Source organism: Benincasa hispida, chromosome 10 (assembly GCF_027475165.1).
Source record: "Benincasa hispida cultivar pf3 chromosome 10, pf3_genome.v1.1, whole genome shotgun sequence".
In the NCBI taxonomy this organism is placed as follows: domain Eukaryota; kingdom Viridiplantae; phylum Streptophyta; class Magnoliopsida; order Cucurbitales; family Cucurbitaceae; genus Benincasa; species Benincasa hispida.
Window position 1 is genome coordinate 53,131,704 of NC_143487.1, and position 72,089 is coordinate 53,203,792.

The 72,089-nt window shown below is 34.3% G+C and overlaps 3 protein-coding genes, 5 non-coding genes and 1 pseudogene across 12 annotated transcripts; 6 read left to right on the top strand and 3 right to left on the bottom strand.

The window, feature by feature from the left end:
• Window positions 1-22,548: 22,548 nt before the first annotated feature.
• Window positions 22,549-26,370, top strand: LOC120089456 (PIF / Ping-Pong family of plant transposase). 3 transcript variants are annotated; one of them, XM_039046931.2, is made up of 2 exons: window positions 22,549-24,244; window positions 25,504-26,370. In XM_039046931.2, the coding sequence occupies exon 1, from the start codon at window positions 22,822-22,824 to the stop codon at window positions 24,181-24,183; it is 1,362 nt and encodes a 453-aa protein (XP_038902859.1). In that variant the 5' UTR covers window positions 22,549-22,821; the 3' UTR covers window positions 24,184-24,244; window positions 25,504-26,370. The 3 variants fall into 3 exon arrangements, with proteins under 3 accessions (XP_038902859.1, XP_038902858.1, XP_038902861.1); XM_039046930.2 differs by having other exon boundaries at window positions 25,861-26,370; XM_039046933.2 differs by having other exon boundaries at window positions 25,908-26,370.
• A 458-nt stretch (window positions 26,371-26,828) lies between these two features.
• Window positions 26,829-26,901, top strand: TRNAE-CUC (transfer RNA glutamic acid (anticodon CUC)). The gene has a single exon. It is a non-coding gene; the product is annotated as a tRNA-Glu (tRNA).
• Window positions 26,902-32,300: 5,399 nt separating this feature from the next.
• Window positions 32,301-32,373, top strand: TRNAE-CUC (transfer RNA glutamic acid (anticodon CUC)). Its single transcript has one exon. It is a non-coding gene; the product is annotated as a tRNA-Glu (tRNA).
• A 3,046-nt stretch (window positions 32,374-35,419) lies between these two features.
• TRNAD-GUC (transfer RNA aspartic acid (anticodon GUC)) lies at window positions 35,420-35,491 on the top strand. Its single transcript has one exon. It is a non-coding gene; the product is annotated as a tRNA-Asp (tRNA).
• A 1,381-nt stretch (window positions 35,492-36,872) lies between these two features.
• LOC150033459 (uncharacterized) lies at window positions 36,873-37,421 on the bottom strand. Its single transcript, XM_090306413.1, has one exon. The coding sequence runs from the start codon at window positions 37,419-37,421 to the stop codon at window positions 36,873-36,875; it is 549 nt and encodes a 182-aa protein (XP_090162539.1).
• A 146-nt stretch (window positions 37,422-37,567) lies between these two features.
• Window positions 37,568-38,171, bottom strand: LOC150033460 (uncharacterized; annotated as a pseudogene).
• Window positions 38,172-42,728: 4,557 nt separating this feature from the next.
• TRNAE-CUC (transfer RNA glutamic acid (anticodon CUC)) lies at window positions 42,729-42,801 on the top strand. Its single transcript has one exon. It is a non-coding gene; the product is annotated as a tRNA-Glu (tRNA).
• A 6,631-nt stretch (window positions 42,802-49,432) lies between these two features.
• On the top strand, window positions 49,433-49,504 carry TRNAD-GUC (transfer RNA aspartic acid (anticodon GUC)). The gene has a single exon. It is a non-coding gene; the product is annotated as a tRNA-Asp (tRNA).
• Window positions 49,505-51,453: 1,949 nt separating this feature from the next.
• On the bottom strand, window positions 51,454-57,069 carry LOC120089143 (uncharacterized). Of its 3 annotated transcripts, XM_090305744.1 has the most exons (3): window positions 56,147-56,990; window positions 55,660-56,016; window positions 52,151-55,440 (listed from the first exon to the last, which is right to left on the bottom strand). In XM_090305744.1, the coding sequence occupies exons 1-3, from the start codon at window positions 56,238-56,240 to the stop codon at window positions 55,328-55,330; spliced, it is 564 nt and encodes a 187-aa protein (XP_090161870.1). In that variant the 5' UTR covers window positions 56,241-56,990; the 3' UTR covers window positions 52,151-55,327. The 3 variants fall into 3 exon arrangements, 1 of the variants encoding a protein (XP_090161870.1); XR_016523775.1 differs by lacking the exons at window positions 52,151-55,440; window positions 55,660-56,016 and adding an exon at window positions 51,454-52,024 and having other exon boundaries at window positions 56,147-57,069; XR_016523776.1 differs by lacking the exon at window positions 55,660-56,016 and having other exon boundaries at window positions 56,147-57,069.
• Between the last annotated feature and the right edge of the window lie 15,020 nt (window positions 57,070-72,089).

Consider the following 72,089-nt stretch of genomic DNA (forward strand, 5'->3'; position numbering starts at 1 on the left):
TCTCCAAACTGATGGCACGGCTTCGCTTCATCTCCAAACTGATAGCATGGCTTCGCTCCATGTCAAAGTCTAGCATAACTCACTTCATCTCCAAAATAGTGGTGTAACTTTGCTTCATCTCTAAAATGGTAGTGCAGCTTCGCTTCATCTCCAAAATAGTGGCGTGGCTTCGCTTCATCTCCAAAATGGTGGCGCAACTTCGCTTCATCTCCAAAATGGTGGCGCGACTTCGCTTCATCTCCAAAATGCTAACACGGCTTCACTTCATCTCCAAAATTCAAGTGCGGCTTCACTCAAGTTCGGTGCACTCCACCTCTAAAGTCTGGTGTAGTTGGTTTTGATTTATCCTTACAATAGCTCATCATCAAGCTTTGTTCAATGTTGCCACCTCATTTACTTCACCACTCTAATAGTTTAACTCCTGTAAAAAAAAATGAGGGCAAGTTGTTCAAAAAATGGTGAATTAAAAAAATTAAGCATAAAAAAGGAGAGGGCAGAATTGCAAAATAAAAAAAAAAAAAAGTTAGATTCAATTCATTGTCTAAATTTGATTAAATTTGACTTGTTTCTAAAAGAGAAGAAACAAAAGGTGGAAACAAAACGTAAAATATGATTATATTTATTATTTTTAATTGGACAATTATAGGATTATTGTGTCGACGTTTTCTCCGTAACCATGTGATAGTGAGAGGTGGCTTTCAGTTTTTGTAACTGGAGAATAAAATGAAAATCGTTTTCATTTTACAAAGAGATCAAAGAATTTGCTCACGAGTTGTATACTACCCATCGCATAACAAACTGAGAGCCTACATGATAGCTCAATGTTTCTATACAATCGTATACACGTGCGCTTCTTTCTAAACGATCGTCTAGGATTTGCTTATCGATCGTCTAGCTTTTTCCTAAACAATCGCACACCTGAACATTTACTAAATGATCGTCTATACGATCGCAGCCTATTTACTAAACGATTGTGTACCGCTTCCTAAATGATCAAGCATCATTTATACGATAGACATCAACCTTTTCCCACTTGATTGGTCGTGGTATACAATCTTCTCTTCCTCCTTCCCTCTACCAAATCCAACAAAGCCTACACCTCTTGGATTCTCACACCGAGAATACCAAGGGTTCTAAGTGGTGGTGTCCTCCTCATTGTTGTGTTCGTGTGGAGGTCGTTTGTGGGTAGACGACGGTGTTTTGGTGAACGATTTCTTGGACATTCTAGTGAAAACGAGAGGAGGGATCCTTGGAGAGAACGAGATTTGTTGTGAAGAAGAGTTCTTCAACTGGTATATATTTCTTGTTCTCTTATTATTTAAGTTTCAAAGCATGTCGGTAATTTATTGTTTATTACATAATTGTTCTGTTTGATTGTGAATGCAGTAATTTTGTCACAATGAGTTTGGAATGATCTTGCTTCCGCTGAAAGGTACTCTTGTATAAGAGTTCCTTCAATTGGTATCAAAGCCAGGTTCTGATATTCCAAATTCATTGATGCAAAGAATAGCATTTACTTTCTCAGTGGGTAAAGCATGTCTGCTTTCTATTTAATCGTTAAATAGTTATGTGGATGTGTGGATTAATGGAGTTTCTGAGATGAAGCCTTTGGTTGTTTAAATTCTTTTACAGTTGTAGTTAATTGTAAGGGCCCCTGCATTTTTGGGCATATTAACTTTCTATCGGTTCTGTATTTTCAAAGTTGTTTGAGTCTGTGAGTCGCACATGAAGAAGCTTCAAGGCAAGGCTGTTGTTCTTTGAGGATGAAGATGACCAAGCGTTCTTCGGGTCGTGTAAACGATGGGGTAAATGATCGTTAAGTATCAAATACTCGGGAGTTTGTTGACGTGCGCGCACTAGACGATTATGCAGCTCAACAAGCTTCATCGCTTAGTTCCTGACTACACGATCGCAGGGTAAATTGTTTACTTATGGCTTGTTAAGTGATCGTCTAGACGATCGGGATTCGCAGCTACGTTGTCGTCTAAACGGTCGTTTAGAACTCATGTGTTTTTTTCTTGTGTGCTAAACGATCGGGTACTTCATGCACATCCATAGTTATTGGTACTCGATCGTAGCTAAACGATCGTATACCTGGCTGCGTTTACTAAACGATGGGAGCTTCACTCAAGTGGTTCAAGACTCGGTTCGCTTGTGAATCGGTTTTCTCGATGGAAAATGTAATAGATAGAGTTTTTATTTTCAGTTTTTGAGGCGGTTCATCCTGGTCCATTAATCTTTGTGAATGTAAATAGGATGTATGTTTATTTATATGTTATATGGCATGCCATATAGAAGAAATCCCACCTTAGGTTATCATCTCTTTATTATAAGTATTATGATTTAGAGAAGCATGATTTAATTACGTAAGAGCATGCTCATGCATCATATAATATAAAAGCTATATTTATGCATGCATAAAGCATTAACATGCATCATCTTTATATTATAAGTGTTATAGTATAAGGGTGTATGGAGCATGTGTGCTTGGTTCGTTACTTGTATATAAAACCTATGTACAGTAATGAACGGACATTGCATGAAGCATGACACATAGGTTAAATTTATAAGTGTTATAAATACCTAGTTGTGTGGCAATGTGGTTTTAGTTGTTTCTTTTATAAAGGTTATAAGGAAATTAGAACTAAAATCTATAAGGTAGACATACATGCCAACTTAGATTTGAATCATGGTTTTAAAAGTGTTTTAAAACTTGGTGGAGATAGACCTAAGATCAGGTTCTAATATGATTAGCAACCTTAGGCTTTAATCTTTTAATCAGTTTAATAGGACTAATTGACTAATAAAAGGTTAAAGTGTAGCAAATCTATCTATAAAAGACCTTTTGTCTAAGGCGGGTTCTGTCTAGGCTGGGGTATTTAAGGTGACGAAAACGAAATACCTCTACCTGGGAACCTACCTGGAAAGGTGAATTAGATAGCTTTGATGCATGCATGCAAGATTGAGGATAGTCCATTAAAGAGTTTAATGTGACTACTTGAACTTATTTAATTTCAAATACAAAAGTTGTTTTTTAGCTGATTAAATGGACTTAGATTAAAATCAGTAGCCGGATTGTCTAAGTTAATGAACCCCTAGGTAGAACATTTAGTGGGAAGTACTTGGGGCATCTGATGCTTCATTTAAACCTCTCTCATTTCTCCCTTTATTGTCCACACCGTGAGATCTATCATCGGCCTAGTGGCACCCTGTGAGTGTCCCTTTAAAGGATGGTGTTTGAGTAGGTCAATATCAAGGTGGATGGAGAGAATGTTCATAGCAAGTGGGAGTGGGACGTGTAATAGCATATCCCACAGTCTCTCTCGTTAGGTTGGATAAAGTTTCTATGCATCACCTCGAGGCATCTTGGGAGTGTCCCCCTATAGAATGGCAGTTTTGCACATTTCTTTATTTGATCTCCTGTACAGGATAAGATTACTTAGTCACCTATCCTAATATGCTTTTTCTCTACGGTGGGCGCATTAGGGTGGGACTCTAGAGCCGAAAACGAGGGGTTACACTTATGCAAAATTGTTAAGGGTTAACAGTTCTGGACTGAACAAATGGTGATTATTAGGTGCAGTTCCAAGAGTTGATTCTGCCTAATGGTTGAGAGTGTCTCATCCCAGTGAAAGGACATCTAATCACCCTACCAGTGACATTTATCCTGCTTCGCTGAGCATCATTGCGAAATAGAAGTCTTTCTCACTTAGGATACTTGGAAACTATTTTGCTAAAACCAAAATTGGTGTTAAAATGTGGTTTAAGTCTAGACTTAACTTAACTTTGTTTTGTTTTCAGCAACATTTTTTATGGCTACAGCCATAATTGCTTTACTTAGTTCCGACAAGCTAATTGGCAAGAACTACGCTAGTTAGAAACATATGATCACGACTATACCTATCATCGAGGATCTTATGTTCATCCTTATGGAGGAGTGTCCTCCTATTCCACCTCCTAACGCCGCTCAAAATGTTCGGGAGTCATACGAGGTTGGACACGGGCAAACGAGAAGGCCTATATCTTGGCCAGTCTTAATGATGTGTTGGCCAAGAAGCATGAGCTCATAGTCTCAACGCGTGAGATCATGGAGTCCCTGCGGGGATGTTCAGATAACTATCTGGACAGCTCAAGCTTGAGGCTCTTAAACACATTTTCAACTCTAAAATGGAGGAAGGCACCTCTGTTCGTGAACATGTGCTTAACATGATAGTCCACTTCAATGTGGCAGAGATGAACGGGTCTAGGATCGATGAGGGCAGTCAGGTTAGCATTATCCCACATTCGTTGTCGGAAAGCTTCCTGCACTTTGTCAGCAATGCGATTCTGAACAAAGTGGACTATACCCTTACAACTCTCCTCAACGAATTGCAGATATATCAATCCTTACTGAAAAGTAAGGAGAAGAGGGGAGGTGAGACAAATGTTGTCTTGTCTTCAAAGAAGTTCCATCGAGGTTCGATCTCTGGGACTAATTTTGCACCTTCTACTTCTAACACTGGAAAGTGGAAGAAGAACAAGGGTGGTAAGGGGAAAGGGAAGACACCTACTAACCCGCCACCTGTCACCCAGCGGAATAGGCGTATGGTGCCAGTTACAAGGGAAAGTGTTTCCATTGCAACCAAGACGGACACTGGAAGAGAAATTGTCCTCACTGGCTTAAGGAGAAGAAGGCGGTCAAGGCTAAGTCAAAACAAGTTAAATGTAATTTACTAGTTTTGGAAACTTGCTTAGTGGAGAATGATGATTCTGCCTGGATTATTGATTTGGCGTCACTAATCATGTTTGTTTTTCTTTTCAGGAGATTAGATCCTGGCGGCAGCTAGAGGCTGGTGAGATGACAATGCGAGTAGGCACCGGGCACGTCGTCTGAGCTGTGGCGTGGGAGGATTTCAGTTGACTTTACAAAATAAATTTCTTATTTTACACGATGTATTTCTAGTTCCTGAGTTAAAAAGGAACTTAATTTCTGTAAAGTACTTGTTACAATGTAAATATACTCTTAATTTTAATATGGATAAAATGTTTATTCATAAATATGGAGTTGAGATCTGTACAGCAAAACTGGAAAATAACTTGTATGTGCTAAGGTCGTTAGCATTAAGTTCCCTCCATAACATAAAGATGTTTAAAACTGTCGTAACTCAAAATAAACGTCAACGAGTTTCTCCAAAAGAAAATGCCCAACTTTGGAACCTTCGATTAAGGCACATCAATCTCAATAGGATTGAGAGGTTGGTGAAGAATGGCCTTCTAAGTGAGTTAGAGGAAAATTCTTTACCGGTGTACGAATCTTGCCTTGATATTGACCTACCCAAACACATCCGTTAGGGGGACACGCCAAAGGTGCCACGAGGTAGAGGGTAGATCTCATGGTGTGAACTATTTAGGAGAAACGTGAAAGGTTTAAGTGAAGCATCTCATGCCCCAAGTACCTCCTACTGAATGTTCTACCTAGGGGTTCATTAACCTAGACAATCCGGCTACTGATTTTAGTCTAAGTCGTCTTTTTAAACTCTGCTCATAAACAACGTTTGTCTATGAAATATGAACAAGTTCAAGTAGTCACATTTAAACACTTTAATGGACTATCCTTAACTTGCATGTATGCATCAAATCTATCTAATTCACCTTTCCAGGTAAGTTCCCAGGTAGGGGTGTTACGTTTTCGTCAACTTAAATACCCCAGCCTAAACAGAACTCGCCTTAGACAAAAGGTCCCTTATAGATAGATTTACTACACTTTAATCTTTTATTAGCCAATTTAATCCTATTAAACTCATTAAAAGATTAAAGCCTTAGGGTTACTGATCGTATTAGAACCATGATCTTAGGTCTGTATGATCCAATTTTTAAACACTTTAAATCATGAATTAAATCTAAGTGAGCATGCATGTCTTTCTTATTCCTTTTAGTTCTAATTTCTCTTTAACTTTTAAAAAGAAACAACTAAAACCATTGCACACAACGAGGCGTTTAAAACATTTATAAAATAACCTATGTGTCATTTATATAAGTTTTATATATAATACATAACAACCAAGCAAACATGCGATCGTTCACCCTTATACTATAACAATTATAATATAAAGATGATGCATGTCAATGCTTTTTATGCATGCATAAATATAACTCTTATATTATATGATGCATGAGCATGTTCTTACATAATGAAATCATGCTTCTCTAAATTATAACAATTACAACAAAGAGATGATGCATGACAATTGCATAACCTAATGTGGGATTTACTATATGTGCATACCATATGACATATAAAAAAACATGCATCGCATGTAATAAATAAAAGATTAATGGACTGGGATGAGCCTTTACACAAACCGGAATGAAAAAACCTATCTATTACATTTTTCATCGAGCAAACCGGCTCACAGGCGAACCGGGTCTTAAACTGCTAGGAGGACTCCATCATGTAGTAAACTCCGTAGGTAGACGATTGTTCAGCACGCACTAGACGATATAAGAATAATTAAACGATCGCGTAGACGACTACAAGGCTACGAAGCCTGATCGTCAATGTGATTGCTTAGCGCGACGATAGGTAAACGATTTACCTTGTGTTACTAAGCGATCGTTTAGTCAGTTGCTAAGCGATGAAGCTTACTGACCTAAACAATCGTCTAGTTCCCGCGTGCGTTAAACGATACACGAGCATCTCATCGTCTACACGACCCGATACTCTGCAATCGCGTAACCGATCGTCAATACGATACGATCAACTTTTGATCGCATACCCCATCATTTAACCGATGTTTTCAATGGCGATCGCGTACTCCATCGTCTTTACTTTGAATACATACTCGATAAAGATTATTAATGCCCAAAAACGTAGGGACCTTTACAAACAATCACAAATGTAAGAATATGTAAATCAAACCGAGGCTAATCATCCACGAAAACATCCACCAATCCCACACATCGACAGCAAATTTAACCATTAAACAGTGTAGAAATGCACCCACCATGAACGTAAATGTCATTTCATTGCAACATATGAAATCAGAGTATGAAAACCTGGCTCTGATACCAATTGAAGGATCTCTTACCGAAGAGTTCCATGAGCATGTTCAGATCGCTCCAATTTCACAGTGATCAAAATACAACATTATACATTCAAATGTACAGTTATGCAAACTCACAGTCAATTAAAGGCATGCTTTGGACAAGAAATAAACGAGGGAAAGAGTTGCCATACCAGTTGAAGACGTTCTTCAAACTTCGAAACTCAATACAGCGGAAACCTCTACCCGATCAACCAACGCTCGAACAGATGTGTCGATTGCAACAGCACGAACAACCACAAACTCACAAACACAACAGGGACGACACCACTAGAAAAGAGCCCCAGGTATTCTCGGAGTGAGAACCCAAAGCGTGGTCTATGGTGAATTTGGTAGAGGAGGGAGGAAGACCAGATCATGTTAAGTAAGTGGGAGCGAAAAAGGCGCTATCGTATAGCACGATGCTTATCGTTTAAGAGAAACTACACGATTGTGTAGGTTTTACTGAACGATCGTTTAGGAAATGGTATATGATCGTTTAGCAAACTTGGCACACTATACGATCATTTAGGGAAGCTATCTGATCGTGTAGGAACTAGTGTGCGATCGTTTAGATGCAAGGTGGACGATTGTTTAGACAGAGAGTGATTATCGTATAGGCTCTCGAAATACTAAAGCGATTGATTACTTTTCACCAGCGCGATCTCTTTTTCTTTTTAGACGGACGATTCGAAATGAAAACAATTTTCATTTTAATTCAATGGTTACAATAACCGACGCTGCCCCACTAACCCACGTTCGAACGTGAAAAATTGGCTTAATTATCATATAATTAACCAATTAATTAATAATAAATATAATCATATTATATTTTTATCCTATAGTTTGATATCACATTTCTGCTATAGTATTTTCTCCTCTACTTGATATAAATCATATTTATATCTAATTTCCTCTAAAATAATGTATCTCATACATTTAACCAATTATATCATATATAATTAACTAGTCCAATTATATCATATATAATCGAACTTCCTCTTGTCAATTTGAACATTTCAAATTAACCCAAACACTGATTCTCGACTTTATCCAAGCTACCCAAAGGACCTAATAGGCCTGTGGCTTGAAGCTCCGACGGTCTGTGAATAGCTGACTAAACTCTTTAGCCATGAGATCCACCATCTGTTAACTATCAGGAATTCTACTAAATACAAACAGCTGAACTCTTCTTACCACGGATATATTTTTGTGTCCATCGGACATAACCAATCATGAGTATGATGCCCCTTCACAGATGCTCGTAAGTACAATTGGACCAAATTACTGTTTTGCCCCTGTAGTTACATCTCACTTCTTAAGTACCACTGATTCCTCTATTGAACAATACAAACATAGTTCAACTATGTGTAAACACCTCTCGGGCCAAGAGAAGGTGTGTGGCACCACATCGTTCAAGCCCTGGAATCAGCCCTTAAGGGAGCTATCTATCTACTTACCCCTGCTTCGGGGAAGGAGAGAATTCCATCTTGTGTAGCTGAGTTCCCAGCTCCCAAATCAGACGAAACCCCAAAATGGTAGGTTTGAATTGGCGACCTGGCCACTCGCACCCATACAAATCAAAGGACCACCCTCAATGGCAGGAGTTTCCAACTCACTCAGGATTGAGGTCATGTTACCTATGGTCATCCTAGTGAAGTGAAGTCTCTGTCATGAACGGTGTTATATAACGAGACATTAACACTTCGTGGTCAGGTCTTATACAAACTCTTTGTATAGGACGCCCCCGCTCACATGTCCCCAACACGAATGATCAAGATCATATCATCTGTGATAAGTCACAACACTTTTTACCATTCCACAAAGCGAGTCGCATCCGTAACGTTACCAGGATAAGGTTTCCCTCCTATATCCATATACTACAGACCATTTTGGTTATTACTCAAAACATGATCCACTTGTATGTCACCACATACATGCTTTAGTCACATACAGATAACCAGGAATTTTATGTTTATTGGTTTGTGGTAAAGCAAATAAAACAAGCAACTGAGCAAAAATACAAGATATGAAGTAAATATCATATATTAACAACACAAGTGTTCGTACAAACTGTTTACAAACTACAGGACACGAGATTTTAGGGCATCAACCCAACAGGACTCTTGGAAGTCCACTTCAGGGTCAGTTTTTACTCTTAACGAAGGAGCAGCAGTGTGGCGAAGCACTAAGCAGGGGTGCATCGCCGACTCCACGATGGAAGTCGAGTACGTAGTGGCTTGTGAAGCTACTAAGGAGGCCATTTGGCTCAGGAAGTTCCTGATAGAATTGGAAGTTGTTCCAGACATGTCTAGGCTCATCACTCTTTATTGTGAAATAGTGGTACTATGGTGAACTCTAAGGAGCCCAAGAGTCACAGGTGCAGCAAACACATAGAGCGAAAGTATCATCTCATCCACGACATAGTGCATCGAGGGGACGTGATAGTCACAAAAATCACTTCAGAGCACAACGTTGCTGATCCTAAAGGTAGCCCTCCACTTCAAGCAATTACTCTCTTCACAGGCTTTGTCAGGTATTCTACGAAGAATGGCATGGATCGGTAGGAAATACCATTCCGGCACAATATTACGAAGGCTCTCACGGCTACAGTGTTTGAGGGTCTCCTTCACAGCATGGGTCTACGGGACCACTCCCGGCTGGACTAGGGCAAGTGGGAGATATTTTTGTATTGGGCCTTAGTGCCTTAGTTTATATTTTTGTACTAGTTGTATATACACCCCACTCGCTTTAGGACAAGTGGGAGATTGTTAGGGATGATGCCCAAAACTTTCATGTCTTGTAGTTTGTAAACACAGTTTTGAACAAACACTTGTGATGTATATATGATATTTTCTTCACTTATTGTCTATGAATATTGGATGTTTTATTTGCTTTACCACAAACCAATAAACTAAAATCCCTGGTTGTCGTTTGTAACTTAAGCAATGTATGTGGAGACATACAAGTGGATCATGTCCTAAGTGATAACCAAAATGGTATGTAGTATATGGATATAGGAGGGAAACCTTATCTTGGTAATGCTACGGATGTGGCCCGCTTTATAGAATAGTTACAAGTGTTGTGACTTGCTACAGATGGTTTGATCCTGATCATTCATGTGGGGACATGCAAGCGGAGACGTCCTATACAAAGGAGTTTGTATAAGACCAGACCACGAAGTGTTATAGTCTCGTTATATAACGTCGTTCATGACAGAGACTTCACTTCACTAGGATGACCATAAGTAACATGACCTCAATCCTGAGTGAGTTAGGAACTCTTATCTTTGAGGGCGGTCGTTTGATTTGCATGGGTGTGAGTGGCCAAATTGCCGACTCAAACCTACCACTTTAGAGATTCGTCTAATTTGGGAGCTAGGAACTCAGCTACACAAGATGGAATTCACTTCTTCCCCGAAGTAGGGGTAAGTAAATAGATTGCTCCCTTAAGGGTTAATTCCGGGGGCTTGAACGATGTGGCACCACACACCTTCTCATGGCCCGAGAGGTGTCTACACATAGTAAAACTATGTTGTATTGTTCATTGGAGGAATTAGTGGTACTTAAGAAGTTAGATATAACTATAGGCACAAAACGATAAATTGGTCCAACTGTTCTTACGAGCATCTGTAAAAGGTTATCGTACTGTTGATTGGTTATATCCGATGGATACAGAAATATATATGTGGTGAGAAAAGTGCAGCTGTCAGTTTTTAATGGAATGCTTGGCAGTTAATAGATGGTGGATCTCGTGGCTAAAGAGTTTAGTCAGCTATTTACGTACCATTGTAGCTTCGAGCCATAGGTCCATAAGGTCCCCTTAGTAACTTAATAGATTCAAGTTGAGAATCAATTTTTGGGTCAGTTTGAAGTGTTCAAATTGACAAGAGGGAGTTTGATTATATATGATATGATTGAATTGGTTAATTATATATGATATGATTGACTTTATGTATGAGATAAATTATTTGGAGGAAAATGATATAAATATGATTTATATCTAGTGGAGGAGAAAAGACTATGGTTACTGTATTGCATATGATGTGATATTAAACCATAGGTTAATGAATATAATATGATTATATTTATTATTTTTAACTGAACAATTATAGGATAATTATGCCGGCGTTTTCTCCGTAACTGTGTGATAGTGGGAGGTTGCTTTCAGTTTTTGTAACTAGAGAATAAAATGAAAATTGTTTTCATTTTGCAAAGAGATCAGACAATTCACTCACGAGTTGTATACTGCCCATCTCATAGCAAACCGAGAGCCTACACGATAGCTCAACGTTTCTACACGATCGTATACACACGTGCTTCTTTCTAAACAATCTCCTAGGATTTGCTAAACAATCGTCTAGCTTTTTCCTAAACGATCGTGCGCCCGAGCATTTACTAAATGATCGTCTATACAATCGTAGTCTATTTACTAAACGATCGTGTACCACTTCCTAAACGATCAAGCATTGTTTATACGATAGACATCAGCCTTTTCCCACTTGCTTGGTCATGGTATACGATTTTCTCTTCCTTCTTCCCTCTACCAAATCCAATAGAGCCCACACCTCTTGGATTCTCATACCGAGAATACTGAGGGTTCTAAATGGTGGTGTCCTTCCCATTGTTGTGTTCATGTGGAGGCCGTTTGTGGGTAGACGGTGGTGTTTTGGTGAATGATTGCTTGGACGTTCCAGCGAGAGCGAGAGGAGGAGTCCTTGTAGAGAACTAGATTTGCTGTGAAGAAGAGTTCTTCAACTAGTACGTATTTCTTGTTCTCTTATTGTTTAAGTTTCAAAGCATGTCGGTAATTTGTTGTTTATTGCATAACTATTATGTTTGATTGGGAATGTGGTAATTCTGTCACAATGAGTTCGGAACGATCTCGCTTCCGCTCAGAGGTACTCTTGTATTAAAGTTCCTTCAATTTCTGTGTCCATTAGATATAACTAGACAACAATAGAATGACCTTTCACAAATTGCTCGTAAGTACAATGGTGTCAAAATTATTGTTTTACCCCTGTAGTTACATCTAACTCCTCAAGTACCATTGATCCCTTTAATGAACAATAAATCATAGTTCAACTATGACCAAACCCTTCTAGGCCCAGGAGAGGGTGTGACGCCACATTGTTTAAGCCTAGAAATCAGTCTTTAAGGGAGCAATTTATCTACTTACCCTGACATTGGTGAAGGAGTAAATTTCTTCTTGTGTAGCTGTGTTCCCAGCTTTCCAATCAGATGAATCCCCAAAATGTTAGACTTGTTGAGTCCGCGATCTAGCCACTCTCACCCATACAAATCAAAGAACCACAGGAGTTCACAAATCACTCAGGATTTAGGTCATGTCACCTATGGTCATCCTGGTGGAACGAAGCCTCTATTATGAACGACATTATATAATAAGACTAAACATTTCGTGGTCCGGTCTTATACAAACTCCTTTGTATAGAATACCCCCACTCACATGTCTCCACATGAATTATCATGATCAAATAATTTGTAGCATTTAACAACAATTGTAATATCTACAGAGCGGACCATACTCATAGTGTCACCAAGATAAGGTATCCAGCCTTATCCATCTACTACAGACCATTTAGGTTATCACTAAAACATGATCCACCCGTATGTCTCTACATAAATGTTTAAGCTACAAGATAACCTTGGATGTTAGTTTATTGGTTTGTGGATTAATGCAACTAAATATCAAATAAAACATCACATATTTTATTAGATAAATAAAATGTTTGTACAATACAATTACAAACTATAGAATTCTACCAGATTTAAGGCATTAAGCCCAACATCTGTAATATCGATAAAAGAAGAATAGTTCTTCTAAATAATACACACTCACTGAATTCCTCTCTACGGAACCATTTACTCTTTCTTTCTCTCAAAAAGAATTTTTATAAAACTATTCAATCTGTAAAAATTGTTCTTCCTTTCTCCAAAGTAGAGATCCCACCATCTCGATTATTGTTGGAGGATAGCAAGGAAAGCTCGGTGGTGGTGTCCTGATGGAGTTTGTACAGAGAAATTTGAGGGATATGGTCATAGTACGAAGTGTTTATGACATGGAGAGGAAAGCATTGAAGATTGTCTTCAAGGATAAGTCCTCTTCTTCCCCTGTACAATATGCTTATATGTATTTATGTTTATCCTTGAATTATGTATGTTTCTATGTATTCACATTGTCCAAAATAAATTTCAAATACACACGCGTTCACGTGTTCCACTAAGGATTTCGATTCCTTTCATTCTTGACATTGTCATGACATGTGCTATCAACCTTCTTTTTCCCCAACAATATATACAACTATATATATTAAAAACGCATAACATTCTAAAGTTAACTATATTTAATAGCTATGATCCATATATACCATCATCACTTATTTTTCTATCTTTTCTACTTCAAGCAAGAAGTTTCTGCTAAGTTTTCTGAAACTCAAACAAATACCTTGCTTATTCTAATTTTCAATAGGTAACATCAATTAGTAATTACATAATTATAATTAGTTTTACACTTATTATAATTAGACATGAGTATATTAATATAATGGCAAGCCATTTAATCAGTAATGGGACCTTAGAACATACGACCCATCTTGTAATATCCCGAATTTTAGGAAAATTTAAGTTCATTATCTAAAATTATTGAGTTTAAATTTTCCTTTCATTTGAAAAATTTAGGTTAAATTGAAATAATTGAAATTTTTTTATTGATTAAATTGAATTTAATTGATTAGATATTCGAATTGATTATCTTGAAACTATTGAATTTTGCTTCCAGTTGATTTTGGATTTTAGGGCCAACTTAAAAAAAATTAAAAGAGATAATTAATTTCATGTGGTTTTGAATTGATTTAAATATTTAGAAGGATTTAATTTGTATCAAATTGAGGGATCTTATGCCCTTTAATTTTGGTTTTTGAAGCCTAAATTAAGATAATTTGAAAGTTAATTGATTTCTAAATTTAATAGATCTTTGGAGATTTTGGAGATATTGTGATAAAATATTTTATTTATCTTTTCAAAATTTGAAAAAAAAAATAAAAGAATTGAGATTTTTTCGAAATTAAATGAGAGTGAAAAGAGGTCAAAAATTGGGGAGAAAGTAATTCGGTTTTTCAGTGACAGCTTCCACAAAATTGTTGATTGCTAGAGTTTGAACCGTTGGATCATGCTCAAATTTGGTCAGTCTATTTGAGACATATAGAGTTTCATTTTGAACAGTTGGATCATTTTTTTAAGCTCTGGCTTATTCGTAATCGCTACTGAATAAAATCTGTAAACTAGAAATTTCCCTTCTCTCCCACTCTCGCAAACCCTGCTCATGCAAGACCCTCACTACCAGCCGCTGGCCTAAACAATTTATACCATCTGACAGCAACACAAGCTGCCTATCTATGGTAACCACAAGTTGACGCGCCATCGGCCGCCATTGCCCCAATCTTTGTCGGAATTTTGAGAAAAATCTTAGGTAAGACTTATTTTTCCTTATAATTTGGGAGGTGAAGTTCACTCCTTTGATTTTGGGTTAAATTAGTAACCTTTCTTTTGTTTGAAACTTAGATTCAAGGTTTGGAAGTTTTGAGGCATTGACTATCAAGCTAGATACCATTTTGTTTTGCAGAAAATTGGTGAAGATCGGTAAGTTTTATAAGTTGTTGGATGGTTATTCTTTTGGATTGAGAGTAATAGTGGGAAAATTAAGTTATTGATTTTGGATTTAATTCATGATCAGATTGGCTAATTAAATCGAGTATTGGATTTTTTCTTGTACCAAGCCACAACTTTAGGTTGATTCAAGTGTGCTAAAGAAGTTCTAAGGAGATTTTGTTTTGCGTTTTTTACCAAGTTGAAGTAAGTAATTTTACAACTGGAACTGTCCTAGTGCCCGACAATGATAATTATGATTTATTGAGGATTATTAGTTAGCATGATATTTATGTCTACCTTCATTGACTGAGGTTTGAAATGACTGGAGTCAAGAATTGACAAATATGATTTACTGAGGATATATTGATAGTTTGATGTTTATGTATGCCTTGTTGATATGAGAGTTTAAAAGGTTAGTTGCGCATAGAGATGTTTGAATACTAGTACGATTTGAGTATATTATTTTTATTGGAGATCCTGTAAAATCTGAGGAGGATGAGATGCATACGTATGTTGTAAAGCTATGATGAAAAAGTTTATATGTATATTGTAGAATAATGATGATGAGAGGTATATGTATGTTATAGAACCATGTTGAGATTGTGATAGTGATTTTACTGATTAGTTAGAATGCCCACCAGTTTGTGTTTCCTTCGGGATTCACCAAATATTGTGTTTCCTTCAGGATTCACCAATTTGTGTTTCCTTCGAGATTCACCAGATATGGTGTTTCCTTCGGGATTCATCAGTTTGTATTTCCTTCGGGATTCACCAGTTTGTGTTTCCTTCGGGATTCATCAAATTGTGTTTCCTTCAAGATTCACTAGAGGTAGTGTGCATATTTAGCTACAGTAGGATAAAACTCGGTTTTTCATGTATGTATATGTCTCATGAGGACTAGGATAGTTTATATGTTCCACCAGAGGTAGGCATCTAGAGGACATAGATGCCTAACCTGACCCTAGTAGTAGGGTTACTTACTAAGTATTTTATATTCATTCTTTCTCATGTTGTTGTTTTAGGTAAGGGTAGAGATGCATCAGCGATGGACAAGCAGAATTCGTGATCGAGCCACTGGGACTAGTGTTATGCTTCTGCTCATGAGATTTAGATTTCTTTTCATGTTTTTCTTAACTTTTAGTTTTGATGTTTAAAACTTACTATTAAGAATCGTTTTCAGACTTATTTATTATCATTTATGATTTATGGGTACCCTATTGTTGTTTTTAATATTTGAATTTAATGAAATCCTTTTGCACTTACCTTATTTATTTAGCATTTATTTCACCATAAAAGAGTATCGTTTTAAGTTCCATGCATGCATGTATTTAGTAACGGCCTAACTTAAGTCCTAGGGGGTCGGGTCGGGTCTTTACACATCTTGTACTACACTAAAATAGATTACCAATAGTAGTATATGGATCAAAGAAGGGCAATAAACTACTAATTGACAAATAGTTGGGAACATGCATGACAAACATTGATATAAAATATGTATGAGTAGATTTTTAATATTCTATAGAGATTATTAGTATCATACCTCATCTAACATTGTCGTATGTGTACCTATAACACCCCTAACATTTTGTTTTTGCTTTTGCAGAAACAATGAATGTTATAAAAAATCGAGTTTATATGATATATTTTCAAACTTCAAATGAGGTATGATATATTTTGAATATACCTCAACAACTATCCCTTGCACTTCATTAGGTTTATTTGCTTCATCTTGGTTCTCTTCCCCTTCATCTCCTTCTTCCTTTCCTTCATCAATTCCTCTTCCTATGTTATTTTTGTCAAACTCCCCCCCTCCCACACCAATATTCATTGTTTTCTTGATCATGTACTTCATTAATTTCTTCTATTCCCAAATTTCAGTTTGTGATTTTTTTTACTTCCTCAGTCAGAATGTCTACCTTCTTATCTAACTCTTCAAACTTTGTAATCACTAAATCACAAAATTCTTCAAAATATTTGATAGATTAAAACCAACTTCTTCATTCACTCTGCTACTTTCCCCATTATGTGTAATCCTTACACCTATAGCTTCCCCATCAACCATCTCATATATTTCAAACTGCAAATATAATATTAGTCAAAATCAACCAAGGTTTATAGCATATAAACTGTTATGTATAATACATAAACTGAAATAAATCTTACATGAGTTTTGGCAAAGACTTTTCTCGCTAGCTCATTTCGTTCTGGATGCACATCAGCCACCCAATTGTTCATTCTAGGGATTCCATATGACACTCTTTAGTAACAACATATTGAAGGGCCTGAGATGCTAGGGATGCATTCAAATGCCCATATGACCAAGGCATGTGGGAAACTAGCAATCCCCACCTGTAAAGCATCTACATTCTTTATAATCTTCTTTATGGAATCCACCGTTGTAATATAAGCGATGCGATCCCATTGATATTGATCAAATTGTATCCCATCATCCAACATCATAATATGATCAGTTTCCACCCTAGTGGTAACTTGTTTTCCTAAGAGAAAGTGTGATAAGAAGTATAGTTTTGCAAGCCTCATTCAGTCCTTACTTTTTATAGACTCTCTAGTCATGAACATGTTAGTTAAAGCTAATCTTTTAATTGATTTTTTTTTTTTTTTTGAAGTATTTGTTCAAAAACCTGCCACTAAATTTATGCATATCCAATGTTAGCAACCCACGGTTAAATTCTGTTATCTTTTCAAACTCAGCTATTCCAAACTTAACAATCTTCCTTTCAAAACTGAATGTTAGCTCACCCTCTCTTGTTACACTACATTATCATCTGATTAAGTGGTATAATAGTTGATCAGGGAACTTGCTAACTTGAAAGTCTAGGAAATGACCAAACAGACCACAATGAAACTTTTCGAGATGTTTTCATCTAAAGTTATCCTTAATGTTGTGGATGGTCTCGAATTTTGCACATACATTTAACTTTTGAATACTAGACTACCTATATCTAGATACAACAATGATGCATCCTGAGACATGAAAACAATAGTGCATTTTTACTAAATATAAACCAACGAACATTTTGATATTTAATATAAATACACTAAATACACTAAATATACCTCATATAGTCTGTTCAAGTTGGCCTCCCTTGTATTTCCTCTTCCATAATTTTTTGTTTTCAACTTAGCTTTATCTTGAATAGTATGTTATAATTTATGTATGTCATATTAATAAAGATAAGATATATGTTCCTCGGATGATCTGTTATATTTTTTCTATTTAGTAGTATATTAAATACATAACTTCCTTTTTTTTCTGTCGTCATCCTTATTAACCCTTTATTTTTTTTTTCCCATGACTTATTTCCTCAACTTCCCTTGTACATTTTGTCTTGTTTGTTACCTATTGAGAAGTAGGTACCATAAATCATACATTTATAACATTTGAACATAATACCATAGTTATATTCAATACAAAGTCTTATTATACCTTCACAATCTTAACTTCCCTTGCTTGTCTTGTTTGTCTTTTTTAGGTTGTGCAGAAGCCTGAAAGGATTAGATGTCAAGATATATAAATTTAAAGAATGTACATAAAATTTTTAACATATGTCATACATATTAATATTTATACCTTTTTTTTTGTTTGAATCGCTAGAGCTTTTTGTTTCCTTGCCTCATTGTCCATTGTGCCTTTCTAACTTGAAGAGGCACATTGCCACCCTTCTTGTATGATAGTATATGAAATATAAACGACCATTTAAGCCATAAAAGAATTGTAGTATATCACATATATATGATCTATTATTCAATGTTACATTATATAGTATATATTGTTGTTTATATATTGAAGTATATATCATTTATATTTTTTGTTACCTCATCGATCTCGGGATCTTCACATACAATCTCCCAAAATAATTTTCAATAGATTATTGTACATTCGTCATATTCCATCTTAATATCTATAGTAGATAGTAGAATATTTTGGTTTATATCATGTTACCACATCCATTATTTTGTCTTCAGACTTAGTAGATGGTTCCCTAACAGCCCATGTTCCAAGATTTTCCCTCTACATGTATTTCACATAGAAAGAGTAATGCATTAATTTCAATAAAACATGTTGTGTTACAAACTTATATTTCTTTTTTATGTCATATACCTCAAAAGAGCATTTGTATGAAACTATTTGTGTCCCAACATTTTCCATATCATCTTTTTCTTGAATTTCTTCTCCAGATAGTACGATTCTCAATGGTATGAACTCATTTGTCATGTCTCGAATGGAATGTCCATGACATTAATGTAATATGAGCCTTATTTTAATGTCTTTTATGTACAAACCCAAAGAAAAAAAAAAAAAAAAAAAAAAAAAAAAAAAAAAAAGATAACAACACACAAGACCTTAATAAAGACCCTGTATTTCATTTTTGTCCAGCTTTTCTATTATTTTTTAAAATGTCCAAATGGCTTCTTAATTACACAAAAATTAGGGTTTCAATTACCTTTTTATCTTCATTCTATAATCAATTACACATATTTTAAAAAATGAGACTCAAAAGTTTTCTTGATTCATGTGCAAGATTTATTTAACCAATTTTTTTATCAAAACCCCACTCGTTCTCTCTCTATTCATTTTATCTCTATCTCTTGTTCTATCCACTTTCACTATAGCCACATTAGACGACGAACGGCGGACTCAAAGCAGATGAACGACAATGGCGGACTCGGAGCAAACAAATGGTGATAGGGACTCGGAGAAAAAGAATGACGGACTCTGAGCGGATGACAAACGATTGAATCAGGTTCTTTCTGAGTGGACATACAACTCTGAGTGGGCTTTTTTTTTCATTGCTCCTCTTCGTAATCAGATTCCTTTTCTTCATTGTTTCCTTTGTGATGGCGGCGGTGGTAGGGTTTCCCAAAGAAGAAAAAGAGATGAAGATGGAGGAGGACTCTTGCACACTCAAATCTAGAAGCTTTTTCCTATTTTTTTTATATATACTATGATATATATACTTTTTCTCTCTCTCTCTCTCTTTTTTTTTTGGTAGCTTTGGTAGGAAATTTGATATATACAATAATATATGTATTCGTTTATTTGATATAAACGAGAGCTTTTTTAAAAAAAATTTAAACTTCATGTATTATGATATATACAGATTTTGATTGTTGGGATTTCTGACTACTTAAATGGTACAAATGATATATATACTATGATGTAAATGAAATTTTTTATATAAACCATGGTTTATGTCGAACAATATGTTAATATCAGATTTATATACCGTAGTATATTTCATATATTGATTTATACTATGATTTATGTCAAGCATTGAGTAAATGTGTAATTTATAAACTGTAGTATATTTCATGTATTGGTTAAAATATTTTCAAATACCTAACAAAATATTCCAAGATATATTTAAATAACCATGAATTCGTTAGAAAAACCAATAAATTGATACGTGAAACCAACGTAAGTAGAAAATAAAATTTCATTAAATACATGTTCTATCTCCAATTAACCAAAAGAATAAGATATCAACAAATAAATGCATTTTCTCTCTCCAACATTAAGGATGTTTCGTAAATATGGAATTTTTTTCCAATGTCACCTTCATTTCAACCTTCCACCACACTGTATTTTAGTCCAAAAAATCCATTAAATCTTATATACACAAATATAAAAAAAATTTAGACATTTATGAAAATAAGTTTTGAAAAAAGATTGAATAATTAATAGTTCCAAAAATATAATAATAATAAATAGGACTAACAAGAGAAATTACAAAATTTAAAGTTTCATTTGGAAAAATGGCAAAAATATTTCAAAATTGTAAAAATAGAAAAATGAATTTAAATAATAGAAAATACAAATTGGTAAATGACCAAACTACCCCAAAGACTAACAAATTGAATATAAATAAACAATGCTTCAAAAACAACTTGAAAACTGCAAATACACTCTATCTAAACTTCTAGAAGCAAAAAAGAAAAAAAAGAAAAAGAAAAACAAACAAACAAATAGCATGGTCAGAATCTTAGAAATGATTCGAAAATCTAAAAACATGCCAATATGGTCCTCACCGAAAAACAATTGGTGGTCGCTTCTTCAGTGGACGATCACGATGGTGTGTCTGTGGTCTGATAGTCACCGGTGGTGACATGCGGCTGCTTAAAGAACCAGTCAATGATGAGCAAAAGAAAATTTGACAGTCATGCAAATCGAAATGTAGCATTGACAGTCATGCAAACCGAAATGTAGCAAAAAGGGTGATAGTGAGAGAAGAAAGAATGGAAGGTTCTAAAGGAGATGACCCACTATGCGAATATGGTGAGGAGGGTATGCTAGCATAGATTTTAAAGGAGATGTTGGAGATGTTATGGCTACAAGCTTGCGGAAGTAAGAAAGAGAGAAAGAAAATGATGGGATAAGAGGGAGGTAAAATACAATTAGGATTTTCTAAAATGTATATATTTTTAAATATGTAGGGAGAAAAGTACTTAGATCTTTTTTCACAAATTATAAATATATTGAAACTTTGGAAATAAGGGTTAGGTATTTTTTTTAAAAAAAAATGAAATAATATAAAACAAATCTTATCAAAATAATAATTAGGTATATAAATATGTTTTATATACCAATGATATATTGTTATATCATTAGATTACACTTTTAAAAGTATAAACTATATAAATAGTAATAATATACATAGAAAAAAAATATAATAACAAAATTTATAAATAAATAATAAAACAGAATAAAACAGAATCTAATAACAAAAGATAGATTCAAATAGATATTGTTGGAGAAAAATCAGTGAGAATCTCTAATTTAAATCAAGAAACAAGCGAAAAACGATGGTTAAAATCGCATTTCATATTACAATTACATTGTATGTGTAAATGTAGATTTAATATCATAACTTCATGTTACAATTATATGTATCTGTAAATGTATATTAGTTAGTTTTCATAGCTAGCATGGAAAAACTGGAAATACGTTTATAGAATTTGTCTCTGCTCAATTATTATTCAAATATATAGTATATTTGCAAGATTCATAGTTACATTAGAAAATAGTCAACTACTTCACAACTGCAACCACGGAAGTTCGGATTTATTGTAGTGTCTAACTCTGATTCTCTCTAATGAACAAGATTTTATGCCAAAAAAACAAAGTTGATTATAATAATGAAACATAAGAAGATTGAATCATCATACAAGAACAAATGAAGAGGAAAAGAGAAACATCAATAGATCGATGGAAAGAGGAAAAAGGAAAAGAGAAGCCTAAGCTAATAGCTTGTGAGAAAAACCACAACAAAACCTAAATTGAACCTAAATTGATAAACACTTTGTGTGTAACAAAAGTGATGGCTGTTTTTTATGATAGTGACGGATATTATTTTCCAAATTGTTAAAATAATATAAAACAATTTAAACCTTCAAGATATGAGAAATATCAACTAATTTATTAAGAATATATATAAAATTATGAAAAACAATTCAAATATTTGAATATATATAAAGTAATAAAAAACAATTCAAAAATTAAAAAAAATTTGAGATTTGATTAGATAAAATAAAATTTGATAATATATGGATATTTAATTTAAGTCAGATTAATTCAAAAAGTAATTAAACAAAATCTAAATTAATAATAAAATATACGGATTATGTTAACTACATTAATAAAATTAGGAGAGCAGTTGTTTTTTTACTAAGGACAGTTATTCTTGAGAAAAATCAGCAATTATTGTATAACCTTATTTATGATCTACAATAATAATAACTAGCAAATTAGATATTTAAAAATTTGTGGTAATGTATATGTAAGGTGAGTTATGGTAAATCTTACCGTTGGTTGATTTAAGGAAATCCTAAATTTTTTGGTACGCTCCAATTCCAAAGGACTAGCCTAGCCGAAGGTGATTTACCAGGTCCATCTGGTTTGGAGAGGTTGAAGAAGCAAAGCAGATCGCTACTAGGCCGATCTGGTTTTTCAGACATCCGCCGTTGCAACCAACCAACCTCTGCTTCCGAAAATACAACCGAAGAATTCCGATATCAAAGAAACCCCTTTCCCCTAAATCAACCTCCATCTCCGGCCACCGCAACAATCCACCATGGATCAATCCTTCTTACTCATGCTCTCAACTCTCCTCCATCTCCACAATTACCTCGATCCCACCATTTCCCTCCTCCCCTCCACTCCCTCCTCCGCCTCCTCCCCTTCCTCCGCTTCCCTCAACTCTCCCACCTCCCTTCTCTCCTCCTCCTCCGCCGCCCCTCTCCTTTTCTTCACCATCGCCTCTGTCCTCTCCTTCATCGCCTCCTCTCGCCCCAACCCCTCCTCCTCCACTTCCCCCACCTCCACCACCACCGCCACTCCCCCTCCTCCCTCCTCCTCCTCCGACTACTCCGTCTCCGCCTTCCGCGCCTTCTCCACCGACCACATTTGGTCCCTCGAAGCCCCTCTTCGCGACGCCCAATGGCGCTCCCTCTACGGCCTCTCTCACCCTGTCTTCACCACCATCGTCGAAAAACTCAAACCCCATATTGCCCTCTCCAATCTCTCTCTCCCATCCGATTACGCCGTTGCTATGGTCCTCTCTCGCCTTTGCCATGGCCTCTCCGCTAAAACCCTAGCTACCCGTTTCTCTCTCGAACCCTATCTCGTTTCCAAAATCACCAATATGGTCACCCGTCTTCTTGCCACCAAGCTTTACGCTGAGTTTATTAAGATTCCCGTTAGTCGCCGGCGTTTGATTGAAACCACTCAGGCTTTTGAGGAGTTGACTTCTCTCCCCAACATGTGCGGCGCCATTGATGGCAGTCCGATCAAGCTTCGTCGACTTCCTGCTGATCAGAATTTTTCTACTAATTACAATTGTCGATTTGGGTATCCTTCCGTTTTGCTTCAGGTTGTTGCTGACAACAAGAAGATTTTCTGGGATGTTTGTGTTAAAGCTCCTGGTGGCAGTGATGATGCCAGCCATTTTAGGGATAGTCTTATGTACCATAGGCTTACTTCTGGAGATGTTGTTTGGGATAATGTTATTAATGTCAGAGGTCACCATGTTAGACCTTACATTGTTGGTGACTGGGGTTATCCTCTGTTGTCTTTCTTGCTCACTCCGTTTTCGCCTAATGGCATGGGCACGCCTGCACAGAACCTGTTTGATGGAATGCTGATGAAGGGTCGGTCTGTTGTGGTTGATGCAATTGGGTTGCTTAAGGCTAGGTGGAAGATTCTTCAAGATTTGAATGTGGGTTTAAATCATGCGCCACAGACCATTGTTGCTTGTTGTGTGTTGCATAATTTATGTCAAATTGCTAAGGAGCCAGAGCCTGAACCATTGAAGGATCCCGATGAGACTGGTCCTGCTCCTAACATTCTTGATAGTGAAAAGTCTCTGTGTTATTATGGTGAAAGTATGAGGCAGGCGTTGGCTGATGATTTGCATCATAAGCTTCAATCAAGATAGCTAGTGTTTCATCAATTTTTTTTGGAAGGGAAGATGAGCCTCCAGCCTCCTTTACTCATATGTAAGAATGTAGTCTTTCTTGTAGCTCCTTTCTTTGTTGCCATGCTTTGGTGATCTTGTTTCTGTTTTGTTAACTCTTTTAGTCTAACCACTTAAGTCATTGCTTACAGTAGAAAGAGTAATGATGCATATCCACAAGCTGGCAGATTCATTGAATTGCATACTTCTAAAATATTTTCTAGGAAATCCAAATGTTGATTTTGTCATTTGTGAGAAAGCTATTATGATCTGAACTCAACATTGAGATGAAATTCTTAGCTTGAACTACTAGTGTAGATTCTCTATATATTGATCCAAGATGAAATCCGGCTGTTTGAGAAGATCTTTATGAAATGATTAAGGAACTGCAAGAATGGAGTAAGCTGCCATTGCAGATAGCTTGAGATATATTAGTTAGGAACACAGGGATACCCTTTTTCAGTAATGCTGTTTGTTTATATGATCTCCTTGACATGCTAAGGCCGTGTCGATCTGAGTTCAATGATGGTTATATGAACTGTAGGTTATGGCTGAATGTTTGTAGAAACTTGGGAGTTCAAAATGTAGTCACAAATTCTAATTGAAACATTTGAGGAAGGTTGATCGATTAGAATTGTCAAGTTAGTTTTTGGATGATACATTTTGGCTATCTTGCATCCTTGATTTGGTGGTTCTTTTTAAATACTAAACTGAATGCTTATAAAGGAACAGATAAAGGTGAGCAAAATGGGTTACTGGGCTTTTTTGGCTATCCTGAATGCTTTGTTTTGTTAAACAAGTCTTCTATATGAAGTTTTGAAACCGATCAAAAGTAATGGAAAGTAAAAATTGGAATAATAAATTTAAGGTTTTATTAATAGGAAGAGAATTTGATAGTTCACTCTTTTCCTTGATCCTTCTTTGGGTTGGTCCTGGCATTAATGCTTGGATCATTTTGATTTTGTGTTCCTTTGTTAAAGAGTGTAACAATGTAATGAAAAGTGAGTATAATCAGATAAAAGTTAATTCATTATTTGTTATTATTAGGTCAAAATATTCTTTTGGTCCTTGTTAATCCATGTACTTTTAATAAATCTTTAAATTTAGTCCCTCATTTTTTTATTTTTATTTTTTTTGTTAAAATTGGTTGAATGATCATAATAATTTTCACACAAGAAAATATAATATGGGAATATGTTTTAAAATTTATAGTGAAAGTGCTAATACATAATTAAAAGTTTTTTGAAAAATTTAAACAATAAACTAGTAGTAAAAACTAGATTTCATTATTAATTTGTTTAGGGTTTCCCAAGCCAAGGCCTAAAGTTTATAGGGCGGACCCAAGCTCAAAGGGTATGGAGAAAAGACATAGGGGAGCTTGCTTCTCAAAGAGAATATGTCATTGCTTTGAGGTTTAAGCAAACTAGCCAAGTTGGTAATTTCAATTGGGAAATAACTAAGTCGGGGTCGAATTGACATCTTGCAACTTCGATCGCTAGAAATGTCCATGACACCCCGGTCATTATACACAACTATAGGCGTGTGTTGGAGGACTAACTTATAAATAGTTTCATTCAACCACCCCAAATGGGAGAGGGTAAGTAATCTCCAAATGAGAGACTTGACCTTACTTTTTTTTTTTTTTTTTTTTGTGTTTAGTTGAACTAGCCATTTCTTATACTAATCTAAACATTGGAGTGCAATAGACTCAACATCACACCAATGCAAGGATCTCATATGTAGATTAGTTTGAAGGACAGTGAGACCAGTCCAAAAGGAAACAAGTTGGAGGTCAAGGCTACCTGCAGCAAAGCTGGACAAGATTCGAGTGCCAACAAATTCAATTTTTCCAGCAATTTGAGTATATTTAAATAATAAGACTTATTAGGTTTTGAATCAACTTCTCATATCTATAATTGTTGAACTTAAAAAATAGTTATATGGTCATACATGCTAAATGTCATGGTCATGCTGTTTGTTGCCCATAGCCGCATGTCCGCCCCCACCTCTTTTTATAATGCTTTTATCTTATGTATTTCCTTTTGTTAGGTAATTTGTTTTCTATGTACTTTTCTTAGTATGTGATCGCTCGTCCACATACTATATGAAGACTAATCATCATATCCTCATACTAGTGAGTTGTATGCTATAAAGTATTGTTGTTGCTTATTGCTTTCTAGTTGTACGATTAATGTTCATTGTTTACACATACTTTCAAATGTTTGCGAAAACCATAATCGTAGTATTAAATTTTCGTCGATATGTTGATATTTTGTATCGACATGAAGGATGGATCAATATTTACATTATTATCATAGAAAAGAACTATGAAATACAACAAATAAGCACCAAAATGTCAATAATATAAATAATAGATATATTAACTTGTTTGAAAATCATAGAATGTTATTTTAACAATTTAAATTTATTTTTTGAATTTTTATTTTTTTTTTATAATTTTTCAAAAATATCAATCGAAATAGATATTTTATTGATGTTTCTATAAAAATTTATGTATAATTAAGCCTCAGATATTTCCTTCCATATCGAAATTTAAGCCTTGCTTATAAAGTTATAATACACAAAACTAATTTATTTATTAAATTAGGACAACGTTGACCATAAAATCCGTTGTAGTCTAGTTGGTTAGGATACTCGGCTCTCACCCGAGAGACCCGGGTTCAAGTCCCGGCAACGGAAAATCTTTTTTGTTTTTTTTTTTAGAAAACAAATTTTATTTAATAATTTTTATCTCTCTCCCTCTCTTTCTTTTTTCCTTTTTCTTTTTTTTTTTTTTCCGTTTAATTTGGTGGGTTTAATATATTGGACCCTTCATTGGGCCATATTTGTGACCTGGCTCAACCCCACATCAACAGAAATTAGGGCTTTCAACCTAGATGGCCTATATATTGGAGTTGTTTAGTAAAAATATCCAAGCATTTTTTCTAAAGAAATTGTAGGAAAGGCCTAAAATGTGAAAGGAGTTTTGAAAAATGTCTAGTTTCATATTTTTCTGAAAAATATCTAAAATTTAAAATTTGGGTTTAACCGTTTTAAGTGTTATGCAAAAATTGCTCTCTAACTCCTTTATAATCCATTTGTACGTCTATTTTGTTGGATGATTGAAAATCCTATTTCGATGGGATTTATTTTTTAAATTTGTAGAAATTCTTTTAGATTTTATAGATTTGCACGCCTATTTTCTTAAAATTTGTGGAAAATCTTTATTTTTTAAAAAAAAACAATATTTTATCACCAAAATGAGAATCCAAGGTATCTAAGGGAGAAGGTAAGCATCCACAAAGCATCAAAACCAACGAAATCCATGAAAGCAACGTGATGAATCCAGGTGAGGTCATCTGGGAGAAAGAAAAAATTCTCGACGACGATGAAATAGCATAAGATAATTTCATAATATGATCGAAAAAAGGCATCGAAGGTGGTCGGTGATACAATCACATAGAACAATTCTCTACAAGATTTAAAGTGTTTCTAACTAGGACAACTTGAAATTAGAGAGCACTCTCTCAAAATTTTTATGCTACTCACACATTTTTCCACTCTCAAACTAGAGATTACATAAAGAGAATTTAAGTTACTACACTCAAACTTAAAATGTTTCTAACTAAGATAACTTGAAACTAGAGGCATAAACTCCTTTTATAGGCTTGGAGCTCATCCCCATTCTTCAATTTAACTGACGTGGGACAAACTGCAATTCTAATATTTTGCTAAAACTCAACAATTAATTCTTTTAATTGATTTATTTCCATTGTCACTTCTTAGTTTGAATTATTTCCTTTTATTTAAGGCAACTTTAAATTTGTGAATTAGATTATGAATCTAAATACTATGTAATTCTATTCATTATCAGGAAGGTTATATATGTCCACACATTTTAATTTAATATTCTACGTTTAGACATATTTGAGATAGAAATTGAGTTTTACACAAATGTATTAGGGCTTTCACATTTTAGCCCTTACTACCATTTAAACGTTAGAAAATAGAAAAATCATAAAAGAAGCTTGTTATGTTTCCTTTCTTATGAGTGAAATCTTTTAAGGGAAAAAGTTACTTTTAAAATGCAATTGAAAAAAGATGCATGTGTTTGGAATAAATTTTCAAGTGTTTAATTAAAAATTAAGTAAATTTAGAAGAAATTAGAGTGTTTGACAATCGCTCAAAATAGTTTCTAAAGTGCATTTTAAATAATTTTTATGAAAATTGTTTAAATAAAAATGAGTTTTCTGAAAAACACTTTTTTCTTAAGTCAATCCAAACAGACCTTAATCAGTTTATCGAAAGTGTTTAAATAAAAATGAATTTTTTGAAAAAATATTGTTTTCTTTAAGTTAATCCAAATGGATCATTTTTCTTCTTTCCTTGATATGTATTATGTATATATTATTGGATATTTTTAACATTTTAAAAAGATTTAAATTTTATTAAGGGAAAAGGAAAAACGAGAAATAGGATAAGAAAACTAATTACACTATTCTAATTAATGAGAGCCTGTTGTAGTCTAGTTGGTTAGAATACTCAGCTCTCACCTGGGTGACCCGGGTTCAAATCCCGGCAACGGAAGATGTTTTTTTGTTTTTTTGTTTTTATTTATAATTATTACATATATATTTTATTAATGTATCATGAACAGAAATTAAGCATCAGGTATTTTCAATATTATCCCATTTTAATACATCATATTTCATTTTTACCTTTTATTTTCATTTACTCCTCTCCTACCAATTATTGTGGGACTCAACTTTATGTTCTTTATATATATATATATATATACCTAGTTTAATATCAGGATCATTATTTAACCTAGTAGTAAATTTATATTCTAACCCCTTTTATATCTAAGTTCAAGTCCTACTTATTACATTTATTTTTACAAAATTATATAAAGCCGTCGTCAATAAAATTTTTGTATTGTCACTATATTTATACTAGTTAGGAGACACGTGCAATGTGTTTAAAAATTTTTTAACATAAAATTTTGATAAAAGAATAAAATTCAAAATGCAATTTAATAGTTTTTTAACATAAAATTTTGATCAAACATTCATTGAGTTTATTAGCAAATATTTGACGTGAAAAGAAGTAATTTAAGAATAGTAAAAAATTATATATTTCTTGTTTTCAAGTTAATTGACAATGGACGAGATATTTTGAATATTATCGAAATTTTTTGAGAGATTTTTTTAAGATAAATAAATTTTCTATATGAAAATACTTACAATTGAATTTAAAATTTAAATAGTTGATATGAAATTTAAAACTATAAAAAAATAAAAATATGTGAATGAATAAAATTAAAATATGATGGAAATAAAGTTTGTGAAACAAAATTGATATAAAAGTGAGATAAAAACACCTATCTTAATTACTATTCAATAATTAGTAATTGTTTTATAGTTGTTCGAAGGCGATAACTTTGAGGGAATTTTTCTAGATCAAAAGAGGAAAAATATTTATTGGTTATTTATCTATTTATTTTTATAAAACCGCGAGCTCCCATCAAAGTGTAACTTTTTCATTGTATTTGATTTAAATTGTCTATAACAATAGGTTTGATAGATGTGCCCCAAATTCTAACTAATACAATCCCTAAGTGAACAAAAGGTTATTATATTTCATTGACTTAATAAAATTCAAAAATATTTTAACTTATTTATAAAGTTATGTTGTGAAGAACAAATACAAGGAAACTTATATTATTGAATGAAAAATAGAGAAAGAATGAAAACAATTATTAGAACACAATGGAAATTTGAAGAATGAAAAATGAAATATACAAAATTGAACAGAAATACGTAAATATTCAGAATTGAAATAACAACATTACCATTACATGGAGAAGAATAAATTAATAGATCTAGTTGTCGGTTGACTTTTCATAATCAAATAAATCTCCAAATGAAAGATTTAACAAAAAGAAATTAGGTCAAAATAATAACATTAAATAAATTAATGATCTCAAGGCTCACTATTGGAAAAAAAAAAAAAAAAAAAAAAAAAAAAAAAAAAAAAAAAAAAACTTACTTCAATGGCTGAAAACCTAAAAAAAAAAATTAAGATAATGGATAAAATGAAAGATTTAAAAAAAAAATGAAGATTGAAACAACCACCTTAAATAAATTAATGAATTCTCAAGTCTCAAGTCTATTAGTTGAATTTTCATAATCAAATCAATCTTCATCTAATTAAAATCTAACAAAAAGTAACTTTAATTTCAATGGCTTGGAATCTAAAAAAGATTAATTAAGATAATTGAATTAATATTTAATTTTGAATAATAATATATTAATAAATAGAAATTTGTTCATGACTGAATAATAATATTTAGTTTTGATTTAATCACACAATATACCAATAGATAATTACCAAATTTATAGATATATTAAAATATTATGATGAATTTTGTTTATGACTGAATAGTAATATTTAATTCCATTAACAAATGCCTTAAAATTATGAAATTATGGAGATGAAGAATATGATTATACTTTTAAAATTAAATGAATTTTTAAACTCTCTATATTTATTAATTTCTCCCTTTATTATTTACTATTCCTGAATTTTTCAAATCATCTCCCATTGGGTATTTTCTCTTTATTTGGCCTCCATCCCCTCTTTATCATCTTAACTAATTATCAACTAGAAGTAACATATATTTGTAATCAAGATACAAAATAGACATCTACAAATTATTGTTATGGACGAATAAAAGGAAAAACCATGGTATAAAACAGAAAATACAAAATATTCTATAATATAACCACTTATAAATACATCAAAGACTTAAACAAAAATATAAAAGTTTAATATAATAAAAATAATCTTATTAAAAATCTATATTTCAATAAATAAAAACCAATCAAATCAAATCCCAAAATCTAATCTTCCTAACACTATCACAAATTTCAAATGATTTGTTTGTCGTTTTCTTTTGTAAAAAAAAAGATAATAAAAAAAATAAAATCAAATCCACGAAAATCCTCAATTCACATAAATTCTAAGATCCGTGAAAATTTGCGGCATAGGGATAGAGTAAGAAAATTTGAATTAATCGTGGTAATAGATGAATCATACATGAATCTAATGGTCATTCATCCATACCCATTATCAAAATTTTCAAAATTATAAAAATGAGTGAAACGACAACTAATCTTATGACGTTACACATTATTTAACTTCATTTTCAATTTATCATTAATTCTACAATAATGTATTTTCGAAGCTTATTAGCAATAAAAATAAGTGGGATATAATTTTAGAGTTAGACTTCGTGGGTGTATATATATATATATATATTAAACTACAAATTATCCATCTAATCATAATTTAGTGAGTAAGGTACCAAGTTAGCATTCTAAAGATTGATAGTTTGATTTTCTATCCTTGTAGTCGTTGAATTCAAAATATAATTACAAGTTTAATTCATAAACTTTTAGATTTGTATCTATTTAAAATGTAACTAATAGGTTCTTGAATTTTTCAATGTTGTGTCTAATAAATTCTTAACGTATTTAACACGGATATATTAAAGAAAATTAAAAATTTAGGATTCAATAAAATATAAAAATATATTTTATGTCTAATAGATCAACTTATTTTAATATCTTTTTGGGGTCTTTTTAAATATTAAAAAAATATTTACACTTTAAGTAAAAAGTTTCGAAAGTAAACTTTTTGCTATAGAATGTAAACATTTTTGGAAATTTTCTATCTATAAGAATCTTATCTTTTTACTATATGAGGAAGTTATTTGACATAAGATTAGATATTGTTTTAAAGTTTGTAGATTAAATAATTACAGACTTATCTATATATTAGAAAAAATACCAAAATTTATTTTGAACAAGGCAATGTGTATTACTTTTTATCTTAAACTTTTCAATTTCACCACAATATAAGTTCAAATTTGATGAGTATTGCAACTTTTATCCTAAACTTAATATTATTATTTTATTTTTCCTTAAAATGGGATGTGTGTCCAGTATTAATTAAACAATGGTAAGAATTAAATTTATTGATAATTGAGGAGGATTGACAATTAATATGTATATTTAAATGTCATCTGTTCAACAAAATCCGTTGTAGTCTAGTTGGTTAGGATACTCGGCTCTCACCCGAGAGACCCGGGTTCAAATCCCGGCAACGGAATTCCTTTTTTATTTTTTAACTTAGACCCATTTTTGGGCCTTGTTTGTGGCCTGCTTCAAGCCCATAAAATCCTCGTCATTAATCAGAAATTAAGCCTAAGTACATTCAATATTATCCTATTGCTTAGTACAATAAAGGTTGAAATACCTCGATTTGAACCTCCGATCTCAAATAAAGAGATACACATAAATTATAGTCATACTCATGTTGCCAATATCAATCTCTTTTAATAATCACATTTCATATTTTATTTTTTATTATCATATATACTATCGAGCACAAATTATATTATTCATGAGTTGAAGGGTACATAAATGAACTAAGACTATGTAAGAGTGAAAGATCTTTACATCAAAACCATTCATAAATTTTTAATGCCAAAAAGCATCCGGAGTGTTTGTTAGCAAAACATTATCGAGATAGGGTTTTGTTGACATTAAGAACGTTGTGGTTGACAAAAGCACCCTTTGTATACGACAACATAGGAGAATGACACATTATTATGGTGTGTGTATGTTTGTTATTTAGAAAAAGGTCAAGATTTTTTTTTTTTTTTAAAAAAATGCCAATTTCTATGGGACGTCTCAACAAATGTTTAATATTCAAAGGCAATTTTAGAAAATATCTAAACATAGTTTCCATCACAAAAAGTCTAAACTTAAAATATTAATTAAAATACATGATAATTAGTTGAAAATATGGAATATATATTATTCTTGATATTAATTACGCAAATATTTGAATGTAGAATCTAACACAAAATTCAAAGTTGTCGAAACTAAGGGAAGATTTAATGGAAATAAATCAAAATAATGATCACTACCTTTTCTACTATGTCAACATTTGTATTGGACCTTTGTATGGTTTCCTATCCGAATAAAAAATCAAATTGATTTTGTTCTTTATTGAACATTTGTATGGTTTCCTATTCTATAAAATTGATTTGTTCGATTTGGTTCTTGGTTGTCCTCAAAATTGACCCAATTTTTACCCCTTATACACTAGCTTCTTAGCTTACAATAACGAAAAACTAACCGTAAGTATGAAATAACCATTTTTTTTTTTCAAATCTTAGGAGTAAAAATGTTGAGTTTGAAAAACCCAATATTCCAAAAGCATGTATATATATATATATATATATATATATATATATTTCTAATTTCAAAAACTTTGAATATGTCATGGACCTATTAGATGGAAAATTAAAAGTTTATGGATTTATTAAATATTCTCAAACTTTACTTATCTTTTAAACACAAAATTAAAAGCATAAAAACCTATTAAATACTTTTAAAATTTTAAAGATGATATTTATATAAACTTTAAATTTAGAAACTAAATGTATAATTTGACGTACACTTTTAATTATCTTACACTCTCTACCTCTAGCTCGCTCATTCTTGTGAAATTGAATAGATTAATTATAGTAGTATTGTTTCTTTGAAAGATATAGTGTGTATTATCTTAAGAAAATAATCAGTAAAGCTTATTTTATAGAAATCGACATGTAACTTTTTTTTTTTCCAATGTCGAAAGTTCTATTTTACCATATATATGTGTGTGAAACAATCGATATTTTGGGTAGACTAATGTACTTTTATTTTAATGGTTTAAATATAACAATTGGTTCAAATACATTTAGTTTTGATTCATTTTTATTCTTGTACTTTTAAAATAATCAATTTGGTCCCTACATTTTTAACTTTTATTCATAATCGTCTTTGTACTTTTAAAAAGTGACCATTTTGGTCTTTCATTTTTGTTTTTATTTCATTTTTAAGGGATCAAAACTATCACTTTTAAAAAGCTATTCAATAACCAAAATGATTACAAATTTACAAATTGATTACAAATGATTACAAATTTAAATTCCAAACTAATAGATTGGTGCCTATTTGACCTCTAAACTTTAATTGATTTGTGCCTATTTAATTTCTAAACTTTAACAATTAATAGGTTTTTATACCTATCAGTTTTGTTTTTAATAGGTCCTTGAATTTTCAAATTTTTGTATTATCTTTGACCTATTTGGCATTTTTTAAAAAAAATTCGTGGAACTATTGAGATACAAAATTGAAAGTTGTTTAAGATTTGTTACACATTAAATTTGATTTTAGGTTTGGTAGCACTTTGATCCCTAATCAACTTTCGACTAAACATTTTAACCTTTGAGATTCGAAGAAAATTGCTCATTTGATCCCTACCATAAACTTTTCCTTAATTAGCTAACAAAAGGAACTGGATTTTTTTCAAAATTAAAAAATATTTTAAAATAAGAAAACAACTTTTAACAATTTCTATTAATGTCTACCCTTGTTTTGAGAAAATGGCATCAATAGCCTATTTTTAGAAACCCAAATAAGATTTGACCTAGGTTCTAAAAATTAATTATCTTTTGTCTTTTGCTTATTTCAACATTGAAGGAACTGGCGAAAGTCTATTGCAGAAGTGAGGATCGATCCCAAAATCTAATTTTTACCAAATCAAACAGAAACAATTATGTATTAAATTTAAATGTACAACATGCATTTAGAAATTGAGAAAATGATTAGTAACTTATCTTTGAAGATCAACCTTCCTCACGTATCATGAATTGCAATGATCTCAAACCCCTAATTGGCCACCACCAATCAGAACATTTGGTATTCTCTATCGGGATGAGAATCACTAAGGAGTTTTGTGGGCTCTTAATTTTAGAAGAGAGTGAGAGGAAATTGAGAGGAGAAGTTTATGGGAAATCTTTGGTTGTGTGTGTTCAAAAGAGATTAAAGAGATGCCAAAATCTTCTATAAAAAATCTCTGATTAGAAGAAGCAAAAAGCAAAAAATCAACAACTCTAATGAGTTGAGAAAGATTAGGGGAGGGAAGTTATCTCCCTCCCATTAATTAAAAAAATTAAAATTAAAATAATTTTAATTTAAACAATATTTGGAGTTGGGATATTTCAACCTCATCTCTCGTTAGTTTAATGAAAATTGTGAATATGTGACTAATTTTAAAGTGCATGATAATACTCATTTATATTTGAAATTCATTACAACATGTGGTCGTTGTAGTATAGTGGTGAGTATTCCCGCCTGTCACGCGGGTGACCCGGGTTCGATCCCCGGCAACGGCGATTTGATTTTTTATTTTATAATTAATAATTTTGCAATTAGAAATCTGAGTTAGTTTTCTTCTTACTGGACCGGCTAAATTTCCCTTCCAATATTTTATGAATTTAATTTTTAATATACTTATTTCGAAAAAAGAGAAAACAAATAAATAAAGAATCCACGTGACTTTGAATCAATTTTGATTTACTTTTTTTTTTTCTTTTTCCTTTTCTTTTTAACCTTTCCACAAATATGTATATAACCAAATTAAACTCTTCATTTTCCCTTAAAAAATAAATTCCTTAATTATCTCCCCAATATATATATATATATATATATATATATATATATATATATATTTACCTTTTCCTAAAAAAAAAAAAAAATCTAATATACACATTTAATTATCTACATAGATGACCAAATCTCCCAAAATACAAGCCAAAATAAAACTCAATTAATTCCAAACAATTAAATCATATTTTAGCTTGGCCAAAAAAACATAAAACTCATATAATTTATCCAAGTAGCCAACAATAATAATAATAAAAAAAAACATAATTACAAAATAAAAAAATCAGGATGTTACATTCTACCACCTTAAGAAACTTTCGTCCTCGAAAGTTCTAATCCTGAAAAAGCTTAGGATAATGCATCCTCATGTCGTCCTCGCGCTTCCACGTTGCTTCCTCGAACTAGTGATTTCGCCAAAGAACCTTCACCAAAGCTATCTTCTTGAGAATATCACTGTCCTTTCTCCTCAACTGATAAAAAGCGTTCGTCAACCCAAATGAAATCACGATGAACTCATAATGCCCATACCTCGAACGAAAAGCTGTCTTGAGAATATCACTGTCCTTTCTCCTCAACTGATGATACCCCAACCGAAGATCAATCTTAGAAAACACTGTAGCTCCCTGCAACTGGTTAAACAAATCATCCATCCTGGGAAGCGGATACTTGTTTTTTATAGTCACCTTGTTTAGTTCACTGTAGTCAATGTAGAGCCGTAATGACCCATCTTTCTTTTTCACAAACAGCACCGGCGTACCCCAAGGGGACACACTAGGGCGTATGAAACCCTTATCCAACAACTCTTGCAATTGAATTTTGAGTTCCTTTAGTTCTGCTGGGGCCATTCTGTACGGAGCTTTCGAGATAGGAGTTGTGCTTGGCTCCAACTCGATAGCAAAGTCTATTTCCCGATGCGGCGGCAGACCTGAGAGTTCTTCTGGAAAGACATCCGAGTAGTCACATACAGCTGGCTCTGAAGTCAAGGAGACTTCAGGCTCTCTAGTGTCGACGACACTAGCTAAGATACTCCAGGTACCCTGGTTAAGAAACCTCTGGGCTTTCATGGCAGAAATCACTTTGGGCAGGACCACGATCCCCGCACCTTTAAATTTAAAGCTGGCTCTCGATCACCTCCTTGCGAGAGTAGTCTATACTGGCATGGTTAGCAGCTAGCCAATCCATGCCCAAAATCACATCAAAATCCCGCATGTCCAAGACTACTAAAGTCACATCCAGGGTATGACTCGCTACTTCAATCTGACATACTTTTATTTTCTCCTTTGCTAACATAATTACTCCAGACGGAGTGGAAACCGATAACACAAAGTGTAAAGGCTCTAGTTCTAACATGGCATGCTTAACAAACAGCGATGATATAAACGAATGGGACGAACCCAAATCAAACAATACTAGCGCAAGATACCCCAATATTGGGAGCGTACCTGTCACAACAGTGCATGTTTTCTCGGCCTCCTGTCGAGTGGTAGAGTAAACACGACCTTGCTGATGCTGGAGCCTACCCGAACTCCTCTGATCACGGCCTACAAACTGGTTCCCAAGACCGAACGTGCCTCTAGTAAGACATCTATCTACCGAGTGCCCCTCCTGCTTGCAATGAAAACAAACTCCGGTGCCTGCCAAACATCGACCCAGTGACATCGTCCATATGAGCTACACACCGGTCACATCCTCTCCACCGTACCCGTCTCGACAGCCTACTGCCTAAAATGAAAAAGTGATCTGTCTGAACCTTGAACCTTCTGATAGAGGTGAGGCTCGAAAGCCTTCTGATCTGCCTTCCTCTTTTAACCTAAGGAAGGTCCTGCCCCGAATACTAGTGAAAACTCAACTTCTGACTGTGGGTCCACCTTGGCTGCCAAACGAAGTGCCTCAGCATAAGTGGTTGGTTTGAATGCTCGCATGATCCCTCGTATACTATCTTGTAGGCCTTGAACGAACCTTTCTACCCTCATGGCTTCCGTGACGACCAACTCCGGGGCAAAATGGGATAAGGCGTCAAATCCTGGTCATACTCCTCCACTGACTTGTGTCCCTGCCTCAGCTCCAAGAACTCCGCTTATTGTACCTCAGTTTGGCAGAGACCTACTTCGCATAAAAGCGCTCCTTAAACTGCTCCCAAGTCACTGGATCCCCTTCTACACCCAACATCCTTTTTGCCGTCTGCCACCAGATCTGAGCCTTGTCGGTAAGCATAAAAATGACACACTGCACCTTCTGGTCTTCTGAACATTTCATATAACGAAAAATTGTTTCAATCGAGGATATCCATAATTTCGCGTTGTTAGGGTCCTTTAGTGACCCATTGAAGGTGCTGGGGTTATACTTCCTGAAATCTCGCAAATGCTTGGCCTCCACCGAAAGGCCTGACATGCTTTGGTTCTGGATCATGTTCTGAGTTTGGACTTATGGCACTTGATCCTGTGGTGGTGGTGTCTGATGGAACTGGGCAAACTGAGCCAGTCGTTCGTCCAGCATGTTCTTTACCTTATCCACAGCTGATGTAACTGCTTCCCCAATAGTGACTGCCTAATCGGTAACCTCTGCTAAAGCGACGGGGGAGGGCTGCGTCTGTGGCGGCATGGTCGTGTGCTGAGCTCTACTTTGTGTTCGGGTTCGCGGCCACCCTGACCCTGAAGGGTCTCTAGGCGGCAAGAAATCCTCTGGTACCAGAGGGTCTTAAACTTGTGCATCTTGAACTTGTGGATCCTCATCATGAGGATCTTGATTCTGAAATGACGGATTCTGCTCTACGGGAACACGCCCCCTTCTGGTAACCTTATGACTGCCTCTTTTCCTAACACGAACTATTTTCCTGACAGTTATTCGCAACCACCCCTTAGCTACTTTCCTTACTAGCACAAAACACATCAATTGTAATCATAAATGCTATTAACTCGGGTGCATATTATTCTAAATACTTTTCATAAAGGACATACCTGGCGACGAAGAAGAATCCGTTTTGCCAAAGGAACAATCTGGACTTACAAGTTAGTCTACAGAACCCCAAAACACGGACTCAATTGTAACAACCCCACTTTCTAGGACTACTAAAAAGGGAATCGCTACTGCATGCATGCAAAAGTATTCTCATTGAAGAAAATAAAGTAAATTAAAGAAAATAATCATAATCTTAAGCTGCATTAAGTATATAAAAAAATGTTTTAACATATCTCAAAATCTTAAATTGTTCAACCCGGCATCCTTTTTAACAAGAAACAATTTTATAAAAAAAATGAATAAATAAATAGATAAATTAATTAATTAAATTACGATAAATCCATGTATGGATAAAAACAAAATATGCGAAAATATAAACAGTCAAATGCGGAAGCGAATTCTGGTTCCTTTGGCACTGTCACGAATTCCTCTTGTCAGTCGCCCGAGTGTCCTTGCCCTTATCTGAAAAAAAAATAAGGATAAAGATTAAGTATAAAATACTCAGTAAGTGATCCCATTACCGAGATCAGACTATGCATCCACGAGTAAAGAAAAAAAAAATAGCCCGTGGCTCATACAGTTACATCGGTTTTTGATGACGAAAGGAAAACCAAAAGACGTACTATCTTGCCTTGAAACGCATGTCTAGCGGCCCGTAGGCACACCGTCAAATATGATAATAACATGAACGTGAACCCGTCGACCCACGCATGTTTACCGACCCGTAGGCACACCTCAAACATAATAATAACATGAACGTTAACCTGTCGGTTCACGCATGTCTAGCGGCCCGTAGGCACACCGTCAAAACATGAAACATGAAAATAAAAGTAACATGAACGTAAACCTATCGGCTCACGCATGTCTAGCGGCCCGTAGGCACACTGTCAAAATGATAATAACATGAACGTTAACCTGTCGGTTCACGCATGTCTAGTGGCCCGTAAGCACAGCGTCAAACATAGTAATAACACGCGTCAAGGCAAGACAATAAACCGCTCTATTGGTCTATTCATGCATCACATACATAATATCAATACTGATTATAATTTTAACATGCTCATAATACATGTAACCACCATGCAACTAGCAAAACATAATATCAAACAAAATCATGCTCCATAGTCAACTAAGTAACTTGATAGGTCTAATCTAGATCGCCTGGCACGAAGGCACCAATAATAGTATCACTTACCTCAACTTGGTCACAAAAGTCCACGCAAATAATTCCTTAAAACCTTTGGAAAACTTGAATCAACCCAAAGTTGTGGCTTGATCCAGGACAAATTCCAAAACTTGATTCAAGTAGCCAATCTGATCAAGAATTAATTCCAAAATCAATAACTTATTTTTTTCCACTATTACTCTCAATCTAAAAGAATAACCAACTAGTTTACATAAAACTTACCAAAACTAAAACTCTTCGATGAAGAAAATGGTCTTTTCTTTGTTAGCAACGCCTCGAAATCCAAATCCTGAAAGTCGACAATGGGTAACACTAAAATCGTTTCCAACACCAAGAGGCACTTTAAAAAGACTCAACACCAAACCTTGCCCAAAACAATCCAAACTTACCCAATCTCAAAAAGGCAGTGGCGGGCGAACGGTGGCAGAAGCAAAATTGGACGACGGGGCTGATGTTAGCGAGGCGAGCGGTGGTCGACTGGTGCAGCGGCGACGGAACGACGAGGCTGGTGGCGCTGCTCACGGCGTCGACGGAATGGCGAGGTGAGGCTGTTTGCGACGGCGCTGGCGAGGAAGTCACGGTGAGGTGAGGTTGCTAGGGCTGGAAGGAAAAAAAAAAAAGGAAAGAAAAGGGGGGCTGCGTGCGTGTGGAGAGAGAGAAAAAGAAAATTTACTTTTTTTTTTCTTTTTTCTTTTCTCTTTTCTTTAACCTTTCCACAAATATATATATAACCAAATTAAACTCTTCCTTTTCCCTTAAAAAACAAATTCCTTAATTATCTCCTTCCTTTTCCTAAAAAAAAAAAAAAAAAATCTAATATACACATTTAATTATCTTCATAGATAACCAAATCTCCCAAAATACAAGCCAAAATAAAACTCAATTAATTCCAAACAATTAAATCATATTTTAGCTTGGCCAAAAAAACATAAAACTCATATAATTTATCCAAGTAGTCAACAATAATAATAATAAAAAAACTTAATTACAAAATAAAAAAATCAGGATGTTACAAGATAACTATAGTTTAATACAAAAGGAATGTTGTTTAATACCAAATAAGATTTACAGCTTGCTACTACAAAATTGTCGTAGTGGAATCAAATCAGGATCTTTGGTATGTTAAATGTAAATCATGGAGTGACGATTGTGCTTGGAGGCTACGGGCATGTCGGCACAAAACTCATGGGATGATCGAAATCACAAAACTTCAAGGAGAACACTCATGTTTGTTTTCAGAATTGACATGGGATCATTCACAGCTGGATTCAAATTTCATGAGTATCGAAATTCAAAATTTGATTAGAGCTGATCCTGGAGTACCTGTGGCTCTACTTCAAGAAGACATTAAAAAGATAATATGGCTATAATGTCAATTATTGACGGGTGTGACAAGCCAAGAGAAAAACATTAATTGCTTGTTTGGCGATTGGGAGAAATCATATTCGAAGCTTCCATATTGGCTGAGTGTTGTTGTTCATTACAATCCAGGAACACGAACAAATTGGTTTTTCCTTCCCTCTGATGTGCCAGGTACGACTATTTTTAGACCAGTTTTTTGGTCTTTTGGTCCTGCAAGAGAAGGGTTCAACCATTGTAGGCCATTAATCCAGATTGATGGAACTCATCTCTATGGAAAGTATAACGGAAAATTATTGACAACCTTATCTATTGATGCAAACGGACATATATTTCTCCTTGCTTTTGCTATCGGTGAAGGTGAGAGAATTCGTCCAGTTGATCATGATTTTTGTGGGCATTGCATGAATATGTTACCCAAAGATAGGGTATTTGCCTGATTTCTGACAGACATAAGGGCATTCTTGCTGCAATTAATAATGAAGAAATTGGTTGGAATGAACCCATAGTGTATCACCGATATTGTCTTCGCCATGTTGCCAGTAATTTCAGTACAAAATACAAATCGAAGCAACTAAAAAATTTGGTGTTTAAGGCTGGAAATCAACACCAAAGGCCATTAATTTCAATACAAAATAAAAATCGAAGCAATTAAAACAATTGCACCCTGAATGTCTTGATTTTTTTTTCGACATTTGACTTAGAAAATGGGCACAGTCACATGACGATGGGTACCGCTATGGGTGGATGACCAGCAATGCAGCTGAATGCATGAACAACGTTTTCAAAGGTGCTAGAATGTTATCCATTACTTCTTTGGTTAGGCTAACATTCTATCGCACAATATTGTATTTTGAACGTCGGAGACAGGAAATCAGTGAAGCACTCGATCGTGGGGACATATATACAGAATATGCTTAAAGAAACTGAAGAGGTGGGAAAAACAAGTATCGGCACATACGGTGACATCCATTGACAGGGAAAGTCAAACTTTCGAAGTACAAACTAGCATAAGTATGATTTCTTCCTATAATAGACAGCACACCCATGTTTTAAGCTTGAAAGAAGGGACATGTTCTTGCAATAAGTGGCAATCATTCAAGATTCCATGCTCTCATGTAATTGCAGTTTGTAATTACATGCATATGACATACCTACCACTTATTGATGAATACTACAAATTGTCCAATTTCAAGCATTGTTATGAAGGCCGCTTCCATCTAATTCAACATCCAGATTATTGGCAAGAATTATCATTTACAGAAATTCATCCAAATGTGGACTTACTCAGAGAACAAGGTTGTCCGAGTTGTTCGAATTGTCGGGTTACTTAGGAAACTTACAGAAGTTAGTCCAGGTTGTTCGGGTTGTAGGGTTATTTAAACACCCATAGTAAGAATTAAATTTATTGGTAATTGAGGAGGAGGATAACAATTAATATCTATATTAGAATGTCAACAAAATCCGTTGTAGTCTAGTTGGTTAGGATACTCGGCTCTCACCCGAGAGACCCGGGTTCAAGTCCCGGCAACGAAATTCCTTTTTTATTTTTTAACTTAGACCCATTTTTGGGCCTTGTTTGTGGCCTGCTTCAAGCCCATAAAATCCTCGTCATTAATCAGAAATTAAGCCTAAGTACATTCAATATTATCCTATTGCTTAGTACAATAAAGGTTGAAATACCTCGATTTGAACCTTCGATCTCAAATAAAGAGATATACATAAATTATAGTCCTACTCATGTTGACAATATCAATCTCTTTTAATAATCACATTTCATATTTTATTTTTTATTATCATATATATTATCGAGCACAAATTATATTATTCATGAGTTGAGGAGTACATAAATGAACTAAGACTATGTAAGAGTGAAAGATCTTTACATCAAAACCATTCATAAATTTTCAATGCCAAAAAGCATCCGGAGTGTTTGTTAGCAAAACATTATCGAGATAGGGTTTTGTTGACATTAAGAACGTTGTGGTTGACAAAAGCACCCTTTGTATACGACAACATAGAAGAATGACACATTATTATGGTGTGTGTATGTTTGTCATTTAGAAAAAGGTGAAGAAGTTTTTTTTAAAAAAATGCCAATTTCTATGGGACATCTCAACCAATGTTTAATTTTAAAAGACAATTTTGAAAAATATTTAAACATTGTTTCCATCACAAAAATGTCTAAACTTAAGATATTTAATTAAAAATACACGCTATGTAGAATATATATTATTCTTGATATTAATTACACAAATATTTGATAAGACGTATGGATAGTATATTTGTAGATTCAACAACTGTGTTCCTTTGAACAATATATTTGATAAATCTTGAAATAATCGACATAAACCAAAACACATCCCAGTCTTCTTTAATTATAATTAGGTTGGAATAAATTAAAATTTAATCATTAAACCATGTAGATACTTTATTATAATATGAAAATACCTTGTAATGAGAAAAAGCTAAAGACTTTGAATTATGAATCAAACAACCATTTTTTCCAAGAAGACACTAAATCACCGACTCCTGAATCCTCATATCCTCTGGCACCATACTCCAAACCCTCACTTGCATGGTCACATCGGTGTCAAAATTCAACTCTCTTAGTCGACATCGACAATGACCTCACTAGGTTCATGTCACTCTTATCTCCTCTGTTATAACCAACAAAATCCCTGTCTTCTCATATAATTTAATTGTCAAAAATCTTCTTCACCCATGCATGTTACTGAAATACATAAACATTAAACAAAAAAACAAGAATTTCACAGTAAAATTGAAGGCAAAAAGACAAAACTCATTACCACCCTATCAAACCCCACAAAAATTCCAACCTCTTTATATGGTGTCTAGATCCACTGCAAGAATTTTTATCTGTTTCGATATTTTTTTTTCCGATGCATTCATTTTTCTTGGCATAGACGTAAGAAAATTTAATGCGTCGACCAAAATAGAGTAACGTGCACATTTTCTTTTAAAAATTATGTTGATAAAAATTAAAACTTTTTCCGACAAAAATATGTGGAGGAAAAGTCTTTAAACCCCGCCTCCCCTCCTCTTTCCTGTCTTTTCCATCCCCAGCTCCCCTTCGCCCCCCTTCTTTTTTGTTCTCTTTTCCCTTAAGACCCCCTGCCGACTCCCTCCCCCTCCCTTTTCCCTTAAGTCCTTCCACCCATTTTGTTTTCCTTCCTTTCCGCCCCCCTCCTCCCTTATTTCCCTTTTTCCTTAAGTCCCCCACCGATTCAAATCTCCCCTCCTTTCCCTATTATTTCCCCTTTCTCTCTCCATTTTTTCACACAAATGGCCACCGCTTCAATATCGAACACCAACACATGTTGTCGTACACACTGGTTGGTTCTTCTTCTCTTTGCTTTTTTCTAATAAATGTTATTCATAGGTTGTATTTGACATTTGTGTTATTATTCTGATAAAGAGTTTTGTTTCAGATTAGAATTAGGATATTCATTTGTTTATGAATGAAATTATTATTCTATCTTTGATTTGTATATAATGAAGAATGAATTATTTGTATATTTTGGTTTAATTTTGTACATGAGATTCATTTGTTAATATTGAAATTTAATCTTTCCTTTTTATGGATATAATATGCTTTAAGTTTTATGAAATTGCTAAGGATGTTTAAAGCAAATTAACTAAATTTCACACTTTTTACTTGCTAGGGTTAAATCATCGATTGACTCAAAAAACTTAAGTTGACAGGTAAAGGTAACTTTGATATCATATCATTTATAAAAAAAAAACTCTAGTAAAGAGCCGTTTTGTTTGATTGATTAAAAAGATTGTGAGGAAAAATGAAAACTTTGAAGAAAAAAAAGAAGAAAATATTTGACCCTTTAGTTTCATTTATTTAGCTTTTATCAATAAAGATTCACAATCGTAGATATTTGAACTTTTTTTTCATACTAATGTTCTCGTCACATACCCTTCTGTAAAGTAAAAAGGAACCCTAGAAATGCAGTGATTTCTCTCTTGTTTTCATCATAAAGGCCAAAACTTAAAGATAATAGAATATCTCCTTCATATAGCCAAAACTTAGATATGCTTTATTCATTTGGTTCAACGATGAATAAGAATTGGATTAAGCTTAAAGATAGATTCTCAAGAGAGTATATTGACGGAGTTGTACAATTCATGGAAGTGATAAAATGTCATCTAAATGGAAAGAGAAAAACGAGATGCCCATGTAAAAATTGATAGAATTCAATGTCTCAGAATTCTTTAGTGATTTGTAAATTCAAGTCTTCATAGAAATAATCAATAACAAAAAGGAAAAACAAAGACCTAAAAGAAATGGGAACAAAATACAGAGCAAAGTTTTTGGTGGTTGTTGATGGATATCATAGAGAATGCAAAGAGAAGAAGAAAAATAAAATTGACAATTGCAAGAAAGAGGAAATGAGAGGGCCCAAATTCTAAAAGGGAAAAATATAAAATGATCTAGATATGGGTTCCATTAATTCATTTCATTAATTTATTAAAAAGAAATAATATTCCCTTTTCAAAATCTTTTAAAAAAACAATATCTTACTCAATATCTCATCCGTAATATCAACTCCCCATTTTAGACATATTTTACAATTTCTCAATTTTTATTTATAAAAAAAAATGTTTAAAGAATTGAACTACTTTACAACTAATATTTCACAAATGTTTTAAATTTTAATTATATTTCATAATTAGACTTTCGCTTGATTTTTGGACAATTTTAACCTCGTATTACATTCTCTCAGATTAAAATTTTGTATTATTTCATAATTAAAATATTAAAAAAATTCAAAACGAAATCAGCATTAATTATTTATATATATATTTTTAATAATCTTTAATTACCCTATATATCACATTAATTTTGGATTTTCGTTTAATAATTTATTATTTTATTTATTAATTAATATGGTATATATCCCCAACTTTTAGGATTTTCATTTAATGATTTCTTATTTTATCCATTAACTAATATGATATATATATATAAATATAATTTTAGGAATATGATAGGATAGTTACGTTTAAGGCTTCCGTCTGTCGGTGTACAGAATAATCCTATTTCTTCCTTTTACATCTGACAGCGGGTTCTTGGCGGTATATATATATACACAATGTTTATTTCATATATGTACCATGTTATTTTAAATATGTATGAGGTTTATTCCAAATATATTTAGAACAATACAAACTTAAGGTTTTGTATAATATATACTTTGTATTTTAATGTTAGTCACATTTCTGTTGAGATATATATTCCACATATTTTATCATTTATACATATGTATATTATATTAAGATAGATGGTGTCCTCCGATTATTTGAAATATACTCATATATATTTGAAATTGAAAACAAAATGTACAAACAAATCTCATATATACTATGTATTATAACCTACGTGACTTTTATGTACGAGTTATTGATGATTGTCAGATGTCTGAATATGATACTTTTTTTCTATAGGTGTCTTTTCTTATTATTATTATTCCAATTATTTGAAATTCTATTTTTTTTAAATCATTTTAGACATGTGAATCGAATATAGTATTTTTTTTCATATGGGTCTTTTCTTATTTCTATTTTTTATTGTTATTATTTTTCTAAATCTTTGAAATTCATGAAAATTTAAGACAATTTTGTAATTAAACGTATATAATTAAGTTATATGTGTAAAAAATCCTTATAGGAAAGGAAATAGGCCAAAAACCTAAAACGAAACCTAAAATGAAACTAATGAAATAATCAAACCAAATAAAAAATTAAATTGATTTTGTTTTTTATTAGACATTTGTATGGTTTCTTACTCTATAAAACTGATTGGTTCGATTTGATTTTTGGTTGTCCCCAAGATTTAACTAACTTTTACCTCTTATACATTAGCTTCTTAGCTTGTAATAACGAAAAACTAACAGTAAGTATGAAATAACCATTTTTATTTTCAAATTAGGAGTTAAAATGTTGAGTTTGAAAAACCCCATATTCCAAAAGCTTTTATATATATATATATCTTCTAATTTAAAAATTTTTGAATATGTCATGGATCTATTAGATGGAAAATCAAAAGTTTATGGACTTATTAAATATTCTCAAACTTTACTTACCTTTTAAACACAAAATTAAAAGTTTAAAAACCTATTAAATACTTTTAAAATTTTAAAGACGATATTTATACAAATTTCAAATTTAGAAACTAAATGTATAATTTGACAAATCATTTTCACACTCTCTACTTCTAACTCGCTCATTCTTGTGAAATTGAATAGAAAGGTATAGTGTGTATTATCTTAAGAAAATAATCAATAAAGCTTATTTAATAGAAATTGGCATGTACTTCTTTTTTTCTTTCCTTTTCCTTTTTTTCTTTTTTTTTTTTCTTTTTTTTTTTTTTTTTCTCTAATGTCGAAAGTTCTATTTACAATATATATGTGTGTGAAACAATCGATATTTTGGGCCTTTGTATGCCTCTTCTTTTCTTTTTCTTTTTTCTGAGTATGGCTGTGTATGCAATTATGAAACACTTATTCAGATATTTCAATAGTGTAAAGTATTTACCATATTCATTTACTGTATGGTCATTGTGGGATCAATTTCATCCAATTATATTCAATATCTTAGACTAATGTACTTTTATTTTAATGGTTTAAATATAACATTGGTCCAAATACATTTAGTTTTGATTCATTTTCATTTTTATACTTTTAAAATATTTAGTTTGGTCCCTACATTTTCAATTTTGGTCCTTATATTTTTAAAAATGGACCATTTTGGTCCTTTCATTTTTGTTTTTATTTTATTTTTAAGGGATCAAAACTGTCACTTTTAGAAAGCTATTCAATGACCAAAATGAACTAGAGTTGAAAATATAAAGACCAAAATGAATATTTTGAAAATACAGGGACCAAAATGATTACAAATTTAAATTCCGAACTAATAGATTGGTGCCTATTTGACCTCTAAACTTTAAATTAATTTGTGCCTATTTAATTTCTAAACTTTAACAATCGTGTAGTAATATGTCTTTATATCTATCCGTTTTGTTTTTAATAGGTCCTTGAATTTTCAAATTTTTGTATTATCTTTGACCTATTTGGCATTTTTTAAAAAAAAAATCGTGGAACTATTGAGATATAAAATTGAAAGTTGTTTAAGATTTTGTTACACATTAAATTTAATTTTAGGTTTGGTAGCACTTTAATCCCTAATCAACTTTCACTAAACATTTTAACCTTTGAGATTTGAAGAAAATAGCTCATTTGGTCCCTACTATAAACTTTTCCTTAATTAGCTAACAAAAGGAACTGGATTTTTTTCAAAATTAAAAAATATTTTAAAATAAGAAAACAACTTTTAACAATTTCTATTAATGTCTACTATTCTTTTGAGAAAATGGCATCAATGGCTTATTTTTAGAAGCCCAAATGAGATTTGACCTAGATTCTAAAAATCAATTATTTTTTGTCTTTTGCTTATGTCAACATTGAAGGAACTGGCGAAAGTCTATTGCAAAAGTGAGGATCGGTCTCAAAATCCAATTTTTACATAATAGAGAATTTTACAGAATCAAACAGAAAAAATTATGTATAAAATTTAAATTTATAGCATGCATTGAGAAATTGAGAAAAGGATTAGTAACTTACCCTTAAAGATCAACCTTCTTCACAATATCATGAATTGCAATGATCTCGAAACTCTAATTGGCCACCACCAGTCAGAATATTTTGTATTCTCTATTGGGATGAGAATCACTAAGGAGTTTTGTGGGCTCTTAGTTTTAGAATAGAGTGAGAGGAAATTGAGAGGGGAAGTTTTTGGAAAATCTTTGGTTGTGTGTGTTCAAGAGAGATTAAAGAGATGCCAAAATCTTCTATAAAAAATCTCTGTTTAGAAGAAGCAAAAAATCACCCACTCATTATCACGTAGTGAGTTGAGAAAGATTAAGGGAGGGAAGTCATCTCCCTCCCATTAATTAAAAAAATTAAAATTAAAATAATTTTAATTTAAACAATATTTGGAGTTGGGGATATTTCAACCTCATCTCTTGATTAAGGTAAATCTTTGTTAGTTTAATGAAAATTGTGAATATGTGACTAATCTTAAAGTGCATGATGATGATGAGATCTAGTTTTAATGATATTACATTAGTAAACGTGTTGTCGTTTTAGTATAGTGGTGAGTATTCCCGCCTGTCACGCGGGTGACCCGGGTTCGATCCCCGGCAACGGCGAATTTAATTTTCTATTTTATAAATATTTTTGTAATTCGAAATCTGAGTTGGTTTTCTTCTTACTGGACCGGGTAATGAACTGCGGTCTAAACCTATTACTGGACCGGCTAAATCTCCCTTCCAATATTTATGAATTAAATTTTTAATATAGTTATTTCGAAAAATAATAATAAGAATATAAATAAATAAAGAATCCACGTGACTTTGAATCAGTTTTTGATGCATTAGATTAGCGTTTCTAACTCTTAATAATAAAAGTTTCAAATAATAGTTAGTAAATGACATGACATATTTGATGTATTCTTAATTTTTTTTCCCCAAAATATATTCTTAAAAGTTAAAGATTAGCATTTTTTTAAAAATAAAATTAAGAGTGTATTTGAAATAGATTTTCGAGTATTTAGTTTCAAAGATAAGTCATTTCATAAAAAAAGTTAAGTATTTCGAAATTGCTCAAAATAGAATTTTTTTTTTAAAAATGAGTTTTATAAAATAAATTGGTGTAGGATAACTACTTCAAATCTACTTTTTAAAAAATGACTTTTGAGTACTAATTCCTCTAGTGTTTAATAGTTAATCTTTTCATAATTTGTATAATTCTTAAATTACCAAAAGGTCACAAAGTCATCAATCTAATTCTTTCATGTTGTTGTGGCTATCACCAACTTCCGTGCCCATCTCCTACGACCGCCATCAACCAACTCCACCCACCACCTTCGGCCAACTCTGACGACCACCTTTGATGACCGTTGTCGGCCAACTACGATGACCACCTCAAATGGTCAATTATGATCATTATTTTAAATTATTAGTTCATAGTATTTTATAATCACTTTTATAGTAGTTTGATATTAATAAATACATTTTTAGTATATGTCAAACCAAACAAACTTATATATAAAAATACTTATGAAAAAAAGTTATTAAATACATGTATTTTTATTTTAAACCGTTTTTCTTAAAAGTGTAAATGAAAATTTGGAAAATATGTTTTTTTCCAAATTCAATCCAAGGAGAATCTAAAATAACTTGCTAATCGGTAGTTTCCTTAAATATGTTAGGTAGGAAGTTTTGGATTGTTTCTCTGATTCTAAACTTCAAAATAATCAACTTAACTTAGTCAAAGAGAAATTATTATCTCATTTTCATGTAAAAAAAAAAAATGGCAAATATGGCAAATTTGACTAAACTGTAAGGGTTAAATTAGAAAATATTTAAATTTTATGAATGAAATTGAATTTTTTAATAGACGAAATTGAAATCAAGCTTAAACTAGACTAATTAAAATTTTTTAAAATACAAGATTTAATAAATGGGTGAAATGTGAATTGAAATCCCCGTCCTTTGATCATCAATTAAGGTGACAAAATAAAGCATTGATTATTCATATTCATCATCTCTATTTGATTTTAGCACTTTGACTTTATTCTCAAGTTGAATTTCAATTTATGCCTCGTACATTTTAAAAATATTAAAAGTTTCGTCTTTACTATGTTGTATACTACCATCATCAATAAATGTGACAAAATATCACTTGACCATGGGTGTACTTTTCACGTTGTAGTTTATTAAATAAAAAAATAAAAACTGGAGCATTCTTGTTAGAGACAACAAATACTCAGGTTTCATTTTTGGAAACAAATTTAATCATCTCATCTTGATGGATGAAAAAATGCACCTCATATCTTAAACTGATGTGATAATGAATAATACTAGAATATTCCAATAATAAATTTCAAAACAGTTAGATATATCTCTAATAAGTTTAAAAAGGAAAAGCAATATTTATATAAAAAAGAAGTAAATCCAAAAGAAGAGGGAAGAGAAAGAGCGAAAAGAAAAATATTAAAAGCATATTTTTTCAAATTTCTATTAGTAATTAATGAAATAGTTGATAGAGATACCAAAACCGCTAAAAAAATCTTAAAGGTAACATTATTGGGCCCAAATCGATTCTCTCGCAACGAAAAAGTGTAAACTTTTCAAATAATAATAATAATATAAAATCTTTTACTTTGGTTCTCCTAATGTTCAATAACTGTAGTGAGGATCAAACTATCGATTTTTAATTTAATTTAATAAGTTATGTCTTATATCCACTAAACATGTCTGATTAGCATGTCTTTTATATATATAAAGGTTGAATTGATCCCTTATATTCTTGCTAGCTTTTATCATTCACTAGCTTTTAGCATTTCTATTTTCCAAATTCATGAAGGTATAAAACGTCCTTTTGAAAAATGAAAATTTTAGTTTTATGTCAAAATTTTAGTGCATATTTGGGATGAAGGAATTGAATTCTTTGTGGAAGCGTGTAAACGTCGTGACATTGACATTCAATTTTGAAACCAACAAAATACTGAAAAAAACACATACAGTAAAAAAGGATAAACATTCACCCCTAAGCATGTAATTCTAGAGTGGAGAGGGGAGGAAGAACTTGCCCTTGTAGAATTCCTTTTTTACGAAATTCCTCTTGCCTAGATCACGAACAACTCCTCTGCACGAACATACGAATGTCTGCAAAATCACAAACACTGAAAGCTAATCCATAGCACACTACCACACAATGACCTTTCTATTCTCCAGTAAGGAATGAAAGCAAGAAGACAAAAGGACGAAAAGAAAGATGAAAGATCTTCTTGCTTTTTCTGAAAAGCCTCAGCTATTAGGTATTATTACTTGTGTATTAACCAATGGATGGACAACCCTTTTTATACAATATTATCATAGCCCGAGGAGGGAATATTAATATTTACATAATGAAATAAATAAAAAAGAATAGGTGTTAGTGGCCACATGTCATAAAGGTAGTGGAGGTACTCCCAACGGTCTGATATAATTTGTTGGAGAAAATTCTTCATCTTTAGGCTGTATTTTGTCCTTCCCTTTCTCCAATTTACTCCTTACATCCCCCCTCAAACGAAAGGGGAGTTCAATGACCCCGAGTTTGAATCTCAGCAAGTGAAAGTGAGAGTGAGTGAGTGGCTTGGTAAGGCAATCGACAACTTGGTCAGCAGAGGGTATGTATCGAACTGATAGATGACCATTTATCACTTGATCACGAACAAATGCACATCAATTTCTATGTGCTTTGTCCAAGCATGAAAGACATGGTTAGAGGCAAGGGCTCCGATGCTCATATTGTCACACCATAGGACCAGAGTGGTAGTTTGTGGAAGGCCCAATTCAGACAGAAGTTGGCGTATCCATATGATCTCAGCAGGCTCGATATTCAGATTCTATACTTGAGCAGGCTACAACACTTTGCTTTTTTTAAGACCATGATACAAGTGAATTTCCCACAAAGATACAGTATGTTGCAACGGAGCGACGGTCATCTATGTTGGAGGCCCAATCAGCATCAGAGTATGCATTAATAGACAACCCATCACTTGGTTGAATAAGTAGACAAACTGCTTAGTTCTTGAGAGATAACGAAGTACTCTTTTGACAACACTCCAGTGTTCATTAGTTGGTTGCTTCAGGAATTGACTTAAATGGTTGACTATATAGGCAATGTCCGATCGGGTGTGAGTGAGATACTGAAGAGCTTCAATTTTGCTCCGGTAAATGAAGGGTTCTTCTAACACTTTGCCACTATTCAATGAATAATGTTTGCTGAGAGTACATGGAGATACCATTGGCTTGAAATCCTCCATGTTGAGTTTGGATAAAATATCGTCAATGTACTTTGAGTTAGTAGAAGACCGGAGGGTAGGTGATTGACTTGAATGCCCAAAAAGTAACTTAGAATTCCCAAGTCTTTTAGTGCAAAGGTGTTGTCTAGTTTAGTTACTAGTTGATTCACCATGGAGGTGTTGTTTCCAGTAAGTATGACGTCATCCACATACACAAGCATTAATATGATAACATTGCCTTTGCAATAGATAAATAAGGATGAGTCAGACTTACTGTTTTGAAAGCCCCAGTCAAGTAGAGTTGACTTTAGCATGGTGTTCCATGCTCGTGGTGCTTGTTTGAGGCCATAGATGGCTTTGTGGAGCTTGCAGACATGAGATGGTAGAACTTGGTTGACATAGCAAGAAGGTTGAGACATAGAAACATCCTCATCAAGGACTCCATTAAGGAAGGCGTTGTTGACGTTGAGATTTCACAAAGACCATTTCTAAGATACGGCTAAGGAGAGTACAATACGAATTGTAGAAGGTTTTACTTCTGGACTGAATGTCTTAGAGAAATCAACTCCAAGTGTTTAATAAAAGCCTTTGGCTACCAGTCGGGCTTTGTGCCTTTCAACAACTCCATCCATATTCCTTTTGATACGATAAACTCACTTGCAACCTACTATATTCATGGACTATTGTTTGGGAACTAGTGTCCAAGTATTATTTCTCTATAGGGCTGAAATTTCAGCATCCATTGCTTGTTTCCAAACTGGAGTGGCTAGTGCATCTGTTAGACGTGTTGGTTCAGTAAGAGACCAACCAATTGTGGTTTTAGAGGTGAAGAGTTTTGGTTTGAAGATGCCAGCCTTTGCCCGAGTAATCATGAGATGATAAGGAAGTTGAGGTGGTAGTGCCGTTGGTGGACTGGGGAGGAAATGATTGGAAGGAGACTGTTCTGATGTTTGTCAAGGCTTAGATGTACTTGAGGGGCAAGGAGAGCAGGGATCACGGGGTAGGGAAGTGGGTGAGGTTGATGAGTAGGCAGTTGAGTTGTGGGAGAAGTCGGGTAATTTGGATGGTGTGTGGGGGTGGACTGCTTGGGCTTGGTGTGGACTGCTCGAGGATGGGCTTTGGACAACCGTGGGAGGTGGATTATGTGGAGGGACAAATTCAGAGATTTGTCTGGGTTGATGGGAGGGAATTTGATGGTTTGGTGAGGTTTGTGGGACTGGCATTTCTCTAGAGAATATCGAGTCACTACTCTTTGAGAATCCATCTTTGAAAGGAAATTCAGTCTCATTGAACTGCATATGCCTGGAAATATATATACGTCCATTTGGGCTAAGGCATTTGAATCCCTTGTGAGCTAGACTGAAACCAATAAAAACAAATTTAGTAGACTGAAAATTTAGCTTGTGAGTATTGTAAGGTCTTAAATATGGAAAGCAAGCACAACAAAATATCTTTATTAGTGAAATGTCTACTTTCCTGTTGAAAAGAGCTTCAAATGGGATGTTGTTCCCAATTGCTTTTGATGGTAGGCTATTTTAATCAAGGTAGTTGCTGTAGTGAAGGCCTTCCACCAATACTTAATAGGCATCCCTGCTTGAGCCAATAAGGTTAGTCCCATTTCAACTACTTGTCGATGTTTTCGTTCTGCTCTTCCCTTTTGTTTTGATTTGTATGGGCACGAGAGTCTTACTTTAATCCCTAGCTTATCACATAGATGTTGAATAGGTTTAAATTCCCCACCATTATCAGATTGGAAGCACTAAATCTTGCCTCCAAACTGAGTTTTGATTGTGTTGTAAAAGTGATTAAATGCTCCTATTACATCACTTTTTTGTCTAGGGGATATATCCATAGAAAACGACTGAAATCATTAACAAAATTAACATAATAACGAAAACCATCATTGAAAAAAACTGGTGTTGGGCCCCATAAATCAGAGTGAACTAGTTTAAATTGTGCCATAGCTCGAGAAAAGACTTAGAGAAGGGAAGAGCATGTGATTCACCAAATTTGCAAGCTTCACAAAATTCAACATTTGCATTCAAGGTTTCTAGTAGATTACATTTTTTAACTAACAAGTCTAGGGCTGCAGAAGATGGATGCCCAAATCTTTTGTGCTAAACATCCTTGGACACCTTCCTATTAGTGAAAACAGTAGGTATAGAGTAGGCTGAACATACTATTATGTTATTTTTAACTTCAATTTCTCATAAACAATTGAAGCACTACCATCAACTATCTTCTTTGTATTCAGCCTGTAAAGTGCATCTTCAAGATCCCCATTCAGCACCATGCCTGAACACAAGTCCTTTACAATACATTTGTTAGCATGAAATTCCAAAAACACATCATTGTCTTTAGCTAGTTTGGAAACACTAACTAAATTCTTGGCTATTTCAGGCACACACAACACATTTTCTAAGATAAGTTGTCCATTTTTTGTTTTTAAACTAGTTCTACCGATGTGAAATATATTCAGTCTATTTCCATTCCCAATTATAACTTTTTCCTTACCTCCATAGTCAGTGGACTGAATCATATTGTTGTAATTACCAGTGATATGATTGGTAGCCCCACTGTCTACATACCAATTTGGATCAACAACCATTTGAGGAGTAGCTGGTGTATTTTGAGATGCAGTGAATGCATATGAGGTATTCTGGTTTCTAATGTTTTGTGAGGCTTGATTTCCGCCTTTGTTCTGATTTGTAAGGGCTACGAACCCTCTCTCATACCCGTGGAAGCAAATATCAGCAGTAGTCATACCTATTGCAGACTTGGCAGGTAGGTCGGTTGTAACTGTTATTGTTCCACCGTCTTCTACCTCGGTTTCGTCCACTTCCACCCCTTTGATTGTTGTTGTTTGTTTGTCTACCATTTTGTGCATTATTCCAATGTTGACCATTGGCATTTGAGTTTCTTTGGTTCAAATTGCTTGTAATATTAACAGAAGGAATTGTTAAATGAAACCATGTTTTTCTGAGTGTTTTGATAATCTAACCTCTTTTCGAAAGCCAACAGTTCGGTTTGCATATTTGTCCAAGAGATCTCAGAGCGTCCTTGGATGGTTGCAACAAACGGGTTGAATTCCTCATCAAGTCCCAATAGAACTTGTGACACCAATGCTCGTGTAGGTACTGGACTTCCAGTGAGTCCAAGATTGTCTGAGTGAGTCTTCATCACTCTCAGGTATTCAGGCATTTTCATTGCCCCTTTGCAAGTCTGTTGAAATACTTGACGAAGGTAATCTTCCCCCGCTCTTGATTGTAGACCAAATAACTCCTGAATGGCAGCCCATAGGTATTTGTAATTTTCATATCCCATCACTTGCATAGCTACTTCTGCAGTCATAAAATTATACAGCCAACCCAACAAAAGTTGATCAACAACAGTCCGTGATTCATAAAATGGATTTACCTGAAGAACAGGGGAGGAGTTGGATGCTGTGGTTATTCCTTGCTGAGGAGTTAGAGAGGCAATGCCTGAGTACTGTCCTCCAAGACCGGCTTCATCTCCAGGCGGAACGGTTGCTGTCGATTGATCAGTTGCCACGGAAAACCTGGGTGGACACGGATCTTCGCCGGTGAGGTGACCTTCCAGCCGATAGCTTCGCAAAATGGGCAGCGCCAGATTTCTCCATAGTAGGTAGTTCTCTTGGTCAAGTTTGATAGTGGTGGCCTAATTTAATAGTTGATTTAATGGAGGAGAACTAAATGAGGGAGAGGCTGAGCTCACAATGAACGAGGTGGTGGCCATAAATAGCTATGATACCAAGCAAGAAAACAAAAGGACGAAAAGAAAGATGAAAGGTCTTTTTGCTTTTTATGAAAAGCCTCAACTATTAGGTATTATTACTTGTGTATTAACTAATGGATGGACAACCCTTTCTATACAATATTATCATAGCCCGAGGAGGGAATATTAATATTTACATAATGAAATAAATAAAAAAGAATAGGTGTTAGTGGCCACATGTCACAAAGGTAGTAGAGATACTCCCAACGGTCTAATATAATTTGTTGGAGAAGATTCTTCACTTTTAGACTGTATTTTGTCATTCCCTTCCTCCAATTTACTCCTTACAATGAAGTGGTGGGACTTCTTTAGAGTTTTTGGAAAGGGAAAGAGACAATTTTGCAGAGAGGTCGTGAGTGATTTTTTTTTGAGAAAAATCTTTCTAGATCTTTTTTTTTTTCTTCTTTATTTTGTAACTCTTACAGAAATTTAAAAAAAAAAAAAAACAAAAAGAACATGAGGAGAATGACTCCCCTCACTCCAACAACTGCTCTCCTGAAACTGCACGAGAGTTTTTTTTAAATATTATTTAATATTAGTTAATTAAAATAATTTTAATTAAATAAATATAACTAATTAATCTAATTAATTAATTATAAATTAAATAATATATTTACTAGTTAATTAATCTCATTAATTAATTATAAATTCAATTAAATGTTACACATTTAATTAAACATGCATTTAAATCATATTCAAATGCATTACTCTCTTATAATCTATAATTTTAATATGAATCTTATTCATATTAAATTTTAACCTATAGTATTTATATGAATTTTATTCACATAAATAATATTTGAATCTGATTCAAATATTTATTTCTCACATATTATATAGTTTTAATTTTAAGTTATATTTATAATTAACTATATAATATAATGTATCAATATACATTATACTTTATGTTATTCACACTAATATATTAATATCTTTAATTCCTTTAAATAATTTGAATAATTTAAATTATTATAAAAACAATTATTCATTGTTTTATCCTTAGTGAGTTAGTAAAGGGATCTTATGGACCTACATATTAGAAGTTTCAATGATATAAGATTAATTAATTAAACTCTTAAGTAGATTAATCAACATTCATTCATTGCAAATCACTCAATTAGACCCACAGCTGCACTTTTCAAACTGTAGATATATTTCTGTGTCTACGAATATAACCAATCAATAGTAAGTCGACTCTTCATGAATTGCTCGTAACTACAGTTGGGTCATATTACCGTTTCACCCATATAGTTACATCTAACTCCTTAAGTACCATAGATACCTTTATTGAATAAACAATTTATGACAACTATAAACTAATCTCTCTCGGGCCAGTGAGAGGGTGAGACCTCATTGTTTAAGACTTGAAATCAGCTATTAAGGGAGCAATTCATCTACTTACCCTCTAGATGGGAGGAGTGAATTCATTCTTGTCTAGCTGTGTTCCCAACTCCTCACTCAGATAAATCTCTAAAATGGTAGGCTTATTGAGTGGGCGAAACTGAAAACTCTCACCCATACAGATTAAAGGATTGCCTTCATATGCACGAGTTTACAACTCACTCAGGATTAAGGTCGAGTTACCTATGGTCATCCTAGTGAAATGTTAGTCTTTTCATATAACAACGTTATAAAGAGAGACTAATCATTTCGAGGTCCGATCTTATACAAACTCTTTGTATAGGATACCCCCACCCACATGTCTTCACATGAACGATTAGGATCAAATCGTTTGTAATACTTTACTGTTGTTCATATTTTAAATAATAATACATACGATTAAAGTATGAGCTATGTATGTGGATTAATATTTTATCGCATTGGTTATTTTATTAGATTGGGTCATATTATGTGATCTAATTATTTAAGGCCTAGATTTATGGACTTCATGGGTAGAAGTTCATTCCTAGGTAATTAGGGTTTAATTGGAACCCTAATTGAAATAGTATATAAAGAGATCTTAGGGCTATTGTCACTAATATACCAAAACAGTAAACACTTAGTCTTTCTTGAATCCCATCTAGAGAGATCCCATTAAGGGCATTCGATGTTTTGGTTGAGGAAGACTATAATCATCTTGAAGTTGTTATCAATCTCCCAATGGAATCTAGTATGTTAATTATTCTTGACATTTTTGGCATGAATGATTCCAGAATTAATCTAGTTACTATAAATTTAAAGTAATTATGCTAACAAGTGGTATTAGAGTATGAATTTTATGTTGGATTGTTGGTTTATTTTTTCTTTCCATTGGGCATGAGATTCGATCCTTTATTTCCATAAAATTGATTAAAGATTAAAAAAAAAAGGACCAAAATCTCATTACGCGCAACATTCACACCGGCAACACACACGAGCTAAGGCATCAGGGTAGGCGAGGATGCCGGTGGAAGGTATGCCATTGGTCCAGCCGGACGTCCTCGACGTTTCAGGTGTTGTCGGTTGTCAGTTTCGTGGGCTTCGGTTGGCTTGCTCGCGATGGCGTGCGATCAAGGTAAAATCGGTTTCATGTTTTTTATTAAAAAAAAAAGGTCGGCGGTGGTTTATGTTTTCGATTGCAAGTGCTAGCGCTTTTTGTTTTTTTTTTTGGTTTTCACGCCTGCCATTGAGTTCTTTTTTTCTTTTTATTTTTTTTTATTTGATAACATTTTTTTAATTAATAACTTTCTTTTGTCATTGTTTTTTAATTGAAAATTTATTTTAATACTTAATTAAAACTTTGTAAATTTAATTCATGTTTAAATTTAATTAATTATATTATGAATCCGGTTTAATTTTAATTAATCATTTGTAAATTTAAGTTTAAACTTGATTAATCATGTTGTGGATTTAAGATAGATTCAAGATTAATTGATCATGTTGTAATTTAAATTTGATTGATATTTTGGTAAATTTAAATTTAAATTTGATTGATGATATTTGGTGATATTCACTACGAGTGTTCAAAAATCCGATAACACGACCAACCCGGCTTACCCAACCCAAACCGTAGGTTGGTTTGGGTTAAAAAAAAAAAAAATTTCGGGTTGGGTCAACCCGACCTGAATATATATATATTAAAAAAATAAAACAAACCTACCTTCGACTCCCTCCCCTCGCCCCGCCGCCCCTAAAGCTAAACCCTCGTCCCTCGATTCCCTCCTCTCGTCCGACGCTCCGCTTCGGCCTCACGCTCATGCTCCGAAGCTCCTCGATTCCCTCCCCTCGTTCGATGCTCCACTCGCAAGACGCAAATCGCGCCCCCGACTTCCGATTTTTTGGACACTCGAAAACGTAAAATGCGCCTCACGTCTAACGCTTCAACTTCGATCTCACGCTTCCGGCTACACATCTCTGACCTCACGCTTCCGACCTCACGTCGATCTGCCGTCCTTCAAAATTAAAAAAAAAAAAGAACCAGTGACCTAACCCGGAAATTTTGGGTTGGGTTGACCTTGACCCTTCAAAAATGAACCGATAGGGTTCATTATTAGCCAACCCGAATTTTCAAGTTGGTCCACAAAATTTCTCCAACCCGACCCAACCCGAACCATGTACACCTCTAATATTCACATGTTTATTTTGCATTAATTGTATTATGTGTATGCAATTATTGGGTCAATTTTGGTATTTGGTGTTCTTCTTCTATTATTTTTGTACAATAATATTATTATATGATTGTGTCTTATATTTTAAATTGGGTTGGTCAAAATAATATGTTACCAAAGTAGTCTTTATTCTCTAGATTAGTTTAATTCTAAAATATAAGATGTGCATATTCATGGATTTATTCCAATAATTATCAACCCAGAGGAAGATAATTATTTGGCCAAATTGGGGTATGCATGTGGTCATGAATATGTGACAATTATAAAGATTGCTCATGTGAAAAATAATCGGTCCAAAGAAAGACTATTTTTTTACAAAGTTTATTATCAATACTTTGATTACTACGTTGAAAGTATCATTTACAGTTGGTGTTTTTACCCAATAGTTAGACATCAATGTAGGTTGAATGGATCTAACTTCAAGATTTGGAAGGAAAGTCTAGAGATACTTCTCGGGTGTATAGATTTGGACCTTGCATTCAGAATCGATAAGTCTACTTCTACTAAGGAACAATTGAATACGACTAATATAGAGAAGTGGAAATGATCAAATCGCATGTGTCTGATGATCATTAGGCACCCCATTCCGGAGTCTTTTCAGGGCTCTTGTACGAAAAGTGAAAATGCCAATAAGTTCTTTGTTCAAATTGAGAAATATTTTACTAAAAATGCAAAAGGGGAAGCAAGTAGTATTTTGACTTCTTTAACTTCTATGAGGTATAAGGGCCATGGAAACATGAGGGAGTATACTATAGAAATGTCCAATCGTGCATGTAAAATAATGGAGCTTGATATCAAGATAAATGAAAATTTACTCATACATCCGGTACTTTTCTCTCTTCCTGCACCATTCACTCAGTTTAAGATAAGCTATAATACTCAGAAGAATAAATGGAGTATTAATGAGCTTATCTCACAATGTGTGCAAGAAAAAGATAGATTTAAGAGAGAAAGGATAAAAAGTGCTTATTTGGCAACCGACTCTCATGATAAGAAAAAAAGAAAATCTATGAATGTAGCAGAAGAGACATCTCAGTAGAATAAGAGAAAGAAATAGGTTACTGAAAATCCTTGTTTTTTCTGCAAAAAGAAAGGTCACTTCAAGAAAAATTGTCCCAAGTACGCTAAGTGGCATGTAAAGAAGGGTAAACTTCTTACTTTGATTTGTTTTGAAGTTAATTTAGCTTTTGTACCTGCAAATAATTGGTGGGTAGATTCTAGTGCTACTACTCACATAAGTATATCAATGCAAGATTGCCTGCGGAGCTGACCCCCAAGTGATGTTGAAAGATTCATCTATGTGGGTGATGGTAATTGAAGGAACTCTTATCAAAGAGTATCTCTGAGCGGAAGCAAGATCGTTCCAAACTCATTATGATAGAATTACCGCATTCACAATCAAACATTCAAATTATGCATTAACAACAAATTACAGGCATGCTTTGAAACTTTAAATAACAAAAAGAACAAGATACATACCAGTTGAAGAACCATTTTTCACAGAAATCTCCCTCTCATCAAATAGACTGCACCTCTTACTCTCGCTGAGATCGTCCAAACTATCTCCACTAAAACACAGTCGTCTACCCATGAACGGACTCCTCAAGAACTCGGCAGCAAGGAAGACACAATCACTTGGAACCCTTGGTATTCTCGGAGTGAGAATCTAGGAGGTGTGAGCTCCGTTGGGTTTGGTAGAGGGAAGAAGGAAGAGACGATCGTTTACCATGACCAAGCAAGTGGGAGATATCGGGTGTCTATTGTATAGACGATGCTTGATCGTTTAGGTAAAGGTAGATGATCGTGTAGTAAAAAGGGCACGATCGTATAGATGATCGTTTAGTAAACGCTCGGGCGCGCGATCGTGTAGGAAAAAGCTAGACGATCATTTAGTAAAACCTATGTGATCATTTAGTAAACCACGTGTGTGTATACGATCATTTAGAAACTTTGAGCTGTCATGTATGCTCTCGGTTTGCTATTTAATAGGTAGTATACACAATCGTTGTGCGAAGGTCTAATCCTTTGCAAAATGAAAACAATTTTCATTTTATCCTTCCGTTACGAAAACTGAATGCAACCTCCCACTAACTCATACGGTTATGGAGAAAAAGCCGACAACAATTATCCCAAAACCGTTTAATTAAAAAATAAATATAATCTTATTATATTTATAACCTATAGTTTAATATCACATCAAATGCAACATATAAACCCTAGTCTTTTTCTCCCCCACTAGATATAAATCATATTTATATCATTTTCCTCCAACTAATGTATCTCATACATCATGTCAATCATATCATATATAATTAACCAGTTCAATCATACCATATATAATCGAATTACCTCTTGTCAATTTGAACATTTCAAACTTAACCAAAAACTGATTCTCAACTTGAATCCATTAAGATACCAAGTGGGTCTTATGGACCTATGGTTCGAAGCTCCAACGGTACGTGAATAGCTAACTAAACTCTTTAGTCATGAGATCCACCATTCATTAATTGCCAGACATTTCACTAAAGACCGACAGCTGCACTCTTCTCACCACAGATATATTTCTGTGTCCATTGGATATAACTAATAAACAATACGATAACCCTTCACAGATGCTCGTAAGTACAACTAGACTAATTTACCGTTTTGCCCCTGTAGTTACATCTAACTTCTTAAGTACCACTGATCCCTTTAATTAACAATACAACATAGTCCTATTATGTGTGGACACCTTTCGGGCCATGAAAAGGTGTGTGGCGCCACATTGTTCAAGCTTTAGAATTAGTCCTTAAGGGAGCAATCTATCTACTTACCCTTGCTTCGGGGAAGGAGTGAATTCCATCTTGCGTAGCTGAGTTCCCAACTCCCAAATCAGAAGAATCCTCAAAGTGGTAGGGTTGAGTTGGCGATCTGGACACTCGCACCCGTGCAAATCAAAGGACCGCCTTCAAAGGCAGGAGTTCCCAACTCACTTAGGATTGAGGTCATGTTACCTATGATCATCCTAGTGGAGTGAAATCTCTGTCATGAACAGTGTTATATAATGAGACTATAATACTTCGTGGTCCGGTCTTATACAAACTTCTTTGTATAGGACGCCTCCACTCGCATGTCTCCACATGAATGATCAGGATAAGACCATTTGTAGTAAGTCACAACATTTGTAACTATTCTACAAAGCAGGTTGCATCCGTAGCGTCACCAGGATAAGGTTTCCCTCCTATATCCATATACTACAAACCATTTTGGTTATCACTTAAGGCATGATCCACCTGTATGTCTCCACATACATGGTTAAGTTACAAATGACAACCATGGATCTTAGTTAATTAGTTTTTGGTAAAGCAAATAAAATATCCAATGTTCCATAGACAAAAGTGAAGAAAATATCATATATTATTACATTACAAGCGTTTGTTCAAAAACTGTGTTTACAAACTACAGGACCCTACGAGAGTTTAGGGCATCATCCTCAACAATCTCCCAAAGCAAGTGGGATGTACAAACAACTAGTACAAAACAATAAACTAGGGAACCAAGGCCCAATACAAAATATCTCCTACTTGCCCTAGTCCAGCCGCGGGCGGTCCCTTAGACCCATGCTTTGAAGGTGACCCTAAAAAACTGTAGTCGTGAGAGCCTTCGTAAACAGGTCAGAAACGTTGTGTTCCGAAGCAATCTTCGTGACTATCACGTCCTCTCGATGCACTATCTCACGGATGACATGATACTTCCACTCTATATGTTTGCCGCGCTTGTGACTCCTGGGTTCCTTGGAGTTCGCCACAGCACCACTATTGTCACAATAGAGGGTGATGGGCCTAGACATGCCTGGAACAACTTCCAGATCTGTCAGAAACTTCTGAGCCAAACGACCTCATTCGCAGCTTTACAAGCCGCTACGTAATCGGCCTTCATCGTGGAGTCGGCGATGCACCACTGCTTAGTACTTCGCCACACTACTGCTCCTTCGTTAAGAGTAAAAACTGACCTTGAAGTGGACTTCCTAGAGTCTTTATCAGTTTAAAATTTAGAATCCGTGTATCCGGTAAGGATTAAATCCCTAGTTCCATACACGAGCATGTAGTCCCTCGTTCTCCAAAGATATTTGAGGATGTTCTTGTCTGCGGTCCAGTGACCCTGTCCTGGATTAGACTGATACCTACTGACTATTCCCATAGCATAACAGAATTCTGGTCTAGTACAGAGCATCGTATACATCAAACTGCCAACAATAGATGCATATGGGACTCGTCTCATCTCCTTAACCTCTTGAGGCATCTTAGGACACATTTCCTTAGACAAAGTAACTCCATGCCTGAACGGCAGTAGGCCCCTTTTAGAGTTCTACATCAAGTACTTGAGTAACATATTATCAATGTACGATGCCTGAGACAACGCTAGCACTTTGTTCTTCCGATCCCGAAAGATTTGTATACCAAGAACAAATTGAGTCTCTCCCAAATCTTTCATTTGGAATTGGGTCGTTAGCCAGTTCTTAACTGCAGTCAGTAGTCCTACATCATTCCCAAAGAGTAAGATATCGTCTACATATAACACTAGGAAAACTATTGAACCATTGATGATCTTCTTGTAGACACAAGGTGAAGTAAATCGAATACGAAGATTTCTATGAGCAGTGGAAGGATCACTCCAAATTACAATCATATATGAACTTTACAATTATAATCTCAAACAAAACATACGGTTATGCAAAATACAGAAATTACAGCGTGTTCTACAAAAGAGCAAGGACAAGAGTAATACATTTTTGTAGACTCATCTTCAAGCTCCTTGATCACGAACGCTCGATCACAGCAACACAGCAACACACGAACGCTCGTCCAACACGACCGTTACACTGCACGAACACCGTGCACTTGAACTAAACGATCGCCACAGTCACGAACACCCCGAACAACACGAATGTCCACTACAGAACCTCGACAGTGTTGAGTTGAGTATGACACCACCAAGAAGGTACCTTGGTATTCTCGGTATGAGAATCTAGAGGGGGGGCTCTGTGTGGACTTGGTTTGAGGTAGAAAGCAAGAGGAAACACAATCGTGTAAAAGATTGAGCAAGTGGGAGATGGAAGAACCTATCGTATAGGTCGATGCCCAATCGTTTAGGAAAAAGCTAAGCGATCGTCTAGCAAAAGCTATACGATTGTTTAGCTCATCGCTTAGTTGAATGTCTATCACCTAAGAATACTCCATGATCGTTTAGCTAACTCCAAGCTGTCGCTTAGTAAATCTTATTTACTTGACAACTCTCCGTGAGTATTTTTCGAGAAAGGAAATCTCAAATTCACTTCTTTGCAAAATCTTACTAAAATTAAGAAAACATTTTTCCTTTTATCTCACAGTTACCATGAAACCACCAATAACCTCCCACTCATTTGGTTATTAGATAAAAGAGATAATTATCCAAAAATTAATATTATTATAAATATAAATGATTGAAGGAACTCTTATTCAAGAGTACCTACGAGCAGAAGAGGATCTTTCCAATTCATTGTGACAGAATTTCCACATATACATTCAAACATACTAATATGCATTCATAATGCTAAATTATTCACATACTCAAACGAACAGTAAATAAGAGATCGAGAGATCAAACCAGTTGAAGACTTATTCTTCACAGCAAATCTCGCTTTTTTGAGAGGGTAAGCTATTGCTCAGCAAAACCCAATCGTCTACCTCGAACAGTCTCCACACGAACAGAAGAAAACGGGGATGACACCACCACTCAGAGCCCTCAGTATTCTTGGAGTGAGAATCCAAAAGGTGGGCTTTGTTCGAATTTGGTAGAGGGAAGGAGGAAGGGAGATCGTATACAACGATCAAACAAGTGGGAGATAGGCTCGTCTATCGTATAGACAAAATGTTTGATTGTTTAAGTGAAGTATGCGATCATGTAGCAAAAAGGTAAACAATTGTCTAAACGATTGTGTAGGAAAAACTAAGCGATTGTCTATACGATCGTTTAGTAAATATCGGGCACTAAACGATATTTTAGGAAAAGGTAAACGATCATTTAGTAAATAGCGCGTGCAGATGTAATCGTAGCGAGTGTCAGCACTATCATATAGGTAAGCGATCGTTTAGGCACTTTCGTATAGGCACAGGTTTTTCTAAGTGATGACAATCTTCAACACAATTTCCGTGCATCCCATGCTTAACACACCGTGAGCTATTTAAGCGTCTCAAAGTGATCTTTCAACTTACTCATCCGTTATGAAAACAGAAGAGACGCCGTTCTATTACCCCTTTAACCGTCCAATTAATAGACAATGAATGTGATCACATCATATTCATAACTTATGAATTAATATCATATATTAATCAGAGTATTTTTCCTCCACTAGATATAAATCATATTTATGTCCAATTTTCTCTGAATTAATGTATCTCATGCATAAAGTTAATTATATCATATATAACTAACTAGTTCAATTATATCATATATAATCAAACTCCCTCATGTCAATTTGTACATTTCAAACAGACCCAAAAACTGACTCTCAACTTGTATCCAAGCTACCAAGGGGACCTTATGGACCTATGGCTCGAAGCTCCAATGATACATGACTAGCTGACTAAACTCTTTAGCCATGATATCCACCATTCGTTAACTGCTAGGCGTTCCACTAAAGACCGACAGTTGAACTCTTCTTACCATAGATATATTTCTATGTCCATTGGATATAACCAATCATCAATACAATGACCCTTCATAGATGTTCGTAATTACAGAAGACCAATTTACCGTTTTGCCCTTGTAGTTACATCTTATTCCTTAAGTACCACTGACCCCTCTAATGAATAATACAACATAGTTCTACTATGTGTGAACACCTCTCGGGCCATGAGAAGGTGTGTGGTGCCACATCGTTCAAGCCCCGGGATCAGCTCTTAAGATAGTGAGCTCCATTTTGTGAAGTTGAGTTCCCAGCTTCCAAATCAGACGAATCCCTAAAGTGATAGATTTGAGTCAGCGCTCTGGCCACTCGTACCTATGCAAATTAAAGGATAACCCTCAATGGCAGGAGTTCCTAACTCACTTAGGATTGAGGTCATGTTACCTATGGTCATTCTAGTGAAGTGAAGTCTCAGTCATGAATGAAGTTATATGACAAGACGTTAACATTTCGAGGTCAGGTCTTATACAAACTCTTTGTATAAGACGCCCTCACTCGCATGTCTTCTACATGAATAATCAGGATCAGATCATCTGTGACAAGTCACAACACTTGTAATAATTCCACAAAGCGGGCCGCGTCCGTAGTGTTACCAGGATAAAGTTTTCCTCCTATATCCATATACTACAGACTATTTTGGTTGTCACTTAAGACATGATCCATTTGTATGTCACTACATATATGCTTAAGTTACATAAAGACAACCAAGGATATTAAGTTTATTGGTTTGTGGTAAAATAAAAAACATCTAAATGTACCAAGTTAAGAAGTGAAATAAATATCATATATATTATACATCACAAGTGTTCTTACAAAGTTGTTTACAAACTACAGGACACGAGACTTTAGGGCACAAACCTAAACAATGATAACCAACTTATCATACTATATTCATAACCTATAGTTTTAATATTTGATATCATGAAACATACAAACCATAGCTCTTTTTCTATTTCATGGCACTTAATGTAAATCTCATTTACATTAATCCTCCACTTGATGTATCTCACACATCATACCGATCATATTTTATATAATCGAATTACCTCTTGTCAATTTGAACATTTCAAATCAACACCAAGAATTGATCCTCAACTTGAATCCATTGAGCTACCAAGGGGACCTTATGGACCTTTAGCTTGAAGATCCAACGGTACATGAATAACTGACTAAATTATTTAGTCACAGGATCCACCATCCGTTAACTACCAGGCACTCCACTAAAGACCGACAACTGAACTCTCCTTACCACATATGTACTATGTGTCCATCTTAACCAATCCACAGTGCGACAACCCTTCACAGATCGCTCGTAAGTACAACTCGGCCAATAATCATTATGCCCCTATAATTACATCTAACTCCTTAAGTACCACTGATCCCTCTAATGAACATAAGTCATAGTCCCACTATGATTGAGTTCTCTCTTCCAAAGAGAAGTTGTGGCCACTATGTTCAAGCCCCAGAATCAACCCTTTAAGGGAGCAATCTCTCTACTTACCCCTGCTTCGGGGAAGGAGTGAATTCCATCTTGTGTATTGAGTTCCCAGCTCCCAAATCAGGCAAGTCCCAAAAAAGGTAGACATGTTGAGTTGGCAATCTGGCCACTCTCACCTATACTAATCAAAGGATCGTCCTCAAAGGCAGAAGTTTTCAAAACACTCAGGATTGAGGTCGTGTCACCTATGGTCGTTTAGGTGAGATGTAAGTCTCCAGTATCAACGACGCTATATTGAACAACTTCTTTATTAAACGAATTGAGTCAACAAAACCAAACGGTCGCTTACATTTATCACTCGATCGCTTACCAGACGTTAAACAATCGTTTACAATCTGTTACCCGATCACTCAGTATCACTAAACGATCGTTTACTAAATCCTCCGTGATCGCCCACAAACTCCTTCACGATCGCTGAGCTATTACTATTACACGATCGCCGTCTCAGTTACTATACGATCGTCTACCTTTTGCTATACGATCATCTACCAAATGCTATATGATCGCTGACAGCAACTCCCAACCGATTCAACCGCCGATTTCCCCTTTTCTCCTTTATTCTCTTTGTTTTGATATTGCCATATAATTGGAGCCTTGTCAGACACCCCGCTCTCACATCTCCACATGAATGGTCAGAATATACTATCTATAGTATTTTACAACACTTGTAAACATCTACAAAGTGGGTCGTATCCGTAGTGTCACCAGGATCAAGCATCCACCTTAATCCTTATACTACAGACCTATTTAGGTTATCACTTAAGGCATGATCCACTTGTATATCACATATACATTTTTAAGTTTAGATAAGATAACCAAGGAGCTTTGTTTATTGGATATGAATAAATGCCAGAATGAAATAACAGTTATTTTATTCATAAAACAATGTGTATAATTACAAACAAGAGACTCTGGGAGAATTAGGACACCAATCCCAACAATCTTCTACTTGTCCTAATGCCTTAGGAGACTAATGTACAATATAATATAAAACATGTATAATATACAATAAAGTAGGGCATACCCCAGTATCATCTCCTACTTGCCCTAGACAAGGTGCCGCGTATCCCGTAGACCCAGACTCTCCAGGTGACCCTCGAACATTTTAGCCGTAAGAGCCTTTGTAAAGAGATCAGCAACATTGTGCTCCGATGCAATCTTCGTGACTATCACATCACCACGATGCACAATCTCCCTGATCAAATGGTATTTTCGCTCTATGTGCTTACCCCGATGATGACTCCGAGGCTCCTTTGAATTTACCATAGCCCTGTTGTTATCGCAATAAAGAGTGATAAGAAAATCTATGTTTGGAACAACTTCCAAATCTGAAAGGAATTTCCTTAGCCAAACAGCCTCCTTAGCTGCGTCACAAGCGGCTACGTATTCGGCTTCCATAGTAGAGTCTGCGATGCATCCTTACTTGATGCTTCGCCACACTACAGCCCCTCCATTCAGAGTAAATCTCTATCGGTCTGAAATTCAGAGTCCATGTATCCTGTAAGGATCAGATCCTTAGCTCCATACACGAGCATGTAGTCCCTCGTTCTCTTAAGATACTTGAGGATCGTCGTGACTGCCGTCCAGTGATCAAATCCTGGATTGGACTGATACTGATTGACAATCCCTACTGGATAGCAAATGTTGGGTCTGGTACACAACATCACATACATTAAGCTTCCTACAGCTGAAGCTTAGGGAATCCATCTCATCTCCTCAACCTCTTGAGTTATCTTAGGACATTGATCCTTAGACAAAATGATTCCATGCTTGAAGGGTAACAAACCCCTCTTGGAATCCTGCATCCTGTACCTGATCAACCTTTGATCGATTTACGATGCCTGAGACAAGGCTAACCTTTTATTCTTACCACCCCGAATGATCTGGATCCCTAGAACATACTATGCTTCACCCAAATCTTTCATTTGAAACTGGGCAGCTAGCCACTTCTTAATGTCAGTTAGATATCCTATATCATTCCCAATGAGTAGGATATCATCCACATACAGTGCCAGAAAAGCTACTGAGCTGTTAATGATCTTCTTGTAAACACAGGGCTCATCAACGTTCTGATCAAAGCCAAACGACTTGACCACAATGTCAAATCTAAAAATATTTTCTGAATGGAGGTCACTCCCAGGGTGACATGAAGTGTCATGAACCTTATGGTGTAAACTCTTAGGAAAGTGAGAATTAAAATCAAAACATCATATATTTGATTTTATGGTGAACAACTTCTCCTATTCACCTTAATCTCGACTCATGCAAAGACTTTCCAAATGGAGGTCACTCCCAGGGTGACAAGAAGCGTCGCATGAATCTCGATGTAAACTCTTAGGGACGCGAGAGCTAAAAACAACATATGGTATATGTTATTAATCTCCCACTAAAATATTCTAATAACCTATCATATACGTTATTAAATTCCTACTGAAGTATTCTAATAACATATCATATATGTTATTAATCTCCCACTGAAGTGTTCTAACATTTATTTGGGTATATATTTTACTCAGGTTTGTTCTAACTAATTAAACAACCTAAGTCTAGCTGTTTATCCAAGTATAACATTTATATTTGGATTTATCCTACGATGTCTAGGTGATAAACCAGTTTTAAAACCTTACACCGCTCACATGCACTTATAAATCAGTTAACAATGCTCAATTATTCGATCATAATCTCCAGGTAGGAGGTGTTCTGTAGACCGTTAACTTAAATACCCCCAGCCTTAGACATGATTAAATACCGATTGAGTTTGTAACCCAAGTTTTATAAGATAACGGCCTATTTTAACTATTTAAAACAAGTGGTTTTATCTAAGTGAGCATGCAACTTATCTTTGTTATGAATTTTAAATGTTTAACCCAATTTTATAACAACTTATAAAACTTTATACATGCTTTGCATCCATAACATATATCAGATATCTCATGATTTAATATATCATATATATTAAAACAATTGAAACCCTAAACATGCATACTATGTCACACCCTGCCCCAGACCACCCTCTTAGCCTAGGAAAGGGTGTGACTGACAGCATTTATCAACCATTTTGTTGACACTTACTGCCTACTAACTGTTATGGAATGACTCTGATACCAATATATAAGTCATACACAGCGGAATGTCTTTAGGCCAAAAATTTATTAATTTAGAAACATAACATGTTTAGAGTCATTACAACATTAGATTCATAAGTCCCAAAGCCCAAAACCCTAGTCCCTATATGAACAACTATAACATGTGTACAATATTTACAGTAACCACCTAACAGACGGGTTACAATATCTTTATCCTTTAGTGGCAGAGCAGATGTAGAGCTATCTTCTGAGGATTTGACTGCTATCTGGGG

Coding starts and splice junctions, on each gene's coding strand:
- LOC120089456 (XM_039046931.2), top strand. CDS start 22,822: ATGGATCAATCCTTCTTACTCATGCTCTCAACTCTCCTCCATCTCCAC.
- LOC150033459 (XM_090306413.1), bottom strand. CDS start 37,421: ATGTCACTGGGTCGATGTTTGGCAGGCACCGGAGTTTGTTTTCATTGC.
- LOC120089143 (XM_090305744.1), bottom strand. CDS start 56,240: ATGAGGAATTCAACCCGTTTGTTGCAACCATCCAAGGACGCTCTGAGA. Junction 56,017..56,146: donor CTGTTGGCTTTCGAAAAGAG/GTTAGATTATCA, acceptor ACAAAATGGTAG/ACAAACAAACAACAACAATC. Junction 55,441..55,659: donor TCAGTCCACTGACTATGGAG/GTAAGGAAAAAG, acceptor ACTTGTGTTCAG/GCATGGTGCTGAATGGGGAT.